Source organism: Ostrinia furnacalis, unplaced genomic scaffold (assembly GCF_004193835.3).
Source record: "Ostrinia furnacalis isolate ACB-3 unplaced genomic scaffold, ASM419383v2 OfSCF5758, whole genome shotgun sequence".
Lineage (NCBI taxonomy): Eukaryota > Metazoa > Arthropoda > Insecta > Lepidoptera > Crambidae > Ostrinia > Ostrinia furnacalis.
Window position 1 is genome coordinate 788,804 of NW_021135997.1, and position 72,089 is coordinate 860,892.

The following is a 72,089-nucleotide window of genomic DNA, read 5'->3' on the forward strand; positions in this document are numbered from 1 at the left end:
AAAAACAAATGTAGGATATACTATTTGGTATAATAGCGTTGAGGGATTGTCAAATGGAAGGTGCGCTTGTATAGATGACCTACGCTGAACTGTCCCACCAAACTCAATGACAGGGGGGCGCTACCATCGTTCAACTATATGGTTGCCAACATGGCAAAAATCAGAACCAGCGATCCGGTATTGACGGTGGCGCCTCACTGTCAATGTAATGCGTAGGACAGTTCAGTATTGTGGAACTATATTTAAACGTAAGATTTTCAAATACTAATTTGGCTTATAATAGATTTTACAATACTGTAAAAATTTGAGTAAATTTTTGCATGTAACTTATACATGTATAACTCATTTTCGCACGTAACTTATACATTCTAGTATAAGTGTCAATAAGATTTTAGTTCATTTCCGCATGTAACTCACTACATGCATAACTCATTTTTGCATTTAACTTATACATTACATGCAAGTATAAGTGTTTAATTTTACACGTATTTTAGTTAAAAACAGACAAATCAAGTTTGAAATAGTCTACATCTGTACAGATGGGATCTCAAAAAATGTATTTTTGTTACCACTTCTTCTCAGCACCAGCCCATATGTTGTCCCGAAGTGGTGGTAGGGCAAGCTATATTTGGGACGTGTATAAGTACCCTGAAATGAGACTACATACTAATAAAGAATTTGAATTGAATTTTAATTAGTTGTTACAGTCAGCGACAAATAATTCGTGACACCCAAAGGCCCAGAACAGACGGTAAAACGCAACTGCAACGAAACTGCAACTTTCTGATGATTCTGATGAATGAAACTGAAACTGAAAGTTTTAAACTGGTCGCGTCATGTGTGGTCTCTCAACGGACGCTATGGCAGAAACTTAGATGTAACTCAAAAGTATCTAGCAATTGCAGTTTCGTTGCAGTTGCGTTTCACCGTCTGTTCTGGGCCAAAGTGGCCAAGAAGTTGACATCACTTTATGGCTACTTTTGGTGTCTGTACTTTTGGTACTGTACGTAACTTTGCCCTGACATATTATTGACACCCGCATTCACAAACGATGCTTGCATAAGTCAAACAGCAACGCTATGCGAAGTCGAACGCACAGCGTTGAATACAGCTCTGTGATTGGTTCTTGTATGCCACTGAGCCACTCTAGTATTATCTATGAATAGGTTTTTGGGACCATAATATGCGTCTAAGCTCACTGTGAGACCTCATAGTAATGTGTGTACAACCAGGTACAAAGTATTTCCTTGTATGTTAGTCTGCCACTCTTTAGTAAGTCCCGAAATTCCCGCTTCGGCTCCCCTACTAACCATTCTAACCATTGTACACAGATAATATCTTACATGCAGCTTTTCATGTTACTACGTCACATTTTCAAAATCCGCGCGGAAAATCGCTCCTAGCGGAAGAGCGCACTTTGAGCTTGAATATTTCAGTCATTTTTAAAGATATCAAAAAAGTAAAAATACAGTATTTATTCTAATTTTTTGTAGTTTTTTTTGGCATCTTCAACAAAAATTGTGCGCCATGTCCATTACCGATTGAAGTAACAAACAGAGGTAAGATTAGGCGTTATTTTCGAGAAGTTAAGCCGAGATTACACGAGTTATGTTAACTCGAAACCTACGATTACAACCGAAGTGAAAACTCTAAAATTAACGAACTCGATCTACAACTGGGTCACCGTGCTAATTCGAAGTTCACCTCTAGTCAGCGTAGTGCTGCCAAAAATGTAGTACCTAGTATCGATGATTCAGAAGTTATTCTGCACTACAAAAACATCGTACGCTTTTTTAGTCACGGCAAACATCATTGCTGGCAATTTAGACACCCAGTCAGGTCGTGTAGAGTTCAAAATATGAAAGAATTCCTTAAAGGTTTATGGGATCACTGCGTCTCTATGTTAAGACCTTTATAGTTAACTAGCTGACCNAATATTTCGGCACTGTTGCAAGCGCCATGGTCACGGAGTAACTGAAGAAATTAAAACCAGACATCGTTCAGATGTGCGTTCAAAAGACCTGAGATTTAAAAAAAAATCCCACGTTTTGTTTTACAGTAAGCGAAAAAATAGTGACTTGAAAATGATAAGGTATGGTAAATGATAGGTAAGTCTTTATCAATGAAGAAGCAGAAGTTCAATTTCATGTGTCCTCCATCTAGGCTAGTTTCCATCGTCACTCAAAGTTTGGCTGCGGTCTCAAATTTGGGCTTAATTGAGGTATTTTTTGGGTAAGAGGCATTTTTTTTTTTCAGTACAGTCAGTTTAAACGAGACAAAATTTTTATTTTGAAAATTTTTTTGAGAATAATGTATTTTTTTTATCCAAGCTGGAGCACCTGGTTTTGTAATTTTGATAACAATTTAGAGAAGCATTATTCAGGGTTACATAAGAAAAAAAAAATTTGGAAAAAGTGAAGATTTGTGGCAACACGAGTAAAAAGACCGTCACCTGGAGTAGAAATTTTTGATTTTTTTTAAATGCCCATTATTTTGAAAATATGCCACATAGATTTTTTTTTATATTTTTCTGATAACCAGCATAACTTGCCTCAACACCCAGTTCCGGCTTGACGTTACATTACGGGACACCCTGTATATAGATTGAAGAGTAGATAGACAAGTATAATGTCGAAATTAATTTAAAGTAGGAGATGCTAAAGAATTCAAACTAACGCTCTGAAAAATACTGTACTGTGTGTCAATCATTTTATGATAAACGCCAACAAACATGAAGTAAATAAAATATTATGCTTAACTCATCTTAGTAAATTCAGCAAGAAGCAAGTTTTTACACATAATTGTAACTTTAGAACTTAGAATAATGCCCGTTAAAAATTTTTTAAGTGACCCCCTTGAAAACAAAATTCCTGTTATGTTGTTACCGTAGGGGTCACTTAAAAATTAGGGATTGATGGTGAAAACGGGCGTAAGAATATCGACTAAATAACTATACCCTTATCGACTCGTACACAACATTATCTACTACCGAAGTCGTAGGGCTAATAATCCACGCTTAACTAATCCAAATTGCGCTATGATGGACCTGCCTCAGATCTTATTCAATTTGCTTAATCCTGGACTGAAGGTGCGTCTTATGAGATTTAAGCATGTGTCTTTTACGTGACATTTAGGATATAATGTAACATGAGATAGGTTCTACTAGTAGAATATTAACTAGTGCCTTGGGCCACTTTTTTTGATCCGCAGTAAAATCAACCAATTTATTGGTAGAATATTAACTAGTGCCTTGGGCTAGTTTTTTTTTGATCCGCAGTAAAATTAACCAATTTATTGTAAAATATGACAAGACAACATTAACCATCGTTTAAAAACACATTTCACTGATATTTGACCACTTGTCATAAAATTTGACAATTTATTAATTTATTAAGCAAGGGATCCAAAAACGGGTTATTTCATATTCTTCCTATGACGCCTCATCCTACTCATTATAGGAATGAAGGCATATTAGTTAAGAGGGCCTAGTGTGAGTTTACATCAAACGCGCTCACGTTAAAAAATGACATTAAATGTATGACGGATTGTACAGCGCCCCTAGCGGGAAACGTTCAAAAACTGAAATTTTCATAAATTTTTTAAACGCGCTCACTAGCCCACACTCAGCCCACAGGATGAATGAAAAAAATGGGATGAGACGTCATAGGCTGAATACGGAACAAACCCCCAAAAACTGGCTCTTAGTAACAAAAATATCGAATTATCTTTAAAAAAGTCATCCTTTGCCAATATCATAACAACTTTTGTACAACACAGAAAGTTTCATCACATTGATCGGAGTCTAAGCACGTCAGTTAACACAAAAACCTTTTTTTTTCTTATTATAGTTGTGGCCGACGACAAAACACGTAAAACTGCGCAATAACGCGTCGGAAGAACGAAACAGCGACTTTTTGTGGCGTAACGTGATATTTCATACTATTGTTCGAAAACATGAAGTAAAGTCAGACGGAAAACCTCAGAAAATATTCACGTTTTCATGGAAGTTTTAAAGCCTTAACAGCTGTATAATATACTAGTACGGATATAGTTTTTATTGCTAACCGGATTGTACTATATTTTTCACTAGCGGATTTACGTAGAATTCAGGTATACCTTTGAATTCAGAGAAATTGGATAACAAAGTAATTGATATAGTTTCATCAGAAATGTGGAAAATGCGTTATTTCAGGGATTATGTAAAATGGTTATTTGGTTAGGCAGCAAATCAATAATTTTAAGCTCAAAAAGTCTAATAAATAAAGAAATATAGGTACCTATTAGGGATTAATGTAATATCTTGCTCATTCGGTATCCAATGTAGGTACTAGGGCATGAATATCGGAATCTCGGAATCTCGTAATATCGGAATCTCGGAAGGTGAGATCCGATATTACAATTCCGATATTGCGCGACCCAATATCGTAATATCGGAATCAGATAAAGGTTTTAATTGAGACTTTAAACAAAGCGTTTAAACGCGCCAGAACCTGCTACAAAGCTCAAAGTACATAATTGGCAAAGACCAATGATTTTCTCACGTCTCTCAACATCACTTTTTGTCCCACTGCAAATAATCACTAACCATAAAATGTTCTAAAACAATTTTAGCACTTACCGTACTGGTCTTAGCAATTAAAAACGACATCTCAACTCCCTTCCAAACATTAATAAATTTGGACTATGGCCCGTCAGTTCTGCGTACTATGTGCCCTGCCCATTGCCACTTCAGCTTGCTAGTCCGCCGGGCTATGTCAGGTCAGCGACTTTAGTTCGTAAACAGGGCTTCTCATTTGTGATTCGAACTCGTAAAGAAACACCAAGCACAGCCCTCTTCATAGCACGCTGTGCAACTTTGAGAGGCCACGTTTCCGAGCCGTATATTATCACTGGTAATCTTTAAGTGGTGGTAGTCTGGTGGTATTTAAGCACAGAGGTAGTTTAGACGAAAAGATGTTGTGTAGTTTCTCGAACGCGGCCCAGCCGAGTAGGATTTGACGAATTACCGCTTTCTCGAAATTGAATCTACTTAGCTGAATCGTTTATCCGAGGTTGACATACTTGTCAACAATTTCGAAAATCAGGTTCCCAACCGAAAATAGGTAGGGCGGAACATGGTCATAAGCTTCGTTTTGTCCATGTCCAAGGCCTACCTGTTGGGAGACTCGATTAGGTCTTCGAGCATTGTGCCGAGGTCTTCCAGCGATTCTGCCTTAGTTAGCATAAGATTGGGAATTCATTTATGGGGAAATGTATTAAATTATTTAATAAATTACCACAAACTGTTGTAGAACTACCCATTCATAAATTCAAAGCACATATTAAAAGTACCTTAATGAAAAAGGGCTACTATAAAGTCGATGATTATTTAAAAGATAAAAATGTTTGGGATGCGTAACTGCCTAGCTCGCATAAATATTTATAACTATGTATTTTGAAAACCTGTAAACCTTTGAAAAAGAGGCTGACAATAGTGTCTGAGTTTCTTGCGCTGCTTCTTCTCAGCACTGGCCCATTTATTGTCCTGAAGCAGTGGTAGGGTTAATACTGGGACGTGTAAAAGTGCTTTTTTAAAGCCTACTTACAGAAATAAATGAGTTTTACTGAGTTTTACTGAGTTTTTTAGTGGAGGCCACGTACCGGAAAGCGCAGCATAAAGCTGCCATCCACAAGGTGGACCGACGACCTCATAAAGGTAGCAGGAAGGCGCTGGATGCAGGCCGCCACCAACCGGCCATTGTGGAAATTATTGGGGGAGGCCTATGTTCAGCAGTGGACGTCATATGGTTGAAATGATGATGATGATATCGCCCCATGGTATTGTGAGTTGTACATCGATAATCAAAAAGGAACAAATTACAAGCATATTCAAGTTTTTTACCACTGTCTAATATTTTTGTAACATGTGACTTGAATGACTCTACAAATCGTTCCGCCAGTATTGGTTGAAGGAGTAAAAGTTTGTTTAATTAATACCTGTTTTACAAAAACACTTAAATTCTTTGCTAGTCCATTTCCATAATTGGCCCATTATCAGTTACCAATGATTACCCTTAACACACAAAATGGTTTTAAATACTTCAATTTTATAATTTTAAGAAGTGCTATTTTGTAATAAATTAAAGATTTTGATTAAAATCATTATTTTACTGTATAAAATCGAGAAATTATACGAATATAACCAAATATTTAAAATTTATAACACAAACTCAATTCCGATATTAATATCGGAATTCCGATATTGAGATCTAATATCGGAAACCAATATCGGAATTGAAAACCTTCCGATATTACATGCCCTAGTAGGTACTTATTGGGAAAATTTAATCTAAATGCAAAAATTAGGCGTGACTTTTGCAAAGTTTAGAATCTAGATAGAACACGTACAACATTCGATATTGGTACAAATAAAACATGCAACATACTACGTGACTGGCCAAATATCAAGTGACGTGGAAACAACTGGTTGTTTAGAAAAAAAAGATTGAACATGCATTCTTTATTCAAAATTTCAGTGTTCGAATGGAGCGGAATGGAACGAAATTTTTGCGTTCCGTTGCAGGCAGCTTGATTTTCCGGTCAATAGTCAGGGGAACGGAACGTCTATGGTCTCGGAAGCCTCGAACGTACAAACGGCATGTCAAGCTAAAAACGGCAGGCTCTTATGCATGTAGTAATAGAGGTGGTTTTGCAGCGACAGTTTAAAACTTGATGTGCTAGCGTCTGTACTATGAAGGAGTTTGTTTTTCTGTCTGTTCTAATCACGGTAAGATGGGTCAGCTGATCAGACTGAGCCCAGATCTGCTGGGATTTGCTAAAACGGATACAAAAAGTATAAAGCAGATCTGTAGCTCCCAGAAAGGTTTTTCGCATTAACTTTAAAGCCGTATCGCAAATTAAATTACCGGTTTCATTTTGATAGTAACATTTACCAAAGGATGCTGCAAAACAAGTGTAACCACTTTCATAACTGCGGTAGAGACAGTAGACCAAGTCAATTTGAGACCGAGAGAAGGTTAAATCAGTCTCTACGAACTCTAAGGCTGAGTTGCACCACCCAACTTTGACCGTAACTATAACGATAACCGATGTTTTTTGTATGGAGTTGGACAGATTTTTGACAAAGTTAAAGTAAGATGGTGCAACCCAGCCTTACTCTACAATATCATACGGGAAGGACTAGGCGTACCTATGTGGCCAACAGTTTGGGCAAATCGTTGGTTTGGTCAACAAAGCTTTTGTAAGAAGCAGACAAGAATGAAAAGGACGTTTTATAAATTGAGCATTTCTTCAAATTGTTTCGTAGAAAATTATATATTTTCAGGCAGAGATTAATAAGACTCAAGATACCTAGTACTAGATTCTAGAAAAATTACAGGAGTATGTAAACCTGCTGCTATTTATTCAATTATATGCCAACATTTGATTGAACGCGACAAGCCAGCGGAAATGGCTGTACATGTGATAGCCATATGCGACCAATAAACAATTTAAAAATACCACTCTCCCCTGATTAAGAACATGTTCCGATGTGTAGTTGTTGAGCGGAACATTTGTAAAGCGAAAGTAACAAGTTTATTATTGATTCGCTGGGTTTGGCCTTTTTTGCACAAGCAGCATTATCATGACAATACTTTTGGCATGCCCTTATTATATTTTATATAATTTTGAAGCCAAATTTTTGATCAGTATTTTTTAAGGAATTTTTGTTAATCCCTAGTAATGAATACTCAAACGAGTGGTTCACCATAAATAGTCCAGAGGCGACAAGTTTCGAACCCGCCTCACTCAGATTTCGAGTCGGTCTATTCGACCTCACTTTATTATTGTCGACTCTTAGGCTGAGTTGCACCACCTAACTTTGACCTTAACTTTAACGATAACCGGTGTTTTTTGTATGGAGTTTGACAGATTTTTGACGTTTGTCAAAGTCAAAGTAAGATTGTGCAACTCAGCCTTAGTTTACAAACTATAGTGGAAATAACAGTAACAAGCGTCTCTTAGCTAAACAATTGCAAAAAGGATCGACAGGGGAATTGCTGAAAGCATAATATTCTTGGTAATTTTAAAGCCTAGCCTTGGCCTTTCACTTCAGAAAGAAAGGAAGAAAAATCATTCATTTGGTTCAAGATACACTGGAACCACCCGGTATTTTCCAAGAGTGATATTGCAGTTTAGTCAAACATGGCAAGTAATAATCTACAGGTCTTACTGAAATTAACTCTTGTTAATTTTGAGGCCTAATCTTTCAAGTTCATTTCATCCTGTATTTTACAAGACAATGATACCCCAGGTTATAACACCAGTGATCCAATATGGCTCGTTTAAAGTGAGTAATCCGTGATATTATCCTATTAAGGGGCGCCGCGGGCGCAGGGCAAATTGAACAGACAGACCAGCTCATTACAAGCGTATTAAGTTGTAATGATATGGTAGAACATGTGAGGGAACATGATGAAATAGCCTGTAGGAGGCTTGCAATCATACTAACTTCGTTTGAACGACAAAGAGATTGGTGAGACTTTTTTTTTTGATAGAACAATAATTTCCTATGTGCTTTTGCAGGTGCTGCTACAATCCCTTGATGACTAAGGACTTTGGCTATTTTTAACGTTTCTCACTACTGAAAATGCTGTGGTTGCCTTGTGAGCTCATAACTGTGTTTTAAAACAATTAATTGATATCCTACATCGGGAGCTCAAGTATTTTAATATAATTTTTTGTTTTTTAATTACTCCCAAGAACAATTTATGTGGTTCCACATTACCTACGAGAATTGGTTGCCTAGTCGAGTAGTGTAGTGCGGTATTAAACGTAAGTAATATGACGTCACATTTCATTTCAGCAGAAAACATGTGAAGGCTGTACTACCGACGCTACTTCACAGTGTTAATTTGTCCTTCACGAGACGCTTCCGGCTGAGGATGTGCCTTTATTGCTTGGAACAAAGCCCTTATGAAAGCAGGCCTAATGTGGCAAGTTCCTGTGAAATATAATAACATACAGAAGGAGCTACAATACTTACTTATATCAGCTTTTAATCACGCGAAAGGCGAAAGACCGACGACACCGTAAAGGTAGCAGGGAAGGGCCGCTACCAATTGATCAACGTGGAAAGCATTGGGAGAGGCCTATGTTCAGCAGTGGACGTCCTATGGCTGAAATGATGATGATGATGATGAATCATGCGAAAGGAGTTACAGTAGAGTCTGTGGTTCCTTATTTCGTTGGACAGTTTATTCTTTACTAGCTTTCCGCCCGCGGCTTCGCCCGCGTGGAATTTTGTCTGTCACAAAAAAACAATATCGCGCGCGTATTTGCTCACCGTTTAGACCTACCCTGGACTACGACAAACATTTTAAAACCAAAATCAGCTCAATCGGCCCAGCCGTTCTCGAGTTTTAATCAGACGAACATCAATTCATTTTTATTTATATAGAAGATAAGTTTTCAGGCACTTCATCATTTCAGACACTTATACAGACAGAATTAGGTATAAAAGCTAGACTAGGGGCTAGCAATATTTGTAGGATTTCGTACCCAAAGGGTTTATCTGTCTATCAAAAGTTAATTCTCAATAATTGCTCTAATAACACGTTTCTAATGCAAAGCTGGAAGTCGCGAAACTCTTTGTACGCCAGTGTACTTCGTAGTTTCCCGTTTTATCCAAGAAGAACTTCGTACCTACTACCTAACTACCTGTGTACATCAATCAACAATCTACCTAACCTTTACCCTCCAAGGGGCATTACTCACAAATCGTCGATGCAGATTCCCTCCAGGGACTGAGCAGTCGGCACTTAGGCCTCCGTCCATTGTTTGAGTGACGGCCCTCCGAAGTTAACCGCAATTATTGTTCGAGGATCAAACTTTGTAAGCGATTCGGGGAGCTATAGGCGTTTCTGCGATATAGACTTTGAATGGTTCATTTTCATTCGTGAAAAGAAATTTATTGTGGCAGTGATACTATTAATATGTATCTTGAGTAGTCTTATTTGAGCCCAATTTGACACGTTTTTGAGTTATGAGGGGGTCAAAAGTGGCTCCAAATGGTTCAAATTACACACGGTGCTGCTCGCCAGTTCTGTTACTTGAAGTTGGCTGGACACGCTGCCACGTGTCTGGATTTAAAAATGACGCCAACTATTTAACTTTCACCCTGTATAATAAATCCCTACATGAATAAAATAATACTTAGTAGTAAGTAATACCAAATGCTCGTGCTCATCGAACTGAACAATTCCCTCAGCATAATACATATAGAATTAACTAGCTTTCCGCCCGCGGCTTCGCCCGCGTGGAATTTTGTCTGTCACAGAAAAACTTTATCGCGCGCGTCCCTGTTTCAAAAACCGGGATAAAAACTATCCTATGTTCTTTCCCGGGACTCAAACTATCTCTATGCCAAATTTCATCAAAATCGGTTGCGAGGTTTAAGCGGGAAAGCGTAACAGACAGACAGACAGACAGAGTTACTTTCGCATTTATAATATTATAGTTGGGATTGTTCATTAAACTAAACAGTTCCCTCAGCATAATACATAGAATTAATTTTATTTATAAGGTAGATTTAATCACTTATCTTTAGTATCGATTAGTCAGACCAAGATAAAATATTTGCTTGCTGAATTATAATTGGCTATAAATATTGATTCGCATTGATAATCTTACTGATACAATTATTCTATTGTGTGGTAATATCGTTGTTTAAAGTTGATCATTCATTGACTTATAATCGATTGAAATCGAAGGGCAAGATTATAATCGATATCAAGATTACAGAGAAAATAAAAGTGTGTTAGTATTGTGTGTTTATAATGTTGCTTATGTAAAAACTGCCAAGATATTTAAGCATCATACAATAAACCACGGATCACAGAAACTAAAGGGAGATGTGAAAAGGGGGCGGGGCCGGTGTCGCAGCAATATGCCCAAAAACAGAACACATTGCTGACGTCATAATGTAAACAGTTTACATTGCTTGCGTAGTACTAAAGATTATTCGAACGCTGAGAACTCATACCGCAGTGAATAAGCACATATTTTGATTGTGTCAATTTCTAATGCGACACTGAATTTCGAACTCAGCGCATTAGTTGGCATCTCTCTCTATATCTCTATGCAATAAATCAAACAAAACCAACTTTACCTTCAACAATATAGCTCTAAATAAACACTCACTATAGGTTTATAGCTATCAAGACGCCATTGTATTGTCCAAGTCCAATATTTTACAAACTACTCCGTAATTCACATCAAAACGGTCCCTAAATCTGTCACTAGTGTTTACTGACGTCATTAATCAACCGCAACCAGATCTGGGTGTCTGGAGTCACAATGAGCGTGGTCTTAAGCCTGTACTGTGACGTCACAATGCCAGCTCAATTACAATTGAGCCTGCCCGTTATCAAGCAGGCTCTGGAGAGACCTTAATCTCGGACGTCAATTGCGACCCCGCGTTTACAACTCGCGACTTTTAGGTGCATTTACACGTTACGATTGTTGTGAACTTGAGGACTCGTCGATCGAAATCGGAGTCTTTTTCAAACCTTAGACATGATATTTTCGGTTCTTACCGTCTTAATAACTCTACTCTTTATTAAGTTTTCTGGAGTGCCTCTAAACAAGACAATGTCTTTAAATTTAATATTCGGCTGGATTAATTAGGTATTTGGAAATGGATCTGATCCGCTGAATTTAACCAGAGTAAATACTTTACTCTGATTTAACCGAGGACTTGACGATACTGCACGTCATGCTGAATAAATATAGATTAAAATAATTAATAAATAATTTTATAATAATAATAAATAATTTATTTAATAACCAAGAAGATGACGATTTACAATATTGTACGATGTATTAATTACTTAAACTACGATTGACAATCGTGTTAATCTTAAGTAATTAAGAAGAAAAAGATATATAAATATCCCTCGTTTATCCTACACAACTAAGAAATCACAATACTTGAGCGAAGCACCATTCCTCATAAAATGGTTATCATTCTAATTGCCCAAGATCAAAACACTTCAGAAGCCTACCATTAATCTATTGTATTTCTTTATTTACATTTTACACGTCCGCCCGACCCGTCCTAACCTCCCGAAAATCGTCCCATATAAATCCCACTTAACACCCCAGTTTCGGACGGTATAATGCACTTAAAATATTCTATACTGTCATAAAAGAGCTTGAGTTACGACCGCTTGGGGACAAAGGCAGAAAATGGAGGACTACAGAAGATTCACTCCATAAAAAGCGGTAACTTGTGGAAGTACACACACAGATAACGATTTCAGAGTTCATTTGCGATCTCGTACGCGTGCGAGCGAATATGATTTTTAAACGTTACGTTCTTTTGAGCAATAAGGATCGATATAATCAGAAATAATCGTAATTTCTAAACAAAAACTGTTGACTGTCAATAGTTAAATATAAAGACTTCATTTGCGAGCTTCATACGTGTGCGAGCTACTTTCAAATGAGACATTATTTTGTGCAATAAGGATCGGAGACCAATCAGAAATTATCGTAGGTTCTAAACTACTGTTGATTGTCAATTGTTTCATATAATAAAACGTTATGCAATTAAATGTGTCGTAAATTATGACTGAAATTAATAAGTTAAACGACTTCAGAAAAGTTTTTTGCGAGGTACTTATTAAAGGAGGTGGTACTAAATAGGTGCGCAATTTCCGCTCTTCTATGAAGTCGACCTTCTGTAACCTGTTTATTTCTAATGTGGCAAAGAGGTTATATGTATAGTGTTAGTGCCAAGGACTTAGCTATGTCTACTTGACATTGCCGAAATAGGTTTAGTATACTTTTTTGGCGATAACAAGGATCTTTGCAGGGATATTGCGATTTTTGCAACATCGAAAAGCAGTAAAATTAACAGTATTTACAGGATAGAGTAGCCGCATAAAATGAATTCTTTTAATATGAATGACGATATTTTTGGAACTCATTAATGTTAACTTCCTTGAGTAATTTCAGTACTGTCTTCCCATCGTACTTAGTAAAGTCACATACCTTAATGCCATACTTTCATTTAATATCCACTTTACATCAGGCAGAAACCTTTTAAGATGTAATCATCAAAGTACCTAAGTACTATCGTAAACACGTACAAAAGATGGCCGTCCTAAACAATGTTTGTAATGTCTTCAACGTTGGTATACATTTTAACTTGTACGTAAACGCAGACTTTAGTAATTTAAAACAAAATATTATGGTAAGTTTAACTTAACTCGCTTTATTATGCCCATGATAATGGGTAGGTATTTCTAGCAGGTTAAGGTAGCAGGAAGGCGCTGGATGCAGACAGCTACCAACCGATCATTATGGAAATCATTGGGGGAAGCCTATCTTCAGCAGTGGATGGCTGATATGATGATGATGACTAGTTATTTCTACATACATTGTATTTGCAATATTTATTATTTTTGTGTCATATAAAGATTTTCTTATCTTATCTTATCAATAATTATCCCTCTATTTACCATTTTAGTTGCGTAATATGATTAAACTAGCTGTGCCCGCGACTTCGTTCCCGTGAAAACCCGTTTTTGCATCATTTTTCTTTATTGCTCTGCTCCTATTACTCGTATCGTGATGGTATATAGCCTATAGCCTCCCTCGATAAATGCGCTTTCTAACACTGAAAGAATTTTTCAAATCGGACCAGTAGTTCCTAAGATTAGCACGTTCAAGTAAACAAACAAACAAACAAACAAACTCTTCAGCTTTATAATATTAGGTATAGTATAGATATTAAATCAAAATTATGTTCCTCTCAATATTCGTTCACCATTATCAATAAAATAGCGCCAATAAATTAAAAAATACAAACATCTCACGTATAACAACGAAAAGTGAAAACAAATTTTGATGCGTATTAAAATTTACGATATACATTCCCCGTGTAGTGCTGGCCACACATAAAATTCAATCATCGAGTCCGTTCGCTCATTCGGTTCATCCGATGTTTTCGTCCGATTATTTATCGATTCGGCTATGTTTGACCGCCGTGTTTGCTCGTCGCCGCTGATTGCGAACGTCAATTGAGTAATCGTCGCAATTATGGACGTCAACGTTTTATGTTTACTCCATTTGTTAGTCAAAGTTTACTCAATGCAGATTCATCAGAGAAACAGCGACGTGGAATTGAGGAGATTATTTTCGTTATTTTTTATACCAACGGTGATTTTTTTTTATCAGAACAAAGCAGGTATTTGACAGCAATCACAAGTAAGATGCAGTCTAGCATGGACGTACTTGTATCTGCCCTGGAAGGGCCTATTCACTCTCTATTATAAAAATATACGAGATAATGGTATTAAATCAATGATATCCCTAAAGTAACAACACCAATAATATCCTTGTTTAATATTATTCCAAAAACTTTGTGAAATTACGATTTTTGAAAATTATTTATGTAGTCATTACAAGTCATAACATACAAACTTAATAACACTAAAACATGAACGAAGTAAAAACACAGTAAAATACCAAATTTTATCAGTCGCCTGTTAACATATCGCCCATTTGCGACGACACTGTGACATCTCGACATATACGATTTTTTGTTTTACCGAAATTCTGAACCGCGATCTTGCGTTCTTTTATCTCCAAAAACAGGGTATTTGTTACTCCAAAAACAACAATACTATGAGAGAAAGAGACAAAATATTACGTTATAGCGCTGGCTCGTTCGGCGATCTAGTTGGCTTCGACACTGTGACAGTTCAGTTGCCACCTGCGCTTTGAGATGTGAGGTGCTCTTCGTTTTTAAGAAAAACGTGACATCTCGAGGATACCGCGGTATTGATGACAAAGGTATGTTTTTAAAATATTTTTATTTTATTCGACAATGTGGCACGTCATACTTATCACAATGTTCTTGTAAAACAAAAAGCAAAGTAAAAGAGAAATTATTTATATGTCACGTTATTCTTGTAAGAAACTCGAAGTATCATCGGGACATCTTAACTAGTAACGTTGTAGATGATGAAAATTTTTCCTATATTGAAAATATGTTGTAGGTCATTTGTTGATGTTCTGTTATTGCAGAATACATGTTATTGAAATTGAATGGTATATCTACTTGTCACGTTGTATACGCTAAACAGTAATACTAAACTCCAGATATCATTACAGATGGGGACTAGCAATGCAAAAAAGCAAAGGTTAACATTTGTGGCGATGCACTGCCTGAAGGAATTTCACAACCTAATCCGACAACATGACTAACAGCGCTATGCGAGCGCTGTGAAAGGGTCTCTTTGAGCTACAATAACGTCGGAACTAATACGAGTAGATGTAGACTGATAAACATACATTCGTTTTGAAAAATAGTTCAAATACTAGAAATATAGTGTAAATAAAACATACTTATACAACTGTCTGTTTTTACAGACACAGCAAGCAAAATATTTTATTTATTATCATACGATAGCCTTAGATTAGCTTAATCTAAGACGATAGCTAACAAAATTATCTATTAGTAGAAGTATGCTAGAATAGCAATGCGTTAGACCCCAGATATTTATTTATTTATGTAATTATTCAATGTTACTTAGGTGTAATGGCTATGTTTTGCTTTCTGCAAAAAATGTATTTTAATGTTTTAATATAATTACAGATAATCAGCAATTGAGGGAATTTTATCGCTTCTTGCCCAAATATACTTTGGCGGGCGCAACATTGTTTTGTATAATAACATTGCAATAGGTATAACTATTTCAGAAAAACTACGCCAATAAAATGACTACATCTACACTAATATTATAAAGAGGAAAACTTTGTTTGTTTGTTTGGTTGTAATGAATAGGCTCAAAAACTACAGGACCGTTTTTAAAAATTCTTTCACCTTTCGAAAGCCACATTATCCACGAGTAACATAGGCTAAATTTTATTTTGGAAAAAAATAGGGTTCCGTAAAATATGTAGATAATGTAGTCCACACGCGCGAAGCCGCGGGCGGAAAGCTAGTTATTTATAAATAGTGGTTGTTATTTTTCACTATTAATACATTTTTTAAATATCTTTTATAAATTTAATTTTAAATAAGTATAAAAAATCAAAACACCCTAAAAGGTACCAAAATGTCGCTTTTTTGCCATTTTATGCGCCGGAGACGGCGATTTTTGCGTTGATAATTTTAGGATTAAATTGTCATGACTGGTCAGTTAAAAAACATCTATTTACTAACCTAGTAGGTACCTATAATTTTTTCTTCTGCATACATACATACTTAGTACAGTTTCTCTTACTGTTTTTTTTTTTGTAGTAGTTTACGAGGTTTTACTTTGGAGAGTTTTTCGTTTATTTTGATAAGCATTAGTTTTTAGAATAAGAAAACTTAATGTGAGCTTAAATATTGTATGTATACAACTGTCTGTCTACTTAGATAATATTTTTATAAGTGCAATTTAACATGGCAAAGCGAAATATTCGCCTGTTCCAATAATTACCTCATTTTTACTGATTGTAATGTTATTAAAATAAAGTAAAAATTTTCAAGATCAACGTTTTATCTAAATAATGACTTATATAAATATATTTTTTTACATCATCTTCAACGTGACAACTGAACTTACCATCTTCAAAATATTATTTTTTACTAGAACAACGTGATAAGTTGTCTCTTTTTTTTTCAATCGCTATAATTTCATCAATTTAGACGCAAAGTTATGTCTTACTATAAATATTTAAATTCATTAATAGTTAGTCTTTAAACGTTTCATACACAATTAGGTAATCCTAACCTTCTTTTAAGAGTTATGGTCATTCAAAAGTTAAAAAGTCGATTTCTGTAAAACCACTGTTTTTGATATATCACAGTGTCGTCGCAAATGGACGATATTATTATCATAAGTTCCACTTTCTTTATTGTAACGGCGCAGCAATAAAAATCTTCATTTGGGTACTAAAAAGCCAATAAAGCTAATGCCATTCGAAATGTTTTATACTTCGGAGCAAACGATCGTGGCAACTAACACGTTAAATGTCCCTTTAGGTGATGTGCATCACATTAAACTGTTAAATGCCATAATCAATAAATACTTTACTGTATTCAACACGTCATCTTGTTGTAAATTATGCTTGATTTGATTGTCTTTTCTCCATTTAATGATTACTATGAAACTGTTTTGTCTTCCAATAGTAAATAAAGTGTTCCTACTTACTGATTATAATGTTGTTCTGATAAAATCAAAAACAAACGACAAATAGAATGTCAAATTTATAGGTACGCAATGAAAAGGTTTGTACCACTTACGACTGTCCTAGTAGGCGCGCACACCGTTGATTTTTAGCTGGCCGATAGTTGTGCCCGATTTTAAATTGTATGAAGAATCGGCCAAATCGAATCGGCGTAGTGTGCGCACTCCCATACATGCCCATACTGATCAACTGCCCGACTAAACTATCGGCCGACGAAAAATCAACGGTGTGCGCCTATTCTTAACAATTCCTCGAAACCCCGCTAAATGAGGCGCAAAATTACTTCAAATTTTTCTTTAAAAAATAATACTATTTCTCCGTTGAAAATAACAAGTTATCAAACGAACAAGCCACAACAGGTGCGAGAGTCTACCCTAATCAGTGATTCGTGAAACGTAGCAATTCGTTATTCCCTTCACGAGCGAATACATCAAAACCAAGAGGCTGTCTGTTTGACAAAATTAAGCGGCCTCAGCTTAAGTAAAACAATAAAATTGTATTTATTCAGGTTATTAGATGGTTAAGGGCGTAATGGTTCAGAATATAAAATATGGACCGTGCTGACTGCAAAATATTATTCCATCTTGAGTTTGAATTGAAGTGAAATGTATTTCGCTAATCCAAGAACGTTTCCGCAGTGACTGAAGAAGAAACGGGATATTTTCAGATTGAAATTGAGTTCGCTACATATAGGTAACTATGATGTTTAAGGATAGGAATCACTTCGTTTATTAACAATGTCGAAAATTATTATTATAATAATAATTCGACACCAGAAATCAAATTAAACTTTGTCACATAGGGTTTAGCATACATAATGTGATCCCAGTCGTAAGAAATAATATTAGGGTGAACAGTTGTCGAATTAAATTGGTAAAACAAACTTCAGCAGTCCAGTTAAAAATACAAATTCTAACCGCAGCCCGGTTTGAAATCACGCTCTGTTTTGTCCCATTACGGATGCGTGCCGCGACCTCATCGCACGCAATCAGCTGTTCAAACGCGAAAATGTCTTTTGTAAACATGTTTATAGGATTCCGCCGAATCCGACCGAATCCCGATCGAGAACGGGGCGAAACGAACTGTCCAATTAGGAACATACCAATAATGAGTTGTCAAAACAAGGGGTTTCGCCCGTCAAATTATCTTCGCGGCCGAATCCACCCCTTTTTCCAAAGCATTAAAGCTGAGTTTCACTTGTCGGACAGTTAAATGGGTTGCCAAATTTAATGCCAAAGTTGAATTGTGAAAGTTCGGTTTTCGCTGCGTAGTATATGCTTAAAGTTTAACGCAAATCCAGCAATTAGTGTGTGCGTTCGGAGTTTTTAAATTTTGCTCGAAGCGGCTCTTGTAGTTCGGAAGAGATTCGGTGTTTGCTTTGAACATTTGTTTGGAATCGTGAAATTCGGACAGAATGGGCAAAGCCCTTTTGTGTCAAAACAAGTTTGTTTCTACTCTACCAATTTATAGACAAAGGGAACACGTTTTAGTTTTGGAAACTATACACTAGTATTGTATTGTAATGTCGGATGGCCTTCACAAACTTTTCGACACAGGTAAGTACTACTTGAAATTTCCATCGTAATCAAATCGGACCGACATCGTTTGCTCAAGAGTCTTTACGTATAAACGTCACATAGATCAAGACATCAAACAACTTTGAAAACAGAAGGGTCATTCAAAACAAATTAGCGGCAACTCTTTTCTGCCTATCACCCGCAGCTTTCAAACTTGGAACATTATCCCTCGGTTTCATTTCCTCCTAGGCCATCGCGATTCGCCTGAAAGGTTCGACAATATGAGACGGCGGCTTTAATGGCGTTATTATTAATCTGGAGTATAATTTCCCGCCGGGTGATGGATGGTGACGGATGGCGGGCTCTTTGAGTAACTTGTATATTAAGTGAGGTTAGGTCAAAGAGTGCTTAAGCGACGCGATACGGTTAGCAAATCGTTCAATGGAGATTGATATGGGAATAATTTGTTTTTCTTCTTCAATTATTATTTAAATTTTGATGTTAGGATCGTGTAATTTTAGTAGAAACTCTAGCGACGCATGATATAGTGAAACTCATATGAGCGAGACATCCTAGAAATAAAAAAAAATCCATATCTTTTTTTTTTTCAATTCGGCTAATAATTATAATACAAATAAAACTAATAATTATAATGAAATAATAATACATTCTACAATGTTAACATTTAAATGTTCAATATACATAATTATGACTTATAGCCTGACCGGGAACATAAAAACCCTGGCACAGAGGCGCTTCAATTGCATTTGATAGTGCAACACTGAGTACAGTCGTACATGTGTTAAATTAATAGGCTAAATTTATGTATCAGGATTCAGGATTACGGGCTAATTTGATATTTTCATAAATTAACGAAAAATATTATTAAAGATAACCTGGTTTAAATAAATTAAATGAAACCATCAATCGAGCTAGTAGGATTTATTTTATTATTCATCAATAATCAAATTCAGAACATGAATATTCAACTGCAATGTCTGCTCATGAACGCTTCAAACTCGGTACTTCTTTCCCAATTCCATAAAATTCAAAACTTAGAAAGTGACAAAAAACTTTAAAATAGGTAGTTGAAACAGACTACAGCTAATTTTCATAGTGGACTGTACCATACGATAAACATGTCAGTCAATTTGACAACCTTTGTCGGAAACATTATTCAATGAAAATATTGTCCGAACCCTTAGTATTTCTCTTCGACAAATACATTAACACATCGTGAACCACTTTTCTTTCACGACTATAAAAATATTTTAGCAATTTAATTCACGAAATCAATTGCACACATTTAAAATAAAGTTTGTTTACACTTTGACAACAATAGACTGACATGCATGGTGACATGTCAATGAAGTTTTCAGTTACTGTTGCCATTAAAAGAAATTAGTACCATTAGTTTTCCGCAACATGGCGAGGGTTTTTATGTTCCTGGTCAGGCTATAAGGTATTTATTTCCCAATTCTTCTGTTCAATTAGTCTATGGCGTTCCATAGTTAATGACGTGCGAGGCTATGTTTGAAATTGAACTGATTGCCTTCAATTCACCGGACTCACTCCATCACCCTTAAAGCTACGTTCTTAGAAATCTAATAAATCGGCCATTGTTCTATCAGGGAGAAAGTTATTATTAATATTTTACTTTTAATTTCGTTTAGGCGAAACGTGCTTTTATTTTAGATTAGATTTTATTATGGTCCGTTCAACTCCAGACCGTTATATTTAAAAAATATCTTGTATACAAAAATAATAATTTTCGGTAGTAAGGGCCAATGCACACCACGTTTTATTCTCGCGCTGTCCGAAGCGCGTTTTACGAACACGCGTTTGCTGCAATCCTAAATTAGACTGCTTTGCAAAACTATACAGCGTTAAAGGCCAATCAAATCAAAATCAAAAATATTTTATACTTTTTGACCACTGGTGGCACTTATGAACGTCAAATACAGTGAAAAAGATAGCCGTTGGGACACTTTTCATGTCTCCTTTTCTTTTGGGCCTTACCAGCGCTTTGAGACAAACATATGGCAAGTATTGAGAAGAAACGCCGCAACAAACTTGCGGTTGCCAAAAATCGCGGTATAAATGATGTCTAACCTTTCCAGCGATTGACAGGGAAATTTTTGCCACTTAAAAGTGTCACTAGCGGTTTAATAGAGCTCAAAGTTGAATAGCAAACCATTGCATCCCCATCCGCATGCACTCGCTGAATCAGGAGGAAACCGGTTTTACCTGCGAACAATGAAGTGTACATTAGCGAGCGATTCTCATATTGAATGTGCCTTTATAAATATATGGAAAAGTTGAGCCTCCAGTCATGAAGTGTGGCTTTCGAGCTCATTCATATAGCGAGTGTCGCGGTGGGAGTGGTACAAGTCTTGGGAAAAGTGGCAAGAAATTTGTTTTCTCTTTTTTACGCATAATAATGTGATTCATTCTTTTGGTTTATTGAACCTAAATAAGCAGAAATAGCAAATTTTTTTTGGAAACATCAATATCAGGTCAAACTCGATTCAAATTGAAGCTGACAATAGTGACTGAGTTTCTTGCGCTGCTTCTCAGCACTGGTCCATTTATTGTCCTGAAGCAGTGGTAGGGTTAACACTGGGATGTGTAAAAGTGCTTTTTAAAGACTACAATTTGCAAAAATAAACGAGTTTAATGGTTTTTTATCAAGCATAAGTAGACTGAGGCTTGGATTGGTCTTGAATTTTGAAAATTTTAGACCAATCACAGAACAGAATCTGATTGAAATAAATTAAATCTAGTGTAGAGCCTGCCACCACTACATTTGATCTAAATATAGAAATTGGATAAAAATTCAATTAGGTAGCAGCGAAATGAAAACTGCCATCAAATCGGACTCGCTGAGCCGCACAGATATTTAGGAATATTTCCACGAACTCTATCACTTTAAAAGTATAAAAACTTTGATCAAGTGTAAATAAATATTATCCAAGTGGAAAAAAACTTGTGCTCTCAACTGTACGAGACAGAAAAGTAGGCTGGACTAAAAATAGGGCCCCATTTAGATGAAAGACTCTTGGGCGCGGTTACAGAGGCCGCAACTTTTGAAATATGCCTCGGGAACTAGTCAGCCGTTTTGTGCAAGGAAAGCAATCTGATTTGTTTGAATTCAAAGATTTGAAACTTTTTGGAGCGATTCTACTGTTGCAATTACTGTATCAAGCAAGATACAAAGATTTTTTGCCGGATTTCATTCAAAATTTAAAATTGGTTCTTTTGTTCCAAATTGGATGTTATTTGAGACAAGTTAAGACAGGAATCACGTATGTGTACAGGCAATGAAACCTCATTGTTATTAAAAATCCAGCTTTTCCCGGCACGGCAGTGCCCCCGCCAAGTCGAGCGAAGAAAACACTCCCGTACCATCCTTTACAGGAACCATCTATTTTACAAAAACACGTGCCACTCACAAGAGCGACACCATTTGAAATAGAAACTAAATAGGCTGCTGCAGTGATGCCTGCGTACACGCGGGTAGACGACGGAAAGGCGCCAACGTCCTGCTTTCATCCAATACTGGACAAAGAGTTGAGATATAAATCTACAGAGAAGCCACTTCATATACTAAATAGAGACGCATATTATGCCTAGCTTTTACTTCTGAAACCAACAAACTACTGATTTTTCATTGAATTTGTTGCATTGACACAGGCACAAAATATACTGAGTTAGTATTATCAACCATGTCACTGTCATCAACCCATCTCTACATACGAGTAATAAAATTATTTATTTGATCATGTTTCTTTTGAAGGTTCTGTATATCTCTAACGGTGTTTCAAATAGGCCAGCAGCACACTACAGAATTACAGATTAGATACAAAGTCACATGTGGATTATGCCGAATAAGATCCAAGGAACAATTTCAACAAGCAAACCCTACAAGACGATGAAAACTGCCAGTCACTGTATTAATCCAATTTCAACCAATCATGAATTCTAAGTACGTGTTAAATTGGAGGCGCGGACATTTGAGGAACACAGGAAGGCGTCAATATAAAGCGTTTATGACACACACTTAACAAAGAGACTCGAGATAAACGCGTAATTTAATATCTTATTGGATACGACGATACAGCTACTCTTAAATATTTATAACAATTTTCATTTTATAAAAGTCTCCGTTTGAAATTAGTGCTGATAATTAAATAAAAATTGTTAAGTCTAACGTCTAAAAAAATTATGAGTGCTAAGTGGATACTAATTAAGTAAACTACTCATAATTAATTTGGTTTAAATTAAATCCTTTAGATTTAGAGTACCTTTGAAAAAGTGTCGAGTAGTGTAATTAAGAGTAATTAGTTAATATAATTTTTCAGCAACTTTTCTTAGTTTATTAACCCAGTATGTTAAACATAACAATTATTAAACAAACTTAATTTTTATTTTAGAGAGGCTTAGTGTGCGTTTACATCAAACGTCCTCACTAGTTAACGCGTTAAAAAATGCATGAAAATTTTAGTTCTTGAACGTTTCCGCTAGGGGCGCTGTACAATCCGTCATATATTTAATGTAATTTTTTACGCGTTCACTGGTGACGACGTTTCATGTAAACTCACACTACGCCCTCTGACTTCAAAATTTCTTTTTGACGTTTGATTTCGAATTCAAACGACCAGCACCTCTGCGCTATTGATCTTTGCCAGTGTAGAGTTACTCCGACAGCCGCAGATTCATACTCCATAGAGATTCGCGGAGACGTGCGGTGTCGGGTTCCTTAGTCAATAAGGGTCCCGTGATGCTTCGTGTTGGGAATAAAAATAATACCGTGGTTTGGGTCGAGAGGCTGTGGTAAGTGTGTTATGTAGGCTATGCAAAGTATGTTTGGGCTTGGCGATGAACTAGAGAAATAACTAGTGTTAGAGGACGGTAGATCTATTCTCATAAACAAAACACTGGATACAACTTTCACATTATATTGTCTCATTTTTAATAATCATTTATCACAAAGCGCACATCGTCGTCCACGCGCGTCCCTTTAATCTGACGCCAAGTGTGACATTGACATAACGTCAATGTCACTATGACAGCAGCTCATTGGCTATGACGATACCGCTATTTTAAAGTTTAGATTTTTCACAAAACACTAGGAATTACCAGTGTTATGTTAGTTAGTAGATAACTGGTCATTTAGTTTTTAAATAGGGTGGACAAGCAAATAAAGCAAAGACAGAAACCCATAAAGAAAAACATCATGCTAAGGGCACTTATGAGTAATTGATACAAATTAGATTGTTTACGTAAGTTACCTATATCATCATCATAATAATTTCAGCCACAGGAATATGTTATAATATAGGCACACAATGCTGAATATCCCTTATTCAAATAAAGGTAGATATATTACCACTTTGTTTACTTTTAAAAAAGTATCCTAATTTTCGATATGGTAATACTTAAAGATATCTTGGTCACTTATTTATATTTTTAAATATATTTTTTTACTTATCTATGCCATTTTACAACTTTTCAACGTCATTTGTCACTGTCAGGTAATGTCAAAGTCAACCAAACGGTTTTGGTGTCAAAAATTTCAAGTTTTTAGCGCGCGTTTTTGGTATTTTTGAAACTTTGTTCAACGAAAATTCTGATAAGTGTTTTTTCGATTCAAATTCCTAAACTATAACATTTATTGTATAATCTCAGTTATAGGCAACATCTGCAATTGATTTATTCATATAATTTAGACATTTTAAAGAAGTGGTAAATAGTTTACCATTGTCCGATCCCGTCTTGACAAAAGTTTGATGATATATAAAAAAACTGTTGTTTTTTGTATGTGCACAAATAAAAGTAAATAAATATTTGGAGAAATATTAAGTTATTTTGATAACTATTTACGTAACGTTTTGACGTTACGTAATTAGTGAATCGTTAGTTTCAGACTCAAGGTAAGCATCCTAATTTTAAGCATAATAACTAATATTAATAAATATTTTTTTTATAAAAACAATAAATTTATTTCATCCCCAAAATATTTAATAAAATATAGGTAGAACCAAGTGGAAGTCACTAGTCAAGAATCAAAAATAAACCAAAACGGACAATGGTAACTATTTTACCACCAACATTTCGATGGCTCCTACGTATACTGGCGTAAGTGAAAAAAGTAAATTTTACAGGAGAGCCATTTTAGTGGCCAGAACCATATTTTTGGGTCATATCTTCTGACCTACTAAAACGAATTTAATGAAATTTCACATTTAGCCTTAACATGTAATGTTTTTGCTACTGCTGTTATCAATTTTTATATTTTTCTTATATATTTTGAGATTTTACGCATTGCCCTTTTACGTCGGCATATTTCTATAATTTCATGTATATTGTTCAACGTAAAGAGACTTAAATGACAACGTAAATATAATATTTTAAGCGATTACTCTCTTTATTTATGCATGTAATTATTTTAATTGTTATCATGTGCTATATCAATAATAAATCAGTTAGAAAAAGTCGTTTAATGTACCGTTTTACGTTTTAACGCAAATACGCCCATATACTGTGCTCGAGATTTAGTTAGGTCTTTTAACATAATGTGTCATATTTTTAAAAAATATAAATAACTTGAAAAAATCGAATTGCCTAAGGCGGGAATTGAACCCACGATGCCTTAGGCAGTTCGATTTTTTCAAGTTATTTATAATTTTCAAATTAGTTTGAGATGCGACTCTTAACGCTAAAAATTAAATAACTATATAATGTGTCATAATTTATAAATAAAACAATTTGCTAAATATTTTCATGGCTTTATTTAAGATTTGGATTATAAAAAATATATGTTTATGTAAGCAACTACTCGTATAGATTGACGAATCGTATGATTGGGCTTTATACGTGGCGTAGTTTTGCACATACGCCTATTTGCCTAAAATTTTATTTTGTATCTAATGGAAAAAAAAATTTTTTTTCTTACTGATATTATAGATTAGAGAAAAGTGAAATCATTGCTTAAATAATTGGAAAAAGGCGTAAGCGGCAGTTTCGCCCTTATACGTAGGAGCCATCGATTTAGTAATTTGTAGTCATGAATGGATAATGGTAAATTATTTACCACCCAAAAAACTACCCTATCCCCTATTTTTTTATAAATTTTGATCAAAAATATGAAATAAGTGACCCACAATTACCCAAAATCCACTTCAACTTTGTAAAAAAAATGCATACCAGCTCGCGTTTGAATAAGGGATATAGCCGTCCCCCAATGATTTCAAGATTGACTGGTTGGTAGCGGCCTGCATCCAGCGCCTTCCTACTTTATTTTACAAATGTAAAAGACACACTTTTTATTTTCTGTTTTGGCAACCTTTTGTATTTTATTTTTCAGAAAAATATCTGGTCTTACTTTTTTGAACGTGAAATACGAACACCTTCATTTGTTTCTCGATTATAATAGATTTTGAAAATAGAATCACACCAGAAATAAAATCTTTTTAAAAACTTCAAATCTCTCTCGACAGTTCCAAATCCAAATTCAAATGTTTAAATCAGCTCCACCATTCCGCAGAGCGTGCCATAAACAATGCATCGCCTCTGTATTTTCTCGAGTAATCATCATAAAACGCTTTCATCTCCTCGAGAGCTGCTTAAGTTCCATTCAATTCACATATTCTACGATACGTTCAATTTACTGCTGGTGATATGGTTCTATCAATAAACTATAAGTAAAAGACAATTCTTAATTTACACAGCGTATTTTCAGAGAGTTTTGCAATTTCAATCTCAATGCATCACAATCAAAACTACTAACTTAAAATATTAAAGACTAGCTGTTTCGACGAACTTCATACTTACCTATGTTCATCAGAAATAAAGTAAAATTCTAATGGTGTAAGAATTTTTCAAATCAGTCCAGTAATTTTGGAGACTACACAGTAAAAACAATCATAATTTTCCTCTTTATGATATTAGTGTAGTACACGTATTACTCGAATGAGAAATATAGCGAAGTATCTAGGTCTACGCGAAGCATAGAAATGACTAATACAGGGCCTTGTACGAGTAACTAGGCTAGACATTCACCCAATAAACTAAAATCGACCAAACAACTTAACTAAAACTTACTGCCCTGTCCGCACTGTGACTTCAAATAGATTACACGTCCTAAGTGAAACATTACAACGGATGGTCTTGTAAGTAAATAAGTAAAATAAGAGCTATAACTAGCAATAACTTGGCAATAACGACTTGGCATCGTCGCCGTGGATGCTAAACGCAGACCGGTTTTGGAGTGCATAGTAATTTATACGAGGGTTGCGGTCAGAGTGGGAGCGACTTCAGCAAATCAAGTTAGGCTTTTGTTTTTTGTTCTTTATTTGAATAAACAGGACTTTGATGGATTATTTTTAGATATGCTTTTGTTTTTGTTCTTTAATTTAAATAAATGGGACTTCGACAGATTGATTTTTAGTTTTTTTTTATGTGACAGGAGGCACATAAAATTATTATTTGTTATGCTTTTTTTTTTTCAATAAACGGTCATGCATGAATGAGTATGCCCAACGCCTGGCCAGTATGCAATTTCTTCAAAATAGGAAGAAAATACAACGATGGAGCTTCACCCGCATGAATTAAGATCTGTCACAGAAATCTTTGCTATGCCTGCCTATGCTTAACTATTTTATTATACTCTACACGAGTTCGTACATAGTATTTTACATAATTAAAGCTAACTATATCACCTCTACCAGAACTGACGTAATGGTAATTAATCACAATTCTCAAATTTTATGTTGACAAGAGCAAATTGCGCATAATATTATTATTCGCATAACTTATTACTGTAATAAGCTTCTGATTGCACTTGACCTGAGATACACTGCCATTTATCAGGTTCGAAATGATTTACATGTAAACCAAGTTATGTAAGTTAATTCTTAGTTTTAAGCGACCCCGATAAGGAAACTTATCCCATTAAACCCGACTAACATTCTAATCTCGTAAATGCAAAAAAAAATTCTTATTAGGACGTTTGCGGACTACAATAGGCAACTTGAAGGCTGGATTGCACCACCTAACTTGACCGTAACTATAACGATAACCGGTATATTTTGTATGGAGTATGACAGATTTTTGACGCGTGTCAAAGTTAAAGTAAGATCGTGCAACCCAGCCTAAGTGGTCTACATATTTCAACTTTGCGTCTTATTTAACAGATTATTTTTTTTAAATAGCCTTCAAAAATACCAGACCAGCATTATGATTTAACCAGCGAATAATGCTAGTGAAGTTGACTAGTTCGCCGACTTATTATAAGTGAGAGGACACCCTTATAGTTTTTCCCTCCGATATTTCGATTTCCTCTTGCTCTGTGATCTTTTGATGTGTTTCTTTTGGTTCTCTTGTAAGTATTGAAACATCCGAAGCAATTGTAAGGAAAACGATTTGAATGGAAAACAAATGTAATATTTTTATATCGCAGCATAATATTACGTATCTTATTAGCTTTATGCTTCATGTGAAAAGAAGGGTTCAAACCGAAGTGGCTTCTTAAAGGTTTGATACGTTTTTGTAGCTTTTTACGATATTCCCTGTCTGTACTGAAATTTGTTTCATTTATATTTTTACATTTAGTAAATCCTTTATTAATCTACTGTATAAGTAATATTTAAAAATATTGAAATTGACCTCATAAATGTAGCAGGAAGGCGCTGGATGCAGGCCGTTACCACTCGGTCACTATGGAAATCATTGGACGTCTTATAGCTGAAATGATGATGATGATGAATAAGATTAAAACAAAGCCTTATGTTTTTTATGTGACAGGAGGCAAACGAGCAGACGGATCACTTGATGGTAAGTGATTACCGTCGCCCATAGATTTTACAATGTACTTGTCTGAGATTTTACAATTTTACATATAAAGTGGCACTAAAATGATTCGGTTTGTCACTACCATAAACACACGTGAATCGAATAAACAATATCCAAATGGGATATGGAATAGATCCGCGATTTGCTATTCAAATATACGAGTTTGTCGGGAAATGATCGCTCTCGCCCAAACCGCGGCTACGGCTCCACCTATATGCCGTATATATGCCGTATATATGTGTTTTATAGCTTAACATACGCCGTAACATAGATGTACTAAGCATGTTCTCTACATTAGCTTGAACAGCGTACACAGTACTGTCGACAGCATATCAGAATTTTTTTTACATAATCAAAAATGCGAAGATGTTTAGCTTGGTGTGCTGTTTTCTGTAGATGAACAGTAACATGACAGATTAACTCTAACTCTTCCCGTGGATGTCGTACTAAGGAACCTAATTCTCCAATCTCCAATCTGGTAAGTTAAAGAAGATTCCCCTGGAGTAGAAAACCTTTTTCGCTAGAAAAAGCTAACCATCTTTGGCTAGACTATCCTTCAATCCTGGTAGATTTTACATGATGGATCCCATGAAACCCATCAAGTCAAGTATACGTAAAAGTTTTAAAAAATCCTGTAAGAGTTCTATCAATCAAACCATTTACTCTCATAATATGAATCATGGTTCTACTTTGGCGACTAATTCATAAATTTCACCTAATATTGCCCATAATAAGAGAGCACATATCCCTAGTTCCAGCTTCCAGTCTCTATAAAGCTTTTACTGTTTTAATACTGTTGCATATAAAACTATTATAGCACATTAACTATTTCCCGATCGGTGCCAGTTGGGAATTGCCCTATTCGTAGTCAAATGGCAAGCCGTTAATATTTTATTCTTTTACTTAATGATTTCAAACAGTTAAATGAAAAGACTAGTTTCTGATCATATTGGAAAGACCCATAAAATATTAGTATGTAGGCCATTTCCAGTGCACTTAATAAAAGATAACTCGTTCAGTTAGACCATTTCTTTCTAGTTTTGCTAGCGGCTTTTCCATCAGTTTGATTTATCTTTAAAATTTTAAAATCTTGAAAAATAAAATTGAGAAATGAGTTGATTCATAAAATTATCATTATAATAGCCATTTCCTATTAAGAGAGTAAATCTATACTTATAATAAATCTGTAGAGAGGTCAATTCTGTACATGAAATATATTTTCAAAATAACTATCAGGGGGTGATTAGTGATCGATACTGATGCCAAAAATGAAATCAGTAAAATTTTTGTCTGTCTGTCTGTCTGTCTATCTGTCTGTCTGTCTGTCTGTCTGTCTGTATGTTCCTTATAGAAACAAAAACTACTCGACGGATTTTAACGAAACTTGGTACAATTATTCTTCATACTCCTGGGCAGGTTATAGGATACTTAGGAATTCCCACGGGAACGGGAATTAGCGGGAAAATCCTTTTGTATGAAAAATCTAAACCGCTTAAGTTAGACGCTTGAAATTTGGCATGCAGGTACCTTAGTAAACTTAAAGCTTAGTTACAACAGGATATTGCAAAATTCCCACGGGAACGGGAGTTAGCGGGAAAAAACATTTGTATGAAAAATCTAAACCGCTTAAGTTACACGCTTGAAATTTGGCGTGCAGGTACCTTAGTAAACTTAAAGCTTAGTTACAACAGGATATTGCAAAATTCCCACGGGAACGGGAGTTAACGGGAAAAAACATTTGTATGAAAAAATCTAAACCGCGTCAGATAGATGAAGGGGGTAAAACGGGATCCACGCGTACGAAGTCGCGGGCGGCCGCTAGTACTTACTATAATAGCAGAAGAAATAATTATACAGCTATTAAAATGGATCTCAAGAGAATGGTCCCTTGATATAAATTTTGATAATGATAATGGTTATCTTAATGCTATTCTTAATTGTGCCTTACTTTCTAAAGCAAATGTTTGTGACCTCAACCTTCACAAAACATAACTCACTTTCCTACAGTCAGCATTATTCTAAGATTGAAATAACAATCAGTCGACCTGTAGGTTAAGCTTATAAAATGCATTATCCCAACTAATATTATAAATGCGAAAGTAACTGTCTGTCTGTCTGTCTGTCTGTCTGTCTGTTACGCTTTCCCGCTTAAACCTCGCAACCGATTTTGATGAAATTTGGCATAGAGATAGTTTGAGTCCCGGGAAAGAACATAGGATAGTTTTTATCCCGGTTTTTGAAACAGGGACGCGCGCGATAAAGTTTTTCTGTGACAGACAAAATTCCACGCGGGCGAAGCCGCGGGCGGAAAGCTAGTTGTCTATAAAATGCAAATCTATTCAAACATGAAAGACAATCATACTAATTCATTTGGGTACACAATGACTACCGCTTTCCCTTTTATTGTGGCTCTCAAAACATATTTTATGGTAAATTATGTCCGAGAAATCGAAAAGGTATAGTCGGATTCGATAGGTAACTTCTACGTGACCTAGTGGTCTGAGAGATGAAGGATCCTAGTTCAATTCAACAATTATTATTTTGTGTTGTAGAGTGATTGGATGTTAGTTTGTTTAGTTATGTTAGGGCATTATTATTTTTAACCAACACGAAGGGCAAGCTGTCAGTCCCATTGAGTTATAAGTCGCATTGTATGAGATCTCATGTATAATTTTAAATAAGAAGTAACAATTATTGTTGGAAATTAGCTTAATACTACAACTACATATTTTATTTATTCTTGTTTTGCTGGATCCACCGGCAATCTGGAACTCATTGGGAGAATATGACCCTAGAGAACCTACGTTCCATATTTAGCAGTGGATGTCCTATAGCTGAAACCTACTTAAGTGACGAAGTATTATGTACGTAATTTATACTTAAATAAAAAATGTATCCGAGTGTATCCCAAGAATGGTGTCGGTGCTAACACAAGCTTTTCTGAATAGATGATAATGGGCAGCGGATGAACAATAATATAGTAAGGTCCAGTAACTATTGTTTGATAATATTAATAGAGTAGCTATAACATACCTTGCGTAAAAAATCCGAGCTTAAAATATTAAACAAACAAGTAATAACTTAAGCGTTTTGTTAACTCTTTTATAATGCGAACATCTGCAAACCACTTAGGCTGAGTTGCACCACCTAACTTTGACCGTAACTTTGACGATAACCGGTGCTTTTTGTATGGAGAATGACAGATTTTTGACGTTTGTCAAAGTTAAAGTAAGATGGTGCAACCCAGCCTTAATATCAAGTATAATTGCACTCAAATACCTGCCTTGTTCCGCATAAAAAATCTGGTACAGATTTGCCCCGCAAAGCGAAGTAATTTTAAAGATTCTGTGCCAGTTTAAACTCCGTTGGAGTCCGTTAAACATGCTTTATTTTCAATATTGCTGGATTGTTTTTCCAGCTCAAAGAGAAGCAAGGCTACTGAACCAGTTTCGTTTGTACTTGCGCACGCGCACGCGTTAAACTAATAAGGGATTGAGCACCTACATCGTTGCACAACACATCGATGACGTCATGACAATGGACTCGTCATTGGTATTTTATTATCATTGTATCTGCTGGCATTGAAAAGTTTATTTTGTGTAGTAAAAGGAGAAAAAACATTTATCTATTTTTCTATGCATTAGCATTGATATGTGTCAAATTAATAAGGTTTTTGCTGTGATCGCGATTTCAATGTAACACAATGAACAATCTTTCTTTAGATCTTTAGAGTAGCACGGTAGTAGATTAGAGTAGCACCAGCTCGCACTAAGTGTTTCGACGACTCTTTTATAATGCGAACAGCTAGGGACTGGAATTCGTTGCCTGCTGCTGTCTTTCCCGAAAAGTTCAAACTTCAATCTGACATCATTTGGGAATCTTGGAATTAAACCCAGAACATTCAGATGCAGTTCCAGTTTACCCACTACAACTAGACCATAGAAGCTCTATAATAATTATATTTAAGGTATCACTGGTAATTTCTCAACCACAGTTATAATACGAATAGTCAGCATAGACATAGACACTCATGATAAAACGTGGTGATCACTCAAACATAAATATGCGTTACATTGCTATCAGCATAATCTTGCACAGCAAGACCACTTGTTTTACTCAGATTTCCAAAAACTATGAATTCATGAGGTGAAAGCTACCTCCCATGCATTGACGGGGCACATTAAAAGCTACATTTCACAAATTTATAACCGAGCTGGCTCAAATAGTGGCTCATTGTGGACACGATGCCGCTATTAATTTGATAAAAACCCACTAATTGGGAAGGTTTTATGGCGCGAACGCATCGGCACTCATATACTGTATAGTACAGATAAAACGGTCAGTCTGCTGCAGACAAAACTGAATAGTGAAATTTTGAAGCGAGAGTGAATAGGCACTTATAGGGCAGTTATTGTGGTCAAGGTATAGCGTAACGTACCTATTTATGAAAGTGATAAAGTTAAAACTGCATCAATAAAATCATAAATTGTTTGCAATGTTAGTCTTTTAAACGCTGCTATTACAGCGCATATCAATATTATTTTGTGAAAGTCTGACTGAGGAGCTATCAGATCAAAATATTGAGAAGAAGTGCAGGCCACGAGAAACTTACTAAATTAGTAGATCCTAACCAAATATTATAATAATTGGAAGAAATCAAAAACAAAGTTGTATGACCTAGAAAAGTCTGCAGAGGCATTCGTTTCTAGCGTATGAAAAATATTACGTAAACTTGTCATTTTTATTAAACTCTGTGTGTCACGTAAAGATGTAATAAATCCCTTTCTTGTTTTCGTTCATGAATACTTCAGAAGTCTGCAGACACTACGCAATAGTAAATCACTTGTCGCGAGTCGAATCACGAATGTGAAGGTCATTGAGAACATAGAGTTCTGCGTGATAGTCATAGCGATTACCTCGCAAACTCTATCAAGCAGTGCCAATGATCACGTTACTGGTGATGCTCTTTTCAAGATGGTTTCCACAGAATACCAGCCTCAGCGATAGAGTCATAACGATTACCTCGCAAATTCTATCAGTGCCAATGATCATTGCGTCTCTAGTGACGATCTTCACAAGATGGTTCCCACGGAATACCAGCGTTATGTTCTGGCTCTACCAGCGTCAACGAGAGAGTCATAGCGATTGCCCACAAACTCTATCAAGCAGTGCCAATGATCACGTCACTGGTGACACTCTTTACAAGATGGTTTCCACAGAATACCAGCGTCATTTTCTGGGTTCTACCCTAGAGCATGACACACGCTGAGTGGGTGCCATTTTCGTTCAATAAATTAAGGCTGAGTTGCGCCACCAAACTTTGAACGTAACTATAACGATAACCAGTGATTTTTGTATGGAGTTTGACAGATTTTTGACATTTGTTACAGTTAAAGTAAGATGGTGCAACCCAGCCTAATTCTTTTACGCTATGATTAACTGTGTATATTCAGAATCAAATAAATTATTTTCCCTTTTTGATTCTATCAGAGCTGGCGGTTTTCCCCGGTTTATGTTTATCTACACCCAGAGCTGTTACCGAGGTGGATGGTGATAAATTTCGTGCATTATCTATAATAAGATGCATTTTTATCGAGCGTTTATTTAAACGATCGTTATGTCGCAGCGAGAGGCAGTTTAATGTTACACGTCTCATATTATTTCTGTATAATGTGTGTAGATTACGAATCGAGTAAAATTGTTTTTACCAACATTCATGTGTTAAATCCCATAAAAACATGATGTTAAAAGCGACAAGTTCCGATGTAATGGCGTTAAGTGTTGAAATCGAAACCGATTGGTGAATTTTTGTATTATTTATTGAATTGTGTTGGAGAAAACTCAATGAATAATAAATGTTCGTGCGACACTCTAACTTGCGAGACTCTCTACCTACTCGAAGGTCTAAAAAATAAGTCGGCATTGTTATGAAATACTTATTTAATTATAAGTACAATCCACATCCACACCTACAACAAAATTAATAGTGTACATCGTTTCCTGCGCTGCTTCTTCTCAGCACTGGCCCATTTATTGTCCCGAAGCAGTGGTAGGGTTAATACTGGGACGTGTAAAAGTGCTTTTTAAAAGCCTCTTTGAAAAAATAAATTAGTTGTTTTTAGTTTTTTTACTAAATATATTATTATAAAGAAACTTTTATAGCAAACTATTTATCCATTTCAACAAAAGTTTGGCTTTTATGGACTCAAATTTTTAAATACAAAAGAGACTTGTGATGTGGGTGTTACTAAAAACAACTTTGTAGCGAAAAATTTCCTCTGAAAAATCATGTTTAAGAATAATTTAGTAGCCTTGTTAATGCAAAAACCTCAATGACAAACTAATATGACTCCTTTAACAAATCTTGAGTCATTGCGATGATGCTCTGTTTCTATTAGTCACTAAGGTGTTAAATTTAAATAATGCAAAATAATAATACTTACGTGCAATGATACAAATTAATGCAAATTGGACATAAATAATAAAACTATTGCAAATTGACTCACATTAGACCGGTCTTGTTGAGTGTTTATGTAAACAGTTGTTTTACCTGTAAGGAAAAGAATACCATTAATAAAATTATAAGTACGTGAACGTTTTTAAACAAAATAGATTAGAAATAAAGCGTTTATTTAAATGTTTATTACTCAATCACAAGTTGACGTATTTGGCTATTTTAATTTACGAGTATAAACCAGCTTTTGCCCACGGCTATGTCTGCGTGGAATTCAGTTTGTCACAGGTCATTACAAATTTATAGCCTATATTATGTTATTCTGATGTATAAACAATAATACTGTAAAGTTTCATGAAAACCCGTAGTTTTTGCGTGAACGACACGCGCGCGTTAATGTCTTTCAGCAAATAAAATATCGCGTGAATTTTGGGTATGTTATAATACATAATGTATCTAACATCTAGTATCTCATAAATACGCAATCATAGATTAAATTAACATGCACGCTATACATCAACGAGAAATAGATTCTAAGCCGCAAGCATTTCCTCGCAAATTCAAGCAACCGCAATTACATAAGGATAAACACTGCAACCCAAGTTTGAATCACCCATCCCGTTCCAGGTACCCCCGTTTTTGTCCCGAAAACTATTCCCAGTTAGTTCGCGCGTTCCAGACCTCAATACCATGTGTCACACTGTGCGATCTAGTCTGGAATTCTGGAATACAATTATGGAGTGTGCTGGAGCATCCAGAATCGCCCACACCCGCGTTATTCGATATTAATTCAGCAATGAATAACATTATGCGGGAGGGAGGCAGCCAACATAATTTATTGTTTGCTTTCCATTCTGGGACGACAACACTACAAATAACTTGATCAAGTTGCGGGCATGAGTGCCTGCGGATCTTGTTTGAGTTTGTACTACCTTACGGATTTACTGTGCCGTGAAAATATTTATTATTGCTTACATACAAACATTATGTATTTCATACATACGTAGCGTAGAAACCAAGAATGCTTCTACATAATTACTTACTCATCTATGAGGGCGTACGTTTGAATTACAAGTTACAACTAGCGACTGACGGAGTGAATCATTTTTTATTCAAAGTGTTTTTTATTAGTCAATAGTGCGTAAATTGAATAAGATAATAATGTAATCAATAATAATTCAGGTGCATGTTTTTTTTTAATTTATTTAACAACTTAAAGACAGTTACATTAAGACAATTACATTTAGATAGCTTTAAAAACCACAAGGGTTTGATGTAAAGCTAACGAGTTTGCAGTGGGTACGCGTTTTGATTGGAAGAATAAAATACTGACGTCACACAGAAAATCCTTATCTTTATTCTCAAGGTTGAATTAAAAACATATCTTTTTTAATCCAGTGACTGTCCAGAAGACAGAGGACTTAAAAATCTCTCCTGAAATATTTCTTTCTAATTTTCAAAACCCCTAACTTCTTCAAAAATATAAAAATCGCGTCGTTTAGTTAGATTTGGAAATCCAATCGGCGCCGACATAATATTCCAGCTTTAAAAATACGAAGTAACCGAATTGAAACTGTTGAAATGGCCGAAAATAAATATAAAAAAGTTTTGAACACGACCAAAACGGGGCCCGCTATTCGGTGTGGTGGCGTGTTATGTGCGTCGTTAAAAGAGGTTTTTCGCTTAAAAACGGTTTCGTTAAAAACGCTTGTAATACGACGCTGGCCTGTTCGAATATTTTTTCCAAGTTACGATTGTCGAGATGGTAATGGGTCTGGATTTTTTTAACATTCCAAATTATGACAGACCTAATTTAAAGCTTTAGAAAGAAATTCGTTACTACAATTACCTGCTCGGTCTCAGTGAAACAGGGGGATGCATGTATGAAATGAGCGGAGCGCGAGATATAATGGACGAAAGAATGAACCAGTAGGAAATATCTAAGTGGTGAATATAATATGGAAAAGACGTCATACACTTCTATTTATAATGTTTGATTTTATGACATTATTCATGTAATGAGTAATCTATAGGGTTGTAAATTTAGCCGTACCTAATAAAACATTTCAAATATTTTCCGATAAATTGAAATGTATGTTCGCCTGTTGATAGAAATACTTAAGTGCCTAGCAGTGCTATCAGGGTTATTTTAATACAATGTTATTGACCTTATTTGGAGACTCAATTTATTTAAAGGAACATTCTACGTAAATATTTAGAACTAAGAACAGTTTTCAGTTTTATAATTTTTTTTATTATTAATTGTTTCTTTATGGCCAGTACACGACGCAAAAACATTTTTCTATCACAAATTATTTCGTTCCCACCCCGACGTAAAGCTACGTGCACACTGTGTATCCAAGCCTTTATCGAGTGGATGTACAGATAAAAACATTGTGTAAACAGGCTAAGCGTAATACAGGATACGGGAACAGCGCCACTTCTGTTGAATAAATCTGTGAAATATGAAAGCAAATAAAATAAAGCACTGAGTCCCACCATAAGGAATGAATTTTCTTTATTCCGGTACTTTAGGTGAGAGTTTGTTGATGTCAGACTATGCCCACATTGTTGTCTTCAATAAGAAAAAATGTTAGCTCTAAACTGGGGTTTATTTGGGGTTATACAAATCTGAAGCAGAACAGCGTTGTGCAGTGTGCACTTCGCTGGTTTTAATCTAGGATTTATTTTATTTTTATGAAATTTCTTTATTTTTATAAAGTTTTAGTGTTCTAATAAGCCTAAAAAATTATTTTTATCTTTTTTCGAGGGCAGGCCCCCCACTAGGTGGACCGACGGTCTGGCGAAGGTCTCGGAAAGTGCCTGGATGCGGGCAGCGCAGGTAGTTATGAAAATCCTTGGCGGAGGCCTATTTCCAGCAGTGGACGTCATTTGGCTGAAACAAATGAATGAATGGGTGAATTATGATAACGTTTGGAACGTATTAGATTCTATGATAAGGCGATGAGCAGATACAAGGAAATGCTTTATTTTATTTGGTTAATCAAGTGATTATTGCGATTATGTGAACCCAGAATTATGTACGCATTTACATATCTTTACATAACTAGTACAGAAGGCATAACTAAACAAGTTTGAAAACTAGTCTAATATGCCACTAATTTATTACTAGTAAATAAATAGGCTGTATAATAAAATTAATGTAAACTAGCTTTTGCCCGCGGCTTCACTCGCGTGAAATTTAGTTTGTCACAGGCGTCATAATTATAGCCTAGTTAAATCCGTTCAGTAGTTTTTGCGTGAAATAGTTACAAACATCCAGACATCCACACAAACTTTCGCATTTATATTATTAGTAGGATACTTACTCGTAGTTTCTTAATAACTTAGATAGTTTACAAACGTTTAATAAACTGTTTAAGTTCTCATTTGTGACCTTACACGTGTAAGGTTTATTTTATCGCGTGAGAAATAGAATAGTTATTATTTAATAAGTAAGTAGTTACACAAATATTGACTTTGTAAACAACTATATTTTTATCCATACCACTAATAATATTAGTCAATCAATGTATCTTTTTTCAATTAAATTAGTAGAAAATGGATGTCAAAAGTTACTTAAAAGTTGAATAGTTTCAAGGTGTAATAATATTATCAACAATAATTGTACCTATCTAAAAGATAGCAATCATGGTTTGTTTAAAAAAATATGTATTTGCTTTTTTCAATATTGTAAGTATACTCCATCCTTCTTCAAAATGCGTTACCAAGAAGACTTATCCAACTAGCCATCGCCCAAGAAAAACAAAACGAAGAAGTTCAGTAACCTTTAATTTTCTAAGAAAATATTGGTCTAACTCTAAATCAAATAAAAACAAAAATCTATCTGTTCACCGAGCCCAACGCTCGTAGTTTCGCAAGGCGTTATTAAGTACATGCGGGCCTTATCGCATTTTATCGGTCTATATCGGGCTATATCGGCCCGGTATCGGTTCTTTATCGGTCAACGGCACGTACGGCTGTTTGTGGGTCTAATATTGTCCGTTCGGTTTCTTTGAACAAACCGGACTGTTCGCGCAGTTGTATTTTTAATGACTCAATGTTGACGTACTAGTTTGATGACCGGTGTGCAATGTTGACGATTAGTTGGCAATGGATGTATAGAATCTCGCGTGAAATATCTATGAGTTTTTTTACTGAACGTCATATTTTTTTATGTGACAGGAGGCAAACGAGCAGCTGGATCAACTGATGGTAAGTGATTACCGTCGCCCATAGACATTCGCAGTCCCGGGGGCGTTAGAAGTGCGTTGCCGATCTTTTAGGTGTAGATACTATAAATTATAGCTAACATGTCATTCTGAATTATAAAGAATAATACTGCAGTTTCATCAAAATCCGTCCAGTAGTTTTGGCGTAAAAGAGTAACAAATATCTATGCACACTTTGACATTTGCAATATTAGGATCATTTTGTTTTTAAGCGACGCAGTGAATGTTAAGTGAATTTTGTAAGAGGCGCTAGAGAAAACAATGCAGTACCTACATGTGGAGTACTGTGATATGTTGTGTCATCTATCAAAGGTTCCTTGACACTAGATAGGTACCTCTGCACTGCTTGCATTTACTTGCACTGGAATGCAGTGCACTTTTGACAGGAGTTAAACAACGTTAAGGATTCATTTCAAGCGAATATGGCTTACAATTCAGTGCCTTGCCGTTAATATTCACGAAAAAGTAATTTAATTTACCTAAGCATGTGTTAAATATTATATTATTTTTAGGGTAGAAGATCACGAAATAAAAGGGAGAAAATTAACCGTGATTGAACTAAACTGATTAGTTTGATTAAACTGAAGGGTTAGGTACTTTAGCTTTAAAACGCGATATAGCAACTCTACTAGCAATTAGAGGATTTTATCATAAGTCGCATCAAGATTGCTTAGGCTGAGTTGCAACTTGCATCACCTTATTTTAACCGTGACCATAACCATAACCTATGTTTTTTTGTATGGAGTTTGACAGACTTTTGACGCTTTTATAGTTAAAGTAAGATGGTACAACTCAGCCTTAATGTTCCATCAAAACAACCACCTTCAATATTTCAATCCATTCAAGACTACCTGTACAAAAGCGCTAATCAGTATTTATTTCCTTATAGTATCGACTAGTATCACGTTTCAGTAGTAAAAATAATAGTGTAGTATACCCAAAACAGCAGGCATCAACCGAAGCACGCAAATTTCCAGTAACTTGGAAAGCTCTGCTCAAAGCGTTGCATTCTATAAAACACCGATAACACTGGCTTGCTGCATCGTGTTGTTGCATGTGTGGCAGGGCTGCCACAAAATATTATATTGACATTCGCAAAAACTGTACCATCCTAGACTGCATCTCACTTAGCGTAAGGTGTGATTGCCGTTATAAATACCTGCCTTGATTTGTATAGTTCTAAAGAACTAGCTTTCCGCCCGCGGCTTCGCCCGCGTGGAATTTTGTCTGTGACACAAAAACTTTATCGCGCGCGTCCTTGAACCGGGATAAAACTTTCCTATGTCCTTTGCCGGGACTCAACTATCTCTATACCAAATTTCATCAAAATCGGTACAGTGGTTTAGGCGTGAAAGCGACACAGACAGACATAGTTACTTTCGCTTAACCTTCGGAAGGCAACAGGGGTTACCAGTCACCCCACTAGTTCAAAAATGTCTTCATACGTTTAGTTGCAATTGTTGTGTCTTTCTGTTGTTTGGTCTATTCTCTAATTGGAGGGAGAGCTATCAGTCGCATGCGTCAACATATCGCGTTAGGTTCATGTTTTTCATATTTTGACACTGTTGGGGTGACTCATCACCCCTGTTGCCTTTTACGTATACTTTATTTTTTCGTGTTGCTAAAGTAAATTGTTGGTTTTGGAGTAAAAATGGCTTTGTTTTCGGATGATCAAATCGAAAAATACTTTCATGGACTTGCTGATGTCAATTCCATCAAATCAATGATGATAAATGCTGCTCAGATGATAATAAGATTTCTAAAATTGAAGTCAATAATCTCAGTTCAGTCGGAGGAGGAATACTTTATTTCCAATAGCGAAAATTGTTACGACGATGACGTTCTACTAGCACAATTCAAACAAAATGTGCTACTATGTAAGAACAGACATGTTTGGTCTTCTTGGTTTCATCACCTTGGAGTCAAACACCTCGACGAAATATAGTAACTCTTACGAGAGATGCGAGAATTATAGAGCAATTACACATGGCATTCTAAATATGAACTAGGGACCTCCTGAGGGTGCACCTTCAGCAAAGTTATAGAAGCAGGCAAGGTGAGTGCTGTGTCAAAGAAAACTGAACAAAAAAGTTATGACATCTCGTATAAAATGTCATCTACCCTCATGCCCTAAAAATCGAAAAATGTTTGCTTTAACTGTGCTTTATGTTAAAATTTAATTTATTATAAATATATAAACTGTTAAATGAAAGCATTTTTAGTTTTATAATGAAACAAAGTAATAGATCTAATCATTAATAACTTTGATTTTTCATTACAAAGCTATTTTATTTCAAATTATATTTGTGTGTTGCCTTTTACGTATACAAAAAAAGTGTTGCCTGCCGAAGGTTAATGATGTATTATAGAAATGATGTAAATGTGAGGAAAAATTGCCTTGTCTTCTCACTTTGTCGATTTCTATTTCTATTGATATTTGATGCCAAAATAAATACGAATCACGGCTAGATTTAATACTCCAGGAAACTTAAGTAAGTATGCTCTTTGTACTCGTGGTAGAAAGTTTTTGACAATACACGTGGAAATGATTGAAAAGGAAAATCGAATTGACGAGCTTACTGTTGTCAGTAATTTACTCATCTAAATATATAAAAGGAGAAACTGACTGACTGACTGACAGATCAACGCACAGCCTAAACGGCTAAACGTAGGCACTTGAAATTTGGCAGGAACGTAGCTTAGGTACCTACCGTAGAGGTGCACTAAGAAAGGAATTTCCGGAATTCCCACGGGAACGGGAATTAGCGTGAAAAACGGGATTCACGCGTACGAAGTCGCTCCATACTAATACACCGGTTAAAGTTGTAGATACTATTAAAGTTAAGATGGTGCAACTCAGCTTTAATTGGGAAGAACTGAAACCGTATCATCATTTAGCATACAGAATAGAACGTTTCGGATATTAATGTCAACTCCTACTAAAACCTTCGTACTTACTTACAACACTTGAAAAACTTACAAGTACTTTTAAAAACAACATAAAAGGAGTTGTCAACCCTAGAATGTTGATGCATAAATCTTTTCTGGAGTGAATCTGTTTATTTTACTCTTCGCCTGGAAACTGCAGGTGTTTTGTGCGAAAAGCGAAAACGTGTTTAAAGGCGATGTTCCTTCGCTTATGAAGTTACGACATCCGAATGTTTGGAGATTTGCAGGTCTTAATTTTGCATTGTTATTGTTAAGTATTATCTAGCTGACACAGAAAACGTTATTACGTCGTTAACGCACCTAGGTTGATGATTACTAGCTTCAATAAACGTTGTTTTGGACCTAGGCTAGGGACCATGAAAAATCGTACACATAAACATAATTATCATATTCTCAGACCTGAAAATGCACACAGAATTTCATTAAGAATCGGCTCGGTCAAGCTTCAAAAATACTTGGACTTTTACAAACACCTATGACTGTGACATAAAATTACGATCAGAAGATCCGACATCAAAATAAATTACCTCCTTTTTAAAACACTTAGTTTTATTTATTCTTCATTCCTAGATAGTCTTTAGCTTTCACATCTATAGTAAAGACGACGTGACTGCTATTTCTTCCTATTCCAAAATACAGTCGACGGCACATCCAAGTAAAACATTTTTATTGCAAACTAGCACTTATTCCAGCCACCTAAGATGCCAAAACTTCACGTGCCATTGTACCGTTCGAGCCGTGTTTAATATTTGTCAATGTTCAAGACTGCTCGCGAATGGCCTCGTACAAACGGCGGCAGATCCAGCTTAACACTAGGCTCTTATGTGCTTGTAATACGGTTGATTTTTCAACCCAAATGTATAGCTTTATGTGCTGTCTGTGCCCGCGATGGCCTCGTACTGTTCAGTGTTCAATTTAACTGAACACGGCGTACGCTCACGTCGCACCACCTCCGAAACACGCGCCCGCGTTATTGGTTCACGTAAAATTTACGATCCGGCAATAACTGGTTATAACTAGACGTAACCGGATTATACTGGTTCGGGCGTGCGCCCAAAAATTGGCGCGTAATAAGCGAATCGTGACTGGGTGTTACTTGTTAAAAATTATATTGATTTAAATAGGTATGTTTAATGAAGATTTAAGAGCAGATTAGGAAGAAATAAGTTACGAGAAATATACTATACAGTCGTAAATATTTAGTGTTATCTTGGAATAGTAATTTCTAGAAGAAGAAAGCATATAAATGAGTATAGCCTGACCAGGAACATAAAAACCCTCGCCATGTTGCGGAAAATTAATGGTACTAATTTCTTTTAATGGCAACAGTAACTGAAAACTTCATTGACATGTCACCTTGCATGTCAGTCTATTGCTGTCAAAGTGTAAACAAACTTTATTTTAAATGTGCGCAATTGATTTTGTGAATTAAATTGCTAAAATCTTTTTATAGTCGTGAAAGAAAAGTAGTTCACAGTGTGTTAAAGTATTTGTCGAAGAGAAATACTAAGGGTTCGGACAATATTTTCATTGAATAATGTTTCCGACAAAGGTTGTCAAATTGACTGACATGTTTATCGTATAGTACAGTCAACTATGAAAATTTGCTGTGGTTTGTTTCAACTACCTATTTTAAAATTTTTTTGTTACTTTGTAAGTATTGAATTTTATGGAATTGGGAAAGAAGTACCGAGTTTGAAGCGTTCATGAGCAGACATTGTAGTTGAATATTCAAGTTCAGAATTTGATTATTGATGAATAATAATAAAATCCTACTTGCTCGATTGATGGTTTCATTTAATTTATTTAAACCAGTTTACCTATAATATAGTATTTTTTGTTAACTTATGAAAATATTAAATTAGCCTATAATCCTGAATCCTGATACATAAAGTTAGCATATTAATTTAATACAGGTACGACTGTACCCAGTGTTGCACTATCAAATGCAATTGACGCGCCTCTATGCCAGGGTTTTTATGTTCCTGGTCAGGCTATACAATGGTTAATTAAGCTTTAAGAGCAAATTAGGAAGAAATAAGCTAGTTACGAGAAATATTTATAACAGTTGTCAGTATTTGGTGTAGTGGTTCGAAACGGACTACTATTCCGGAGGTAGCGGGTTCGATTCCCGCACAGTACAAACAGTTGTGTGCATGAACATATTTGTTTGTATTGGACTGGGTGTTTTCTATGTATAATAAGTATGTATTTACAAAAAAAAAGTATTTAAGTATGTTTATATCCGTTGTCTAGTACCCATAGTACAAGCTTTGCTTAGTTTGGGACTAGAAGCGCAGTGTAAAATGTCTAAGGATATTTATTTATTTATTTAGTGTTATCTTGGAATAGTACTAACACAGTAGATAAATCAAACAGTACGGAAGCTTCATACAAACGCTCGAAATCAGACTCACGCACACAGACGCACGCTTTACACGAGCTCTAAGCGAACCTCGCAGTCCATCCGTCGCGGGTGGCGCGCGCAAGTCGCGCGCGTTATGTTTTTAATTTAATAATAATTGTATTGCATGCGCTGTCCGCTGTATTTTTAAAAACATGCCACGAGTGTATTGCGTTTAATGAAAGGTGAAAATAGTTTAATATTACTTTTAAAATAAAATGCTTAATTAATTACGTAATTACGCTTCTTAACAATTTATCTGTTCTATTTGATAAGTAATTTGATTCGATTTTGATTTGCTAGTTTATATGTTACTTCTTATACCTAAGTAACAAAAAATAAAGACATCGTATTATGTTGAATTGTTGAACGTTTTTTTTAAACTAAGTAGGTACTGTTAATGGAGAAAAATCTAAAACGTTAAAAAACGGTATCGTTATAGCCAATGAGCTGAATATCTAGTCACTCTAAAAACTTCAGATAAAGGGACGCGCGCGGACGACTCCGCGCGACAACCCTCACACTCAATTGAAGTGTAGGTATTTAACTCGCCGAAAGGGCCTAGTTTCCGTACTGCTTTAGCTCATATATATACTGTGCTAGTAATTACTAGAAGAAGAAAGCATAACGAGACGCAACGATTTACGTTGATGGAAATGTGGGAATATTTAAAAAATTGTTGGAGACAAAATGTTAAGTGTCAAAGATTTCCAAGCATAATAAATATACAAATGTTATTCAGTCAAATGTACTACCAATAGGACAAAGCTTGAGCTACTGCTACTAAAATATGAAATTAAATTCCACTTTCAATTATCCTGCACAAACTTACAATATAATCACTAATCGCATTCATTCCCCTTCAATTCAACCCCAAAATGATTGTCACTTCTGACAATTTAAAGTCGATACCGCAGTGTCACAAAACGGACTGATTTCTGGACACAAAAGACGGGGGACTTTTATTCTGATCCCTATTTTTGAAGCCGGTTTAGAGATGGGAAAAGTTGAGTAGGGATTTTTTTTTAAATCGATTATAAAAACTTTACTTTGAAATATTTCAGTCATATTGAACTTTATTAGTTTATGGTAACCACTTATTTATTTCCACTTGGATCTTTTTTGAATTTATTTTGATACTGTTTTCAGGATTACCTAAAAAATTAAAATTCGCTTCACCTATTATTAATTTTTCCTTGGTTGTTTGGGTTGAAACATCTAAGATTACAATCTTGGCGTCAGAAGCCAAAATATGAAAATTGACATCTTCTGACATGCATTACTAAATGGTTTAATTTAATTAACAAACATAAAATACTTCGGAAAAATTAGATTTTCAATCAAAAAAAATAAAACAAACAGAAGTCACATTCACATTCGTACCTACATCCCTATTTATACCGCGATCCCTATTATCGGGGCCGTATTCTCGCGCCCTCAGGACTGAGATCTATTAGTCATACCGTTCGACAGATGGCCGACCAATCATTAGTAACGAGATCCCATATTGTAATGTGTGTCGCAGATCGGAATTGTTTATCGACAAATGGCACTTATTGTCACTTACGACTAGTACTCCAGTCGTGTCACCTATAAAATGAAATGAGGACATCACTACTGATATGAAATTGCACAGTGTGTTGTAACTTGAGTATGTATGACTTTTTTGATTAAAATAATGGTTAATTTTATATCCGTGTGCCGTCAGTACGGGATTTAAAACACTAAAAAGTTTTGTACAGTCGGTCTCAAATTGTGACACCTAAATTGGTCAAAATACAACCTTGTTCCAATTGCAGCAAAGACGTTGTGACATTGCAAACTTTTTGGCTTGTTTGGGCGTCACGAACTATTTGACGCTGACTGTACGCTAGTAACCATTATGATTGCTAAGTAGGTACATGATTTAAAACGACAGTTCTAGAATGTTTTGCTTCTTTTTGGTGCCGAGACATACTTTTTAGTTACTACTAACCTCTTTAGAAGACTTTTTACGAAGAACTTAATTATCTGACACTAAAATGCCTATACAAAAACTTCAGTTCAGGTATTGTTACTTCTGGAAAATATCCGACGATCATATTTTCAAAACTATTTCTATCAAAAAACTACTACAGACGGATCCTGTTCCCTAGACTAAATAAAATGGTAAGCTAAATGGATTTTTGGGAAGCATAACATCGTAGGGAGTAGAAGATGCATTATAAACAAATTATTTGGTTAAAAAATTATTTTTTGTATTTTTAAACTATTTCACAATAACTCACCTGCGGTAAATGGAGTAAACCGACAGTCATTGGACAAAACAACCCTTGAATTTTCTTAAAATGAATATTCCTTCAAATACAATGAATATTCCTTAAAAAAATACGCCCTTTTATCTCCATCAGTCGGAATCTGAGAAGTTGTTGAAATAGAAATGCTATTTTTAATTCAGTAAATAACTGTCCAATAACTTTCTTAAGTGTCCAATGACTGGCAGTTTACCCTATCCCAAAGATTGAAGAAAATTGTGATTCTTTTAACATCTATCTAAAATGCACAATTCAAGGAGTATCATTAATTGGCTTTCAATAAATGTAATTACTAGCTCATTTCAATTCACAGCATGGACATTATTTTTTTGTGTCATACAAGTCATACATAAAAAAAGCTTTATAATATTAGTATAGATAAAAAAATCTGTCACGTGACATGATTGTAAGTAAATGTCAACAAATGCTAATTAACGTAGTCGCACGTCATAGTAATTAATTGTTTAATTCTTTAAATATCTAATAAAATTATCTACTGAATCTACTACACTTCTGTACCTTGTGGTCCCCTCTCAAATATGCACCAAGCTTTATGGATAAAGCTGGACTAAAAATACATTTCGCTGTGCCCATGGGCTAGTTGCGATGGGATTTTAGCCGGCCGTTAATATTTTATGGTGTGCATAGTGACGTGACTGTGATCACTTTGGATCGAGTGATCGAAGCGCTATGGTGACCAGACGTTAGGATAAAATGAGACTTGGAACTACTAAAACTTAAACTGTTACTAAAATTTAATAATGTGTGGTAGGTAGGTTCTGAAGATAATACCTAATTAATGTTTTTGTAAATGGGACTATCCGTTGCTACAATTTTGCCTTTATTCTAGTATCTTGAAAAGTATCATTACCGTGCAGATTTTAAGACACATTAAAATCATTAAGGATGTTTGTTGTGATTTAAGCTTTTTGTATCAATAATTTCTAACTGTTTCCGTAAACGCAGTTAAACCTAGAGCATTATTATCACCAACTTGAATTATAATTCACTTCTCCCACTTATCCTGATTTTCCTTCAAAACTTAACCACCCCACATTCATCCCCTATTTGCTAGATACACCGTACTAGTTGGGTGTCATGTTTTAATTGGTTTTGTCCGGAACCGTTGTTCAGACGTGATCACCCGTGTCATAGCAGTCTTTTTTCTAAAACTAGTATACTAGGCCATTATTAGTTTTCCTGTCTCTTTTGCTGGCAAAAATGTTTAAAAAGTTTCAAAATATAAATGTAATGTAACATAATTTAAGTGGTTTTGATGATCTCTCCTGTACAATACATAGAAGGTACAGTCAGCATTAACTAGTTCAAGTCACCCAAAGTAGCCAAAAAGTTCGCAACACGTCTTTGTTACATTTGGAATAATATGGTGGTAGTGCTGTCAGCTTTTTGGCCACTTTGGGTGTCACGAATAATTTGACGATCATAAGTGCCACTTGTGGTCTAAACTGAATAAATATTTTTGATTTTGATTTTTGACGCTGACTGTACATTATTTCATTGCAGACGTTTGTGTGATTCTCTCAACTCTGAACAGTCATTTCGATTTCTCTTTGTTCCCCTTCTATCAATACATAGAATAAATATATCAAAATAACAATTTCAAGTACAGTTGTATTTTTATCGATCAAAGAATAATTGGTTTCATGTCGTCTCCATCTGATTCTTATTGAAAGGTTACTATTGTTTTGTACATTCGAAATCACATCAGACTATACTTTTTTGTTGCAAAATCAACCCTATTACAACTGAATAAGACACCATAGTGTTTATCTTCATATAGGTACCGTCCGTGCTTGTTTTTCAATCGGCCACTTCGACTGATTTCTTTCGAAGTGAAGATAACTTTGCGAACAAAACTAGGAAGTAAAAAACATTTAAAGTAACGGTCGGATATATTCAAAAGCTTTTTAACTTTGGCGGTCAAATTATATTTAATAGAACCCTTTGTTAACAATAATATAAGGGGGGATTTTGACATTGCAATAAGATAGTGAAGGGTGAGTTGAGTAGCCACTCATAGATGTTTTAAATTGAAATTACAGTATCGTTCGTTTCAGCCAAATGACGTCCACTGCTGGTTAAAGGCCTACCCCAAGGCTTACAATCTTTACTAAAATTATAAATGCGAAAGTAACTCTGTATGTCTGTCTTGCTTTCACGCCTAAACCACTGAACCGATTTTGATGACATTTGGCATAGAAATAGGTTGAGTGTTGAGTCCCGGAAAAGGACATAGGATAGTTTTTATCCCGGTTTTTAAAACAGGGACGTGCGCGATAAAGTTTTTCTGTGACAGACAAAATTCCGCGCGCGGAAAGCTAGTTACAGTACAAATATAATGAAATTACCGAAAATTTTACAAACTTGGCTAGATTGTGACTTTCATTCATAGCTTGAAGGAAGGATCTAAACGTTGCGAGAGATATGGGAGAAAATTCCACTGCTTGTTTGTGCGTATTAAGAAAGATGCGATGCAAAGCTCATCGCATCATCATTTCAGCCACAGGACGTCCACTGCTGAACATAGGTTTCCCCCAATGACTTCCATATCGCACGGTTGGTAGCGGCCTGCATCCAGCGCCTTCCTGCTTGCTACCTTTATCAGGTCGTCGGTCCACCATAAGAGTGGACTTCACACGCTGCGATTTCCGCAAAGCTCAGGTAACGAAAAATAATTAGTTTCTTTTTAACAAATCACACTCATTGTAGCCTTTTCGTGCAAAAAAAGGATTAAAACTAGCAAAATCATTTTAAGCACCTCGCAGCCGGCGAGGGTTGCCACAATAAATAAATGTGTCACCCCAAAAAAACGACAATAACAATTCACACAACGAGATAAGTAAAAATACGAGCTTGTTAAACCGTAAAAAGTAATAATGGGGAGTCGAAAGTCAACAATGGCGGCGGTGCAGATTCGCGGGAAATTATGCACGCTACTATAATGACGGCCGTTTTTGTGACATTGTGACACCCGTTCGTCTACCCCCGGTGATATCCATAGGGTGTTTGTGGACAGGGTTGTGGAATAACTTTTAAAATTGCTTCTGGACGCTGGTAGCCACATTAACCAAGTAGATTGCGATAAAAAGTAACTATAAAAGTCTTAATTTTATTTTATTTTAAATGTAGAGTCTAAAGTCAACAATGGCAGCTGGGCTGATTCGCGCTGCTAAATATAATAATGGTAGAATTTTTTGTAACATTGTGAAACCCATTTGTCTACCCTCTGTGATATCCATAGGGTATTTGCGAACAGGGTTGTAGACTACTTAAACTATCTATTGTTCGCAATTTAGACCGCGTAGACTTCGATAAAAAGTAATTAAGGATGATCAATTAGTCTATTCACCATTACCATTAAGTACCATATACCACTTTGATAGCATACCATACAATATACCATTTAGATTTGACGTGTCTCAGTTACTATTTTTCATGATATTCCATCTAGCTAGAGCAACAAACTTTTACATTTAAAATTCTGTTTCTGACATTCGCATATACGCTAAATAAATTTAAATGAGTGCCTATCGATTTAATAAAAATAAACTTGATATTGAGAGAAGGGCAAAGACTACCTACTTTACATCGCAATACTTGAAATAAAAAGCTGCGACACTATTTATATCATTCTAATAAGCAATTCTACATTGCTCCTCGCAAATTCTATGAATCAATTCATATAAATTCTAAACTAGCTCGTTATTTACATGCGAAGATTCGAATAGAAAAGTATGATAGTCATTAGCACAAATTGGCTACGCTAGATAATTGTTGATAAAAAATAAATTTCATACACGATGTCATTTAAACATTTTTCATCATTAGAGTGCGCTCTTTTCAAGATTTTTGAACTCAATTTAATGTTGTAAACCCTTTCTTTAAATCGAAAACATGGCGGTTCAATTAGGAGCTTTTGCTCAATCAAAACGTTTTAATTTTGCGCACAGGTTCATAAAATAAGATTTTGGAAATCAAATTAACTTACTATATTGCTGCTCCTACATAAAACAAAGTTAAGAATTTATAAGATAGCAAGTATAATTTAATTCGATTTAGTCGGGCAGTTGATCAGTATGGGCATGTATGGGAGTGCGCACACTACGCCGATTCGATTTGGCCGATTCTTCATACAATTTAAAATCGGACACAACTATCGGCCAACTAAAAATCAACGGTGTGCGCCTACTCTAAGCTGATGACAAATCATGGGAAACTATACCAACGTTGATTTAACAGGCATGAGGTCCGAGAATAAGACGTTGCTCGTATAGGGTTGCCAGGTGTCCGGCTTTAGTCGGACATGTTTGGCTTTTTACGGTCTTGTCCGGCCAAATACTCGCTTGTCCGGCCTGTCCGGCTTTCGTTAGACTTTTTATGTGGCTGCCGCACCAGGCGAAAGCCGACCTACAAAATAATATCAAGCGCACGCATCAGTGTTCAGGATGTTAGGCAACCGATGATGATAGTACTCACTCGTGAGCTATGACATGACACTAACCGCACCCCCCTCCCTCTCTTTTAGTGTACAATGTCCGGCCAAATGAAGCACAGAGTCCGGCTTTCGAGTTTTTGGACCTGGCAACACTGGCAACCCTACTCGTATCGATGTCGATTCGAGACGAGACAGAATGGCGAACTTCGTCGCCACATAAGCGATCTATTCAATAAAATATTCAATCACCAGCGCCCCGCTGCGGCGAGCATTGTACGCCCTGCGATTAATTCCGAACCTACAAATTACGAAATGCTTCCTTGGCTTCGACCTGTCATAGATTAGCTTAAGGTTAGACGTGACGGTAAGCCATTTGTACCTACTTTCATCTTTCATTAGTTTGATACCCTTGAGGGTAAACCTAAGCAATTAAATGTTATCTCAGGTATTTGAAAGTGCTTATTTGAAACGTCTCAAAATTGTTACTTTATACAATTATTAAGGGCGCCCTTTGTTTAATTATTAAACTGTTTATTTAATACCTTCTAAGACGGCATCGAATATCAAACAAAATGTTATTTAACCTTATCAAGTAACTAATGAATGACGAATCAAAGTCTAAATTAAACTACCCCTGAGACCGTTAACATTTCAAAAAGGCCGAAGAGATTAAAACATAACTCAGTCTAGACCAAATAATAACATTCTGGAACGCTCTATAGTTTGAGGCCCACAAAATCTTTGCGTAACTCAAGCCTGCTCTATGTTCTTATTAAGTGTGCGAGTGCGCCATCAAACGTACCCTGTTATTACAGGCCAAGACGAGCCCGGCCGGCATTACGAGCAATTATGACCGTATCTCGACGCGGAGCGGGCATTTCAGTGGGCGTGGCGGTTCTACATTTTGAATGACAGCGGTCATTCTTTGCCCGCGTTCCAAATTCGAATTTAGAAAAAGAATGTTTTGTTTTCTCTACGGTGTTCTATTATTTTTCAATTTGTTTTCGAGATTGTGGCCAGTGATTGTTGGAGTCACGATCTGCTATCAATTTGAGGTTGGTTTTCTCGTAATTCTAGGTTTGGCGAATCAGATAATATCTGTACACGAACCGGACTCCCAAACGGTGGCGGCACCGCAATCGCGGTATCGATGCTTTATGGCGCTTAATCGTTTGAATCAAAGTTATCGTTAAAATACTATAAAAATAACGACGCAATCGTAAAAATCCACATGAGACTAGTTTGGAACCAGTATTAAAGTTGATTTTTAATCAAAACCAGCAGCTAAAATGCATTTTTAAGGCTTGGACCAATTACTTTGGCTCTAGCTGACGTGACGTTGTGACCAGTCATATCTAAGTTTTAAAACATATATGGCTATCGATATCTTAAGTATCGATTATGGCAAGACTGCTTTAGAGGTCGCACTAAATTTTATACCTTTCATTAGCGCCGCTTAAATCTCGATAGAGGAAAACCTATCAATTCCTTCTAAACTGGATTTACTTGATTAAAATACAGCGTTATGCTTCAAGTATATTTTTTTGGGTTCCGCACAAGTTTTGCATAAAGGGTGCTTTATAAGATGTTCCGTATTGTATGACCACTCTATTAATTATCAATTTTCTCATAAACATAACTATGGTAATTGTATTTATATGTCATTGTATTTTGGAGGCCCAAGCGAGTGGTGAAAATGACATCTACTTTTTACACGCGGCTTCGCTTGCGTTTCAGTTTTTCGCAATATTTACATTTTTTTGGTGAATTAAATGCCAATGGACCGTTACAGAAAACAATAACCGGCGATTTGATGAAATATGGAAAAACTCACTGTACAGAACCCTCTTCACAAGAACAACTCACGCTTGGCCGTCTTAATGAAGAGATAGCAATCTCGCAGTCGGCAATATACAGTTTTACGAGTCCCAAGTTTTAATATCGGGACCCCTCGGTCGATGGCGGTGCATCGCGATGCGTATGCTCCTGTATTTCAATAACGTATATTATAATGTCTTAACAGCCTTCGTAGATGGCTGTAAACTTTTATGATGGAAGGGCATTGTCTGAAAGACTTGAAACGCAAAGGAACTTGCAATTTGGTAAATGTTATCAATCATCATCATTCAGAAGTCCAACCTTAACTTCGAACTGCTCCTATGTTCTTCTGATTAATTTCGTTGCGGGTTCAATGACAGTTCAACTTTCCCCGGGACAAACTTGACCTTCACTGGTTGGGTTTTTATTGGCGGTCAAGCTGTAGATCCTGGCTACACAGGAGTTGCAGCGGTGGGAACGAGAGGTAATCATCGTCATTATCCTCTTCAGGTCATTCTGGTCTAGAGCACGAACACGACACTCTTTAATGTACCAGAGGAAAGTGTAGGATTTGAGTCATACTCCACAAGCTGGCCGGACTAAAAGAGAACCTGTGACCTGATGTTGGTATATTTCTCCTATGCGGCACATGAAAATTTAATTTGTTTTAAAAATCAAATCAAAACTTGCAAAGTATTGTTATTGCTTTCAAAAATAGTTTTACTCAAATTATTTCATTTGTCGGTGTCCAGGTTATACGGTTTTTTATGTTACAAAAAATCCTGTCACGGATAGCAAAATAAAAAACAATACAAAACGCGACTAAACATCACAGAACGTTATAACAATCCGACAAAATGAACTCCAGCACAAATTACCTAAATACGCGCCAGTTCCGAAAATGTATCAACATTAAAATCTCTTTGGCAAATACGAGTACACATTTCGTTCCCGTGACGTCATTTATACAACTCCTAATTAAATAACTCCATTCCATGCATTCGTAACGAAGGTAAAAATTAAATATTTTAGGATTAAGGTGAGTATAGACCAGAGTGTTTACTTGTAACAGAACAACGAGCCGCTCTATGATACGTTTGGTATGTTTCGTTCGATTGTTGTGTTCCAATAGTTAGAGGAAAGATAGCCAGTTCCTCTGTGATTGAGGATTCCGGGTGAATGAAGCTCGCTTCCACCTCAGTGATCATCACTTTCCATCAGGTGAGATGCCAAGAGCTACCTCTTTGTGGATAAAAAAAAAGTTCTAGTGTGTACTCTTCCACAAACCAAACGATGATACAAGCCAACGAGTGTAAGTATTGGTGTAACATTTCGTCGAGCCTTCGCACGAGCGCGGGCGATGCACGGTTCAACAAAGAGTGAACGCAAGAAGTGTTACGGGTAAATACATACTTGCTGTGGGCATTACGCCGAACAGAGCGCCGAGCATTTGCAGAAACTTTACATTACATGAAAATGCTTTGAAAACTGAGCTTTTACCTATTTGTACCATTCGTTAGAACGCGAACGTTACATTACAAACAAATGCTCTTGTCTATACTCACCTTTAGTAAAGCAAGGGGTCGGCTCGCGTGATTAATGGGCAGATAGTGGCGCCCTACTCATTATTACCATACTTTTATGTCTTTTATAGTTTTATTAGTCCTCGGTTGTTAAACACCTTAATTGGAGCTCGGATGGTACGTTTAATCAAGTTTTTTAGTGATGCGTAGTACATTTGTATTATACTTCATCGTATAAGAAGGCTCTATAAAAAGATGACTCAATGCATTGCATTTTGTTTGAGTCATTCTCCCGATTTCCGATTTAACTGAGAGGATTTATCGACAACCACAAGACTCCACCATATTTTGTAACGGAATACTTTTGAAATATCACATTGGAATTCTTCGTACAATTTGTATGAAAAGTATGATAACAATAGTACTTTCTTTTTTAAATCATCTTACGTCTTACTTTTGAATTTTACTGGCCATAAAACATCAGTTAAGTAAGCATTATTGCTGTCAAATGGTTTATTTTCATTATTTTGTGGTTTCAAACTAAGAAAGAAATCTGAAATTTCTGAAAAAGAATGCCAAAATGCTAGATTAACAATCCGACTCATAACGCGCTATTAGTCCTGAAAGAACTGAAATATGACGTTTATACGAGTAATGACGCAAGCAAACCTTATAAGGCCTTTACAAGAGCTACGTAACGAGTGTAGCTCTGACAGCCTAAACTTGTTATATGGGCTTAATGAAGCTTTTAAAAGGGCATCCGTTTATTAATCTAGATGTCTGTAAAATGTCTAGATAAAAACATTATTATCTATATTCAACAATTATTTCGAGTGTGTTTTGTTATGCAGGCCGCTATCAACCGGGCGATGTGAAAATCTTTGGGGGAGGCCTACCTACGTTCAGCAGTGGACGTCCTGTGGCTGAAATGATAATGATGACTGCTGTGCTTGGTATTGAACGTTAAAGAATCTATTCTTGGAATAGACTATTGAAAAACACATTCATTGTTTTAGGTCTAAATATTTTCAAAATTACACCAACACCATTGCATGACTTTGACTCTTACCATTACGTCTTGTCATAAGCTTATTGACCACCAGATGGTGTTTATCTACACATGACTGTGCTTTTTCACAAGTAACCCAATTTACGAACAGTAGCGACAGTCACGCTACTTAACGCACAAGAAAATCATTCAGTCACTCGATAAATCACGCTCCGAATATCGCGTGACGCAATATATCGGCCGTCTCTAATCCGTTTCGAAAGCGTTCGACTTTTCCGGTGTAGGTAATTAAGATAGCCATGACGCTTCTGTTATTTTAATCTGTGATGAGGATTCAACGGATGTTAATAAATTCCATATTTAAATTAATCTTGAGTAATTCAACGATGAACGAAAGTGTTCTACGAAATTGAATCTCGATTAATGAACAGTCGACAGCAAATCAAAAATACATTTTTATTGCAAAATCGCACTTATGATAACTACTTAAGATGCTCTAGGGTTTAGCTTGATGTACCGTCTGTACATAGAATGAGTCACTCGAACTCAAACGTGAACGTGACTAAAACCTCTTGAAAAAGATTTTAGGGCATTCTAAAAGATGATTAAAATTAATAGAACGTTGAAATTTGAATTGAAAGAATGACGGTTCAATGAGAATACATTTAAATTAGGAGATCTAAATTCAAAATTAAACAACTAAAGAGTATCTAACTCGATAGAAATATGAATACATTTTTTTTTATTTATGACCAGCCAGCAATATTGAACAAGAACTGAAAGAAAATAAGGTAATAGTAAATTAGGTACAGTTGCATTGTCGTCTTAATCGATCTTTCGAATGTCGGTCAGGGCGGTATTACCGTTATCGATTTAATTCTGTATAATCACTTCTGCTACTTAAAACAAGTTTGATTGAACTAGCAGGCTTGAAACAAAAGAAATACTCATAATCGTATGAATCCGTACTTCTAAAGCGTCGATGTGTTTGAGATATAAATCTAATGGCGAATTAAACACCAGGGTGTATGTATGTATACGTATCTACAAACGACAAGAAATTCAAAACTCTAGAAACTTGACTGGACTTTAAAAACTTGTCTTCTCAAAATAAATAAATATTTACTGCTCTCAATACATTCCAAGATCTCAAGCATTACAGGTGTATACAAAAATTGCCGTTTGGCATTATAGACGCGACATTGGCAAAGTTGTGCGATAATATAAAAAGTGAGTGCAAAGTTTGGCCGTTTGGTCGCTCGCCAACTTAGAAAACGACTAGAGAATAACCCCATCCATTATTTATGATAAACACCGGGTTTACATTCGGTTTATACATTTTTAATGGTCCACGTTTATTCATTGGCTATGAAAATGAAAATTTTGTAAGGAAATTGGCGAGTTGGTACGGAAATGGTCGAGTTTAAATTATAAAGTTACTTGAATGTTTTTACATTAGTATCATGATTTTGGGTTATTTATTATTGTTCGGAATTTGCAGCTGATAATACACCGACCTTTTTATCGTCGATCTTGACTTATAAGTCAAGAACTTCATAATAATATCTCTATCACAGCTGTGTTACGTATTTTTTTATTTTTTTAATAACAAGCAAAATAAATGCTGCATGCCATCGCTGAAAAATAAAATTTAATGAGCACCGATAATAGAACCCGGACCATCGGAACTCTACGCCATATTATTGACTCACAGGACTTACTAATAAAGGTTTTCTTTATGTAAAACATAATACAGGGTGTTTGGTGTTTGGTTTCGGAAGGTTAGACAAACTTCGTGGGTGTAGATAGGTAGGTCATTTTAAGAATACAAGTTGGCCCATTTTACCCTAAGTGAGCTACTTTTTTTTCATTGATATTTTTGTTTTTATTTTTTTTTCCAAAATTTGACCTAAAAATTTCAATTTTTTTTCTCGCGTTTTTCAACCGCTTTTTTTATTTTGTCTAACCTTCCGCCAAACACAGTAAGTCAGTATATAACTTTATGTAAGAGGATTCACCAGTGATAGTAGATATCGCTATTAAAACAAATGAATAATAAACTTTATCTAAGTAAGCTTTGCTACTGTAATAAAGGTCGAGGTCTAAAACGAGGTCAAAATTTAAATAAACACACTGTAACTTAAAATTCATAAACAAGTTCACTAACTAAATATTCTCTACGTAGCTAATTAAATTTGAAGATACGAAAAAGCGGCGAAGTAACTTGGCCAGAGTCGAGGGTTAAATAAATGTATATGTTACGGTCAAAGTGATAAATGTGAAAATTATGAATAATCGCCGGTTATTATGAATAATTACCGCATGATTTGGTAAATGTGATTAATATGATGTCATTTATGTGTGTATAAAACTAAATAGGCGGCTTAGGGGTGGCCCAAGGCCACCCCCGCCGCACCTTAACCTATTTTTCACTTTAAATCAAAACATTATGTTATAGGCATCATGGAAAAGTAATATTATGCAAGAAACATTCCAAACTCATTATGCCAAATTATATTAATATATGTTATCAAAACGTTCAAAAGTTTGGCTGTACATGAGCACGTACACAAGATGTTGTTCTCTTTTATGAAATTTGTTAGTAGTAAGGTTTAATTATTAAATAATCACTGTTAAATGTGAATAATTTATCACTTTTACCGCGACTGTCGGTAATTATTCATAATAACCGGTTATTATTAATAATTTTCAATTTATCACATTAACCGTAACATATACAAGAATATTACATAAACTTGATGAAAACTAAGAATTTTTCGTAAGTCAACTACTAATTCAACTAAACCGTAAAAGTGCTTTATAAAAAAGCCTATTAGTGAAAAATTAATAGTTTTATAAAAGCTGTGCTAATCATTTATAAAAGTCATAATAAATATGACTTTCACCAACAACTTGACAAATTATTCACGGATTAGTTTGACTTCTATAAAGTCACATTCGCTCAATATGAAGGTCTAGGTTTAATTCCGAGATGTGATACAAATAAATTAATAAATAATACAGCAACCAATGCAAATAAAGAAACTTAAATGTATCTGCTTAGCCATTTACAGGTAATCGCAAATGGTAGTGAAGTTGCAAATATACCATACGCTGTTACAAGTTGTTTCCTTTAGAGCAGAAAAATTTTGTTAAAACAAAAAAGCCGGACAACCAAATATTACCTATTCGATTTTGATTTATAAAATCAATAAGCATTTTATAACAGAAATAAAATATACAAGTCTATTCATTATCAAGCTTGGATTTGTTTACAAAATTTTCATCAGTCCATTGATCCTTTAAATGGTTTAAAAGTTTTGTCTTACAATCCGCAATTAAATCCAAATCAATAGTTCACCGAAATCTTAGTTCTATCATCTAAAATAGACGAGTTTAATCAGAACTAAAACTTAAATAATTGGTAAATTAAAACAACCCGTGAACCGTGATAAAGTTATTCTGTCTGATAACTTATTAATAACTTATTTAATTTAAGTTCAATTAGTTTGGTTTTCGCTAGTTATAACGTCATAATTATATTATCACTCGAACTAATTTCTTCATTTAAAGTTTGATAGGTAAAAGTGATTTCTAAGTAGTTTTCAGACGTGTTGACATTTGAGTTTGGTTTAATAAAATTATTAATTGATCTTGTTGTCTACCTTAGTGCTTTTTTTTTTAAATTTTAAGGTAAGGGCAACATAGGGTAGATTGAAGCAAGAACTCGTGACCACGCTAAGCCTATGCGCAGACCATCGATTTTTCGTTGGCCGATAGTTTAGTCGGGCGGTTGATCAGTATTGGCATGTATGGAAGTGCGCACATTACACCGATTTGATTTGGCCGATTCTTCATACAAATTAAAATCGGGCCCAACTATTGGCCAACTATAAATCTTGTTTTACTAATATTATAAACAATTTTATCCTAGTTATTGATCCTTCATTAAAATTGCTTCAGCAATACAAGCGTGAAACGTAACAGACACACAGAGTTACACCATTTTAGCATGAGATACGTTTTATCTGGATAGCTAGCTATCAGGCAAAAGTGTAATAAATATCTAAACTACACGCCAACGTATGAGGTAAGTTACTTAAGCTCTTACTAGATTTATTTTCTTCCCACCTTTGCATAAAAGGCTAGACTCAGACTTAACGCTAAGTAGTGTTGTTAATATTTCAGTTTCGGATACCAGATACCGGTACCTTTTTAATAAGTTTGATTTTAAAGTCACACGGAAAAATAAAGGCAGCTGAACAATTCGTTATTTGAAGAAGAAATCAACTTCGATCAAACATTTTTTTCAATAGGAATACCATTTGCATTCCAATATTTTTTCGGTTTAATCGCTGCATTGGCGCATGAATAGTAGTCACCATATTATGCAGATACATTATTATTATGTCTTTAGTGGAGTTTTATTTATGACACTATAAACGGCAATCCTGTAATCTAATTAGGACCGTTGTTCCAGCATTACCACCCTCCTTTACTATTCCATTTGTTTCAAAAGTTTCCAAACTAATCCGGATATTTCAAACATGGAATGGAACACCACTAGCAACTCCCTCCCGTGTTGCCAGCCGATAAAAAGCAGCCATTTTGTTTGTAATCCAAATCACGTGTGCCGTATTGATAAGTCGTCGGTACGTGCGTCGTGTCATTTGCAGTCGCGACTTCGACTAAGACTGTTACTTTGAATAGAGCTTATTTTCGTCTGACACTTTCTTCAGAGAGTAAGAAAGATGATTACATTTTGAGGACATACGGTGAAGTTTCGATATCCGCTGTCAGCATAATAAATGTGATGTAACAAACTTCAACTTATACAAAAATAAACAAAATAAATTTCTGATACCCTCATGTCAATCAAAAATATTAAAATTCTTTCTTATCAATCAGCACTTTAAACCTACCAATGAGAACTCAAAAGTATGACCTAAAAATTGAAGTAGGTAGTACCTACGAGGGGCGGCTGAAAAGTTTTGAGCCTAGGGTATTAAAAATGCCGATAGAAAAGTATAAAAAATATATTTTTCTATTTAATCTCCCTCTACTACAATGGACTTCTTGCATTTGCGTAAAAGAGCTTTTAACCCACTGAAAAAAAAAATCGCAATCTTTGCCTTCGAAATGAGCCTTTAACGCCGCCTTCATTTCTTTGTCACTCAAAAATCTTCGTTCCTGGAGGTCTTTTTTCCAATTTGAGAATTACAAAAAATAGCTAGGGATTCGGACTAAACTGTGTGGTGGGTGATAAATTTCTTGAAATCCAGTTTTACCCGGGGCGAGCCATGCAACATGCGCGGTGTGAACGGGCGAATTGTCTTGCAATAACAAATTTTCTTTCGCCAGTTTGCCTCTTAATATTTCAACAACCACTTGACGCACTCTTATCAACAGTACAGCATAATAATCCCCGTTTATTGTAGTTTTTTTTAAGTTGGTAGTCAATAAATAAAATTCCTCCACAATCCCAAAAATAGTGGCTATGAGCTTGGGTGTCGATCGCTCCACTTTGAATTTCCGCGGCGACGTTTTCCCTTTTAAATCCATTGTATTGACTCTTATTTTGACTGTAGATCGTACTGCCGGATCTATTATTTATCAATAGTGACAATGTGAGAAAAAAATTGTTAGGATTATGGCCAAAGATGTCCTAAAACTCCTGCGAAGTTGTGACTCGACACTGGTTGTCGAACGGCGTGAGCATTTTTGGCACCCATCGCGCACAACCCATTTTCATGTGCAAATGAGTATGAAAAATATCGCCGATACGTTCCTTGCTGATGCCTATGGCTTCAGCTATCTGTCACAATTTAATTCGCTGATCTCTAAAGCAAGATTCTTTAAATTTTCATTATTTTATTAGTTAATTGCGAAATCTGGCCGCCCTGACTTGCGGTCATCTTTAAGCGACTCCCTGCCATGCTTGAATTATCGGATCCAATCTTTCATGGTAGCAAATGAATGCCCAGACTCCCCATAAACTGTCGACATCTCTTCAAATGTTACCATCAACGTTTTGTTCCTCTTTTTGAGGAATTTTATGACAACTGTGTACTTCAATTTCGTACATTGCACGGATGACTGAGACATGGTGATGTTTACGGATTAATTACTAAAAGCGTGATGACGCTAATGAAATGAAACTATGTATATATACTAAGGAGGTTATAGGCAAATTAATTAAATTTAGTGCGAGTCAATAATAACACTTGAAGATACTTAGGCTCAAAACTTTTCAGCCGCCCCTCGTACACACTCATCTTCATCTTCTTAACTTATGAATTTGTTGTCGTTTCTCAATGTTTTGGTAAGTAGTCAATGTGTGAGACTGACAGACACTTTTCCTTTATCATCTTCTTATATCGTGTGGGTTGTAAGAAACAGCTGAGAGCTTACATCGATTGGGAATGTTAGGCGTAGATCAGCCGTAAACAGGCTTAGGATTTGGCACTTTTGTCAGAGAGCTCTTCGCCTTTTTTAAGCACTAATTCCTTCTTATGCAACGTTTTAAAAGTCGCAATTGGTTAACATCAATGATACATCTAAAGTTATGTCGTCATTTACCAACCTAAAGTTAAGTCTTAAAACTATGAGCAGAAGACGCAAAATCGCTGTAACATATATTGCAGATTGTGTGTGGTAACTTTTACATGGGCTTTAAGGCGCACCCAAAACAATCTCTTTTCTAATTGGTTAACTCTAGTAATTTTTAAACATTTTGTCGGAATTCTAGCATTCCATTTACATTCCAGCTTTATCGATGTTAAAGCGTCTTGAAAAAAAACAACACCCTTTGTCACCAACGTTGAACTACTGCCGTTTTGAAAAATTCAAAATAGGTACCTATGTATTTTAACTACCTCTGTGGCCTTTAGCACGTCAACAAATTAATTCATTGCCCAATTCTGTCTGTTATAAACCAAGTATTGACCTCTCTACAATAGACTACAAAATTATCGTGATCTGTCAAATTTTGCAATTTGTAAATAGATCTGTCTAGTTTATCAGATGGGACGTTTCTAAACAACCTGGCATGGCTTTGTTCGAAGATCGAATCTTACTGACAAGAGGCAAAGCATCTATTTTTGGCACACCTTTTGCTATTTGTAAGTACCGACAGCAACCCTGTAAGATAAATATGTTTTTGAAACGTTTTAATATCGTTGCATCATTGTCAAGTCATTTAGTTTAGACTAGGCGCAGACCATCGATTTTTAGTTGGCCGATAGTTGGGCTCGATTTTAATTTGTATGAAGAATCGGCCAAATCGAATCGGCGTAATGTGCGCACTTCCATACATGCCCATACTGATCAACTGCCCGACTAAACTATCGGCCGACAAAAAAATCTATGGTCTGCGCCTAGGCTTAGTGTCCACTGCAAGAGCACCTTTGTGTACCAGCAAATTGGAAGATTTGGCTTATTTAGTTTAAACACTTAATGATCAGTCTAATAATAATAATTATAGTTTTTAATTTGATAAAAGTAACACTCGTAATTATCTTTAATCATGCACATTGGATTGACTTATAACTCTAGTGCTCGAAAAACATGCTAAGGCTATCTTGACGATATACTAAACCAAAACAGTCAAAATCAGAATCAAAATCAAAATTATCTTTATTTGTTTAGACTAATTAAATTAGTACTTGCAAATCGTCAAATGTACATGTCTCATTCTTTTTTTGCCCTACCAGCGCTTCGAGACAAACATTTGGCAAGTGCTGAGAAGAAGCGCCGCAACAAACTCAGTCACCACTGTCTGCCGGTTTAAAAATATAAAAAAGTAGGAGGTTACAATACATTCAGAAGCAAGTTACTTACGAATGATACCATGTCATAGTTTTGTTTTTCTGATACTTGATGCAATCAACATTATATCTTAAATGAAGACTCAAACATACCTAGGATCGTTTTGAAATAAGTTGACACTACCCTACATAACGAAGATTGCGTTACACATTTACAAGCTTCAGGTAACACGGCAATGCAAATGACGGTCACCACTCACTTCTGTGAATTAACACCTTTGAAACTCAGTCCATCTCTTTCAACTGCGCAATAACGGAGCAGGACAGCAATATGGAAAACGCAGGTGTGCTTGCGGCCAAGTGATTATTGGGTGCGACTTTTGACGACTCATGCGCAAGCTTTGTAAAGATAATTGAACTAGGGGCCTTTCATTTGTAAATGAGGGAAGTAATAAACGCTGCATTGTGTAATATGAGGGTAATATTTTAACAGTATTATCATTGAATTGCTTTTGGGAGAGTAAAAGCTTCGATTTGATTTGTTTTAAAACGTAATTACATATTGCATTGAGGCACAATTAGTTTTGTAATTATTCTAGACAGACCTTGAACATAAATGTAATCTAATGTCCAGTCACTGCGCAGTGCCAGTTTTTTGTGACATGATTAAAAGCGAACGCAATATGCGAGGGTTTTAGAGAAGTACTGGTTCACTTTGATACATTTTCACTATAGCATTTCTAATTTTAAACCAATTATGGGTTTCACCAAAACAAATATCTGTAATATTCTTCTCTATTTTCAGACTTTGAACGTCAATTAATGTCGTCAAGGTAAACAAGCTTTAAAATGAAACATTGCACAAACAGTTTTGTTTAGAGGGCAATGTTGGTGTCTGCAGCGTTTTACAAGCCACAAGGTAACATCAAAAGCGGCTTTAAAATTTTTAAACATGTAATTTAGTACTGAAACAACACTTTGAAACATCCAATTAGAGCATGAAAAAACCCACAAGCCAGACCTACACCAACCGCATCTCATAAGCGTAATAAAAATGAAATGTTTGTTTTAAATTTAGCCGCCGCCATGACAGCTGTCATGCGCCCTAACGACTGAACCGGCAATGAACCGTTAAAAATAACAATTTGCCGTGTTCTACAAATGTTTGCTTTGTTATATTTCTTGTTCCGTTTAGTTTCGGTCGATTAATCGTCGTAATGTGTAGTTGAATTAGGCTGTCGAAAATTGATACGCTTTTTTCTTTTTGAGTACACTCAATTTAGGTGGCAGACTGATAACCTATCAGTTAAAACTGCAACCTAATGAATAGCTAATTAAAAATTAATTACCTTTTGTTAGACACCCCGCAGACAACAGACTTAGTCGACTACCAATTTGTATAAAGAATCGGCCAATAAAATATCAAATTGGTCTAAAGTGCTTATTGCCATACATGTTCATACTAATTAACATCACGTACTCACTATCGGCCGACTAGAAGCACAGTAGATAAATCAAACAGTACGGAAGCTTCATACAAACGCTCGAAATCAGACTCACGCACACAGACGCACGCTTTACACGAGCTCTAAGCGAACCTCGCAGTCCATCCGTCGCGGGTGGCGCGCGCAAGTCGCGCGCGTTATGTTTTTAATTTAATAATAATTGTATTGCATGCGCTGTCCGCTGTATTTTTAAAAACATGCCACGAGTGTATTGCGTTTAATGAAAGGTGAAAATAGTTTAATATTACTTTTAAAATAAAATGCTTAATTAATTACGTAATTACGCTTCTTAACAATTTATCTGTTCTATTTGATAAGTAATTTGATTCGATTTTGATTTGCTAGTTTATATGTTACTTCTTATACCTAAGTAACAAAAAATAAAGACATCGTATTATGTTGAATTGTTGAACGTTTTTTTTAAACTAAGTAGGTACTGTTAATGGAGAAAAATCTAAAACGTTAAAAAACGGTATCGTTATAGCCAATGAGCTGAATATCTAGTCACTCTAAAAACTTCAGATAAAGGGACGCGCGCGGACGACTCCGCGCGACAACCCTCACACTCAATTGAAGTGTAGGTATTTAACTCGCCGAAAGGGCCTAGTTTCCGTACTGCTTTAGCTCATATATATACTGTGCTAGAAGTCTGTAGTCTTCAAGGGTGACTAAGTTACTAAAGCGTGCTACGTTAGAGCAACTTTTCTGAAGTTACCAAACATTCCAAACCCACCCCAGTACCAGAAACTATAAATTTCCGAGCTTCTATTGCATTTTTAAACACCACGCATGTATCGCCATGTTCGTATACATTACGGCTGTCCTCGCATATGTTTGTACGGCGCACGTGTTAATATGTAACGTAACTGGAGGCCGGCATCTCTTTGACTCCGATAAACATTAAAGCATCTGGCTTTTTCTCCTCGAGACTTCCATATCCTCTCTAAATATAAAAGCAGTAAGGTTTAATATAGCTAAAATCTTGTTAATGTAACATCAGTCATAGTAGATAAAGTTATTGAAACTCATGTAATGATTATGTTATTCATCACATAATAATATACGACGGACTCCTTTAAAAGAAACAACAATAATGTTCTTGAAGTTCATGTTTCAATAATGAAACATCATACACGTAAACCTGTTGGATAAGAAGTTCTGATAAAAGTTATCGAGGTTAGGTAGTTGGAAATTTTAAAACTGTAAGTAGCACAATTGATACGACTTTTAATTAGACGCTCAGGGAAAACCACTCATGTTGGTTTTTTGGACAGTTTTTATGCTCGCACGAATGTCTGACACCTGTCGTCCTACTCCGCGCTTCCCCGAAATCAATAAAAAAGCCACCGTAAAACGTTCTGTTTAAAGTAAAAACCCATTAACAACAACATTAAAATAACGTGAGTAAACTCCAGAATGCGGGAACGGACTTTATTACTTGTTTTTTACTAGCCCTCATAATATTCGGCTGTTAAGAAACGTTGCATCGCTTTATCCAGTGACTTGCCTAATTTTAACGGCCTTAATTGAGCCGTAAATTTAATAAATTAAGAATTCCAAGCAATTAAGTTGGGAATATGTGAAAACGCTTAATTTTTCTTAACGTCTAGTCGCTCGGCCCGGATGGTTGGTCTAGTTGTGATTTCCTCAGTAACATTACCAAATTGGTGATAACCTGTCGACATCTGGCCAGTTGTAGGAATGAACATTAATATGTATTAGCTTATGCATCGATAGTATAATTTTACATTCGAATCTTATTCAAAGATTCGGGTAAATGACGGTTTAAGGGCTTAGGAATTACAGATAAGAGGAATTCTCTGAATTTGCATATCTTTAGCATTGGATGCTTACCATTTAAATTTGTCGAGAGCTATTCCCTTTATTATTTAGAGGAAACGTTACGAATTTGATGAAAGTAGTGATAATTTTGAGATCCCGGATAAATCTTATTATTTATTACGATCTAGTAATAACAGAATTTCGAAACATGGAAAGCAACTTTACTAATCTAAATATATAAAAGGAGAAACTGACTGACTGACTGACAGATCAACGCATAGCCTAAACGGCTAAACGTAGGCACTTGAAATTTGGCAGGGACGTAGCTTAGGTACCGTAGAGGTGCACTAAGAAAGGAATGTGTCTTTTCAAATTGTCTCTGGGATTGGAAGATTTCCTTAACAGCTCTGTACAAATAATTCTGGTGAATCTGAAAGTGTACGGATATTCGCCGAAGTAATGGATGTAATTATGTACATTCCAATACATCCATACTCTAACATTATCGTCATAGTATAAGCACTCAAGTTGAAACTAAGTAATTGGTGTTGGAACAACAATTATTAATGTTATCTCCATGTTGCCACTAAGAGCACATATTAATGCCACCAACAGTGCGTTTAATACTTTGCATAATATTAACCTGACCTTCAAACACCGTTCAAAGTTTATGTTTACAAAACTCATTAAAATACGGTGTCAAGTTTACACGGCCATCGGAGCCAGTAGTGTGAGAATCTTAATGTTGATGTTTAATTAAGCAAATTTAAATTAAGGGAAATTTCAGTCTGTCAGTGAATTAATGACTTGGGGATTAAAATTTGTAGCAGCATGGCGTTACATAAATTACATAATATTACCGTCCAAAAGAAATAACATTAAGTAATGATGCTTTCGTGTATAAAGAAGTATTTTCTTGTGGTTCCAGTTTGTATGGCACTGAAATGGATATACTGCCCGATTAATTGTTTTTGTTTATTAATGAAAATCGTTCATTAGTAGTTAAGTTATGACAAACTTTATTTGCGAATGGTACACAAGAAATTCAAAATTTTACAGCTAAGTAATTTAGCAGTGCTCAAACTAGCTGATCCTGTATTTTGGAGATGTTATGCTACAATCTCATAAAATAGAACAGTAACATAATAACATTATAAATATTATATGAATGTCGTCCTACTAACGTAACGTAACTACAAGAGCCTGATTAATATAATATGAACTCAAGAAGTTGCTGAAATAGCACGCGCCATTTTCCTTGTACAGCATAGTTATTCTCGTGAGGAAAGAGTTATTGTTATAGATAACACAGCAAAATAAAAACGACGGGGACGTCATAATGAATTTACGGAAACGTAAATTGGGCAGAGAGCGTACCAGAAATAAAGGTGATTTATGAGAGAAGATCGCAAAAGGAAAACTAGATAATGTAGTTAGGAGATGAGTGGTCGGGCCCATGTAACCAATTACAACAATTTACCATTATACTCGCAAACGTATAAGATTACATCAACTAAACGTAATAGGGTATGCAAATACGTAGATAATTAAAGTGAAATGTCCTGGGAATACGCAACTTGGGTTTGGCTTGCATGCTTCGAGTTTCGACAGTAGATTTATAAACGATAACCTTTACTACTTTTGAAATGTGATGTAAAGCTTACGAAATAAATTCGTAGTTCTTAACTTCAAGATACGATACAATTTGAATAATATTTGAAGTGAAATAATGCGTTATTTATTCAAATATTGAAGCAGAAATTCAGAGGTGCCGTAATAATAATAAGCACTTACTGAGTATTGTGGAAACAAAGGCGCACTGCCGCTAACAAAACAGATTTATCTATTGTACCGTCTGCTAAACCCCCAACAGTGGGTCATGATTCACGCCTCCGAACATCGTGAAAAGGCTTTGCCATAAACAAAATTTTGCTACCAGAACAATCCTCAAGGGCATCAATTTACTTGACTTATAAATTATTTAAAAGGGCGCCAAGATTAGCAAGTACCCCTACCTGGTATTTAACAGCACCTTTATTTTACTCATCAGATATGAATTCTACTTGAGAAATACTTAAAGCTAAATTTAATATTAGATACGTTTTAATTAGATTCAGGGACGTGAATGTTCGAGTTAAATTCGTCTGCAGCTCGTATAAATTAACATACTTGATGTGGTTTTAAAACGGTAAGTATTTTTATGTAATTATTACTATTTTTAGCGCAGTTCTACGTGAAAAAAAGCTATGCATGGATAAATAATGGTATGAAGTTCGTAAATACATTATTCGTTGTTGAAGCTTATGTTGAATAGTAGCGTAGCGTAATTCGGAAATTGTAAGCTTGGATTGAAAATATTTTTCAATACAAAAACGATGTTCATTTATCAAAAAACCTGTTTGCTTCACGATGCTGTAACTTTTCATATTTGCATAAATTTAATTCAGCAACACAATTACCCATCTCGGTTTCTTATGACTTTTTAAACTCGTCCAGAAGAAACTTTTCAAATTATAAAAATGGCGTTACGCCAAATGAGATTTCGAAGTCCTAAAGAAGTCTTATCTTTGGGTTTGGGAGAAACAAAAACGTTATTGTCTGCGTAATCTGTAGTGGTTCTCACGTTTTTTCCTAGTTTCTGAGATAAGCACGTGTAAATTATTCCACCACCCATCATTGGACATTATTATTTTCTCCTTAGTTACCTACTATAATGGAAATAAAGTGATGTGACATCTTTTTTCCATGGCGGAATTTATCGATGATTTCATAAAACCTATTTGAATTTCGTTCATCATGCCTTTGCTCTTTTTATTGGTCTACTTTTATGTGGCTATTCATAAACTGTGGTTCCTGTTATCGATTGATTCAGTGTTCGGTTGCATTAAAATTCGAGCAGCGGCCGTTTGTTAAGTAATCTTTCGTAAAAATGGGTCACACAAGTATTATGAGCTCTTTCTCGGAACGTCGCCTCGATAAACAATCGGGTCTCTAGTTGCAGTGACTTGGACGTTACATGTTTGCTGACGTTTTAAAAGATCTGTACGTTGTTTAACTTCAGCAAGCGCAGCAACTTTTGTTTAGTTTTGAATTAGCTGATGTTTATTTTATAGAGCGAGTGTAACCAAAGCAAACCAATTTCAACTATTTGTGAAAACCCTTTTGGCAAATGTGAAGTTTAATAGGTAACTTTATGTGTGTTATGGAATGCTGTTTGTTTTCCTAACAATAAAATAAAATAAAAATAAACTGAATCATATTTCGTCAGTGCTTTGGGAGTTTCCTTATTTTTAAGGTCTCCTATTGAAATTACTCAATCAACAAAATGTGTTATTTTTATCCCGACTATTTTATCTGTTACCCTAGCTACCAATACAAATATTAATTTGTGTCAGAAAACGGCAATATCTATTCGCCATTCTGTAATATTTCTTTGCTATTCATTTCTACCAGGGCACTTTGATCTAGAGAGATTTTTATCGTCCTCCCTGCATATTTATAAGAATTTATTCGGCATATTATTCGTCTGATAATGCGACAACATTAATTTCATATTCCTTAGACGTAATAAATACAACTGAATATTGCTGGGGCAATCGTCAAACAGCGATGGAAGGATGCTGTGGCAGCCCACAACTGTTTGGCCAAATGCCAAAATAATCAAGTAACGCAAAGAGCGAATACTATATCGTTAGTTATTTCATATTCCGCCATTTTATTGACCATTCAGATGAGTAATGCACAGCTCGATTGACCTTCAATACAACAGAAGTGGACCGTGATATCAATTAAGATGTTTCTACACTTTTTTGGCATTGTCTTCGGTTATTGTGTTTGTGAAAGCGCAAGACTTTCTAACGTCTTAAGTTACGCGTATTTATTTGTGTATTTTAAAATAACTAGGAATTTGATATAGATCTTAGAAGAAAGACTTGTATGACGATGAGACCTTGCTAATGTTGCTTACAGAGTTTTTCTCATTGAAGTAAACCTAAGGACTATTATTTAGCTAGATGATTTCGTTGAAACACTTGTCTTGTGTTAAATGGGTGCTCATTTTGAACTTAGATATTAAGTTCTCGAAGTTTTCCTTAGCATTGCCGAAGTTGTCGAGCTATCAGCTCGTAGGTTAGCGAACTTAGCACGCGTAACGGTGTTAATATTTCAGCTCGTTCAACATGCTGACGCCGATGTTGATTCATATTAATTTGCTTCGGTTAGCACTCGAGACCAAAATTCATATCAAAGCTTCTTGGAGGATCGATGTTTTAGTCTAATTACATTATTAATACCCGCTATGTATCACGGATATTAATATTCAAGACGTGAGTAACGTATTGAACGTTACGTACAATATTGCTGAAGTAATACACATTATTATCTTTACCTTGAAATGATTAGTCACTACTTCTAAAGAAACTAGTTGCAGTTGGTTCATATTTCCTTATCTTTATAGGTAAAAAGTCACAATGTTTACCAACCTTAGTGTGTGAAAAATCCGGCTGCGACGACCAAAAACGTTATTACTCCGAATTCAAAAGCACATTAGGTATCCATCGAGTTCACTTTAGGGCAACGTTACACAGGACGGCACGCTCGTTGAACACACATAACATCACATTTTGCACTTGCTAACAATATAAACAATAAAACTGGGGGGAAAACAAAACGGGGATCCAGTTACGTCAATTCGGTAGACTGCGAGTGAGGACAGGAGTGTCAGTTATTTGTTATTTTTATGCACGTCGATGTATCGGGCGCGGACAGGCGGCGCGGGGACACGTCCGTTCACGACGCGAGCGGCCGAGCGACTGAGGCGCTCGCGGGGATGAGCGAGCGTCGATTGAACGAATGGGTACGGTTCGCTCCTACAGGGCGCAAAAGACCGCGTGCGTGCGACGTCCATATACAAATATTATGAAATAATAAACAGTACTTTATACTTGCCTACCTTTGAATTTATAATTGCCAATACGTCTAGACGTCGAGTAGGTACCTACGTAATTGTTTTGTTTTAGTAACAACAATGGTATCAACAACAAGTCGGTTTGAGGGTAGGTAGGCCTACTTTGCAAATGAGTATTGGCGGTTTTCCTCAAAACAAATATTATTTAGGTATGGGTAATGGGTAGGATGTAGGAAGACAATACAGTCAGCTACCTACCACCTTTTTGATGTGTGTGTGTATAAGACTGTGTAGGTTAATTGAAATCACCTAGAACTTTTTACTAACTTTCTAGACTTTAATTCTTCAAAAAATATTTTAAGCCTGACTGAAATTAAAAGTTCAGTATTTTAG